General features: G+C 37.7%; 1 protein-coding gene across 2 annotated transcripts; it reads right to left on the reverse strand.

Moving 5' to 3' along the window:
• Nucleotides 1–20,535: 20,535 nt before the first annotated feature.
• On the reverse strand, nucleotides 20,536–49,984 carry LOC114650041 (uncharacterized). 2 transcript variants are annotated; one of them, XM_051926516.1, is made up of 7 exons: nucleotides 49,867–49,983; nucleotides 46,649–46,760; nucleotides 41,417–41,761; nucleotides 36,139–36,483; nucleotides 35,492–35,818; nucleotides 28,532–28,858; nucleotides 20,536–21,195 (listed from the first exon to the last, which is right to left on the reverse strand). In XM_051926516.1, exons 2-7 carry the CDS (start codon nucleotides 46,743–46,745, stop codon nucleotides 21,191–21,193), a joined length of 1,446 nt encoding a protein of 481 aa, XP_051782476.1. In that variant the 5' UTR covers nucleotides 46,746–46,760; nucleotides 49,867–49,983; the 3' UTR covers nucleotides 20,536–21,190. The 2 variants fall into 2 exon arrangements, with proteins under 2 accessions (XP_051782476.1, XP_051782478.1); XM_051926518.1 differs by lacking the exon at nucleotides 35,492–35,818 and having other exon boundaries at nucleotides 49,867–49,984.
• Between the last annotated feature and the right edge of the window lie 10,964 nt (nucleotides 49,985–60,948).

Below are 60,948 nucleotides of genomic sequence, written 5' to 3' on the forward strand. Positions count from 1 at the left end.
CCAGAAGAAAGTAATTATGGCAGAAAATATTGAAAAAGTAATAACAGTAGTGAAAATAAAAGAAAGGAGATATTTTGCAAGAATCCTTCAATTTAGTGTCTTACAAGGATTTAGAAATTGTTGACTTAAGAACCAGTAGTTATGAGGTCAAACATATTCAAACTCTCAACATATAGCCGGATTGATACAAGAGCAAATTCAAAGCAGTTATGGAACAGAACAAGATAAAAGTATTGCATGTTAAAAGAAATCATAAAGACAGATCACATTGTTAACTGAAAGAATGAATTATGTACATTGTCACACATGTGCAGCAGAAGATCACCTCAAGGGCTCATCTGAGCTATGTAATACCACCACAGGGCAAGACACAATCACTAACTGTGTCATCTCCTTCTTTTTCCACAGAACAGAGAAGACGCCCATTAAGGGTAACTGACTACACCTGTTCTGGCCGGGGCTCCATAAGATTTGAGCATGCCAGAATGGGAGTCAGTCTATGATAGCCCAAGTGACCAGCCAGATGGAGCTACATGTAACCTGAGGACTCAAAGATATAAGTGCTGTATTTTTGTTTACAGTTGATTGTTTTGTTAGTTAACATGCCATCAAGTGTTTGTTTTTATTGGACTGAAGAATTAAATAAAGATGACCAGGACAGAGCCCCAAAATTTATTTCTGTGTGCTCCTTCCTTCACTCAATAAAAACATACTGTATAACAGTTAGCCATACAGTATCAATGGCAGAGTACACCCATCTGTTTGTCAAAATGACATACCCACAAAACACATAAAAGAAGACACATTGAACCTTAATGACTAACAATGTTAATGTAAGAGCCATTTACTAGTTACATAAGGAACATAAATATTTTACTAAATGTTAGTGCACAATCTATGGGAGGTTCCTATAACCCCCACAAATTGAATTGAATTGGTATATTCTAACTATTTCTAGTTTCTCTGCATTAACATTATTCTCAGTAAGTGATCAGCTTTGCCATGTGAAAGGTGTAGAGGGCACATGGTTTTAAATTGTGCATTTCGTGCCTTGTGGGCATGTTTTGTGTGCCAAGTAACATGTAAGACAAAGCACTTAATTGAATGTGCTGCGCTGTATGTTTAAAGCGTACAGAAGAAAAAATAAAGAATCTTTAAGTATAGAAACAACTAAAGTTTTACAAGAAACGCTAAGTTTAGAGAAGATACATTTTTTTCTATTTTTTTGCTTTTTATTCTACATGTGTAACAACTTTTTTCTTTATTCTTGTGTGGATTGTTTGCTTTGAATTTTCACTAAATATTTTAAAACGAACTTTTGCAATGAGAGATTTCTTTCGGCATGCGTTTTACCTATGCTTGAACTCGCCTTACACTCCTGCGGCTACAGTCAATATAAAAAAGAAATAAAAAATGAACATAAAGTAGATAAAAACTGCACTTGAACAAAAGCTAAGGAAGGAACCCTGGCTGAAATAAGACACGTGCATGGATGTTACTGACATGTAATCACAAATCATTTGTATTGACCATTCCTCTGTATGTTTATGTTAGCTGATGTTTAACACCACACAATATAAAAAGGCTCTCATTAGAGGTGTATGTCGAATCAGTTTATTAGTGCATCTAAGGGTGCAACAGATAAATGGAATCAGTCACTTTACACCAGAATGATGTTAGTCTCTAAAAGGGACTACTGGCATCTTAAGAATCCGCTTCCACCATGCCGCTTAGGTCTTCAGCAGCATGCGCTCCTAACCACTTTGTCCAGAGTCTACTCATACACACTTCCCAGCTCCACCTCCCTTTGCTCACTCAGGGTCAGAGTATAAGCAGAGTTTAAGGGAGGGCCACAGAGGATGCAATATTTTACCAAATAGCATATATAAATATCAAATAAAAAGGTTGTTTTTGAAACTTTAATAAAGTTTAGTTATTATTTTTTAATTTAAATATCTGCCCAGGGATTTGTTCCTGCCTTGCGCCCTGTGTTGGCTGAGATTGGCTCCGGCAGACCCCTGTGACCCTGTGTTAGGATATAGCGGGTTGGAGAACGACTGACTGACTGACTAATTCAAATATGTCAATGAATATGATAATTAAATCCATCCTACCTAAACAAGTCTCACTTACATGTCACCTCTCCTGAAAACCAAGAAACATTATGTTCTACATAAATTACGAATACTGTATTGTTTCAAATTCAGCTTGAGAAAGACATGTACATTTTGTATATAGTGTTTTCATCTTTTACATGTCATAGAGCTGCTCCTGTCGGCAAACAGATCCTCAAGCAGCTATTTAAATGACAGCAAAATCCCTCACATGTTTCTTTGTGTCCACGTCTTATGCCTGAATTTGCTGCTTATACAAGGAGCACTGCGGCGATATGAGCACTCCTCAGTCACATTTCACACCATTATAATAAAATATTTTGATAAACAAAATTGCCTTTTTTTTAAAGTAAATAAACAAGTTAAAAGTGCATCAGAGCAGGAATGCAGGGAAGCTCACCGAATACAAGGCAGGAACAATCCCTGGACAGGACTCAAGTTCATCGCAAGGTGAACACAAACACATCGCATACCCAAATATCTTATGGCCAATTTAGCCCAATTCCCAAACACCTGATGTCATGCATACATTTTCTAACATGTACAAAAATGTGTTTATTTTGTGACTAAGTACAATAAGCATACAAATTAATATATCTGTCATATCAATATCATTAATAGAACTTGTGTACTTTTTCTGAACTTCAAAGTTTTAAACATGTTATTGTAAATGAGATTTAGGTTACTGTATATTGTAGCTTTCAGTTGTGAAAAATGCGTCATATGTGACTTGGCATATGGTGTAAAAATGTAGCAGTATGGTTAAAACAATTTTTATTAAACAAAATGCCTTCTTACAGGCTTCTTTCATAAAACCTCTACAAAAACTGAAACCCCAAACTCCAAACTCAAACAAGTGTTGCCCTGGGGAAAGCGGAGCAATTTCTTTTCACCCTGGACCCAGGATTACTTTTGGTCCATAACACTGCCACCACCTAGAATTCTGGATCAAGCTGAACTTCCCTAGGACAAAGGAGTGTCTTCCAGGAAGCACCCAAGTACCCAAACAGGATTGTCCATCAGGACTACAGCTCCCATGCTGCCTTTGTTGGTGCACAAGTGGGAGCTCCACCAGCGGGATGCTGTCACCTAGTGTACAGGGAGGATAAACATGTCTCTGAGAGGCGTAATCTCCCACTGTCTACCCACAATGATGACCTCCTGGACAGTTTAGTAACAACCACCCATCCTGGCCAGAATATAGCCTGACCCTGCCCTTTTATTACAATATATACAATACATTAAATATGAATACAGTACAGTATATGTATAAAAAAAAAACACCCTGTGGCATTTTAGAGTTCTGAGTTGCACAAATTAAATTAATAAAGAGTACTTTTTAAGAGAACATTTTATTCTTGACGCAGCAGAAACTGCTTTAGAGTCTTTCAGCAACAAATACAACGTAAAAGAAAACTATGATATGGATAAAAAATACAAAATTGACTAACTGACTCACTCCTTCACTCATCAACAAAAACACTAATGTCTGTTTAGTTAAAAAGTAGAAATTTGGCAGGATGGTACATCTTGGCCAGTAGGTTTCCACTAAGAAAGGACATTTTGATATATCAATATTTACTGGTAACAACAACAGAAAAACTAAATGCCCTAAAATCTCAAAAATGCTTTGAAAGATTTTAATGAAATTTGCTGACATTAAAGGAAAAAATAGTAAATTACCTGACACATTTTATTTTTTGTCAATACATTTTTATTTGTCAACTTTTATTAATATTATGTTAACATACATGCACTGTGCTGTCAGAGGGCTTTATGAAAACAAAGAGTTGACGGGCCATGCGAATAGCACCACTAACCAATATGGTGGGCGGACAACTAAAGAAAGGGCAATGTTCTGCACAGGACAAAAGAGATGTGATCACATTAGGAAATGGAAAAAGACAGTTCAGCGAGGCTTAAAGAATGTGCAAAGCTCAATGGTTAGCAAGCACTGTTTTGTTTGCTGTTGACTACCAGCAGTCTTAGATGTTTACCAGCTCTTATCTTGGTTATCTGTTCAACTCTGTCCACCTCTAGTCACGGTGCTGACAACTACAAGGCGATCTCCCCCTCTCTTTGATCATGGTGCTACAAGCTCCAAGTGAGACCCCACCCCACCCAACTCTTCAATCACAGCACTTGAATAGGACAGTACCCCAGCATCAGACTTAAATCATGATACTAGAATTTATAACAGGATGGCCACAGAAATTGTGTAGCGAAATTCAAAGCTACTGCTCCATTGCCTCACTCTTTATGTTAATACATTAGTGTTACACATTGGGTACTGGTACTTATGTATATCAACATTTAGCACTGCTTTGCATATACAGTCATTCTGTAGACTTTAAAAGAGGACCATATACAACTGACAAAAAAGAAATACTGTGCTTGAGTGAACAACATAAACAAATGAAAATCATAAACATCTAATGACGATTATAATATATACTCAAATTTCCCATTATTCATATCAATTTCTAGTTTCAGTTCAAAAGAATGCACTTTACTGCAAAGCTATGTTTTGCAATGACCATCAACAAAAGACAAATCATAAGGAAAAGCAGGAATGATCTAATGAAGGAATGTTTTACTAATGGACAAATGTGTATATCATATTCAAAAGTAAGCAGCTCCAGTGACCTAATAATATTATTATTACTTATTATTTGACTGATGCTTTTACAATATTTGAGATACAATTGGAGCACGTGATGTCACTTGCTCATGGTCACAAAGTGTCATTAGCAGAATTTGAAACCACAACCTCAGAGTTCAAAGTCCTAGTTCTAAAAAACTGATGGCACAATAACTGGGGCCCGTTGTCTTGCGAAATTTCCCAGGTGAAGCTGGGTAACACAGCTAGTCTTCAGTAAAATCTGACTCCATAACAGTCATCACACACAAATATTTAAAAGCATCTTTACAAAGGTGATTCTACATTCGAGACTGAGTAGAAAAACAAAAGCCCTGTAGGTGGAGTAAAGCCTAATTTCATTAGTAAGAACATTAAGACTTTATTGCCATGAGATATGAGAGTTATGTGTTAAAGCAGCTGTTCCCTCAGTTGTGTGAGTACTGTTTTCATGCAAGTGTGGTTTCTCTGAAACTAATCCATGTTGCAAAAGTGTAGCATTTCCCAGTCCATATATATACAGTATATACATTTTACTGGTTTAAGAAGTTCAAGAGGTGGTTGTTAAAATTAGGGTGTCATGGAAGGTTTAAACAAGGTTAGGGAGAAGAATTGCAGTGAATTTGGACATAGAACAGATATAGTAATGAAACTTGTCAAAGTTCATCACCAGGTGCTATGTCTCGAGGTCTGGAAGTGCACAGTGAAAGTCCTAAGGTCACCACACTTACTTGATCCCAGTCTTGCTTGATGTAATAATGTATACACAAATAATACATTTCTCTTTGTCACAGAGCAAACCAATTTCATTTAGCATTTACTGTACTATATTTCTCCAGTTTTCACTATTTTTGTAAAGTGTAACTTTTATAAATTGCCACATTTGTGTGTATGATAGTAGTCTAAATACTTCCGAGAGAACACTGATAACTGTGATCCATCATATGTTTATTTTTAGATTATAAGATTATCCTACTGGATGTTTGCCACACTATTGGAGAGGTCTGTGCTGTTGCTGGACTCTATTGTACATTTTTATAGTATTTATACAGTACTGTATGTAACTTCAATAAACAAGACAAAACAAGCTTTTGTAAAATTTAGGATCATTTTACGTTTGTATTACTTGTGGTGGGAGTTGACTGCTAACTAAGACGAAAAACACAATCAATTATAAAGCACTAAGCTATTTGAAGCTTCAGAGGCCCTGTATAACAAGTGTTAAAAACAATGAGGCCTTATCTCAAACTCTGAGGCTCAAAATTCAAAAAGGATATTTCCCCAAACCATAAGTAGGCTTCATCCTACACAGGCACAAACAAATAAGAAATGTAGTATGAAAACAATCCTTAATAATCAGAAGCTACAAATAAATAAAGAGAGTGTGAAACCATGACAACTCTGGCTTTTTAAAATATTTTAACATGAAACAATAAACTTGACAGACCCCCAGAAAAACATTCAAAACATGAGTTTTGCTAAAAGGCAACCTGAAGCACACATATCCAGTTCATAGTCTAAATGCAAAAAACCACAAAGCAAACAGAGCAAAGAATCATAAAACATAAGAACCACAAAAGTACTCACTGTAAAGATGCTTCTCCTACAACACACAGTGGTCCTAACCATCTGCTTGAAATACTGTAAATACCTTTCTCCTTTCTGCTTCTTGACAGGCTTTCATCACTTCCTGTAATATTTTGCTGGCAGCCTGCTAAATAAAACACCCTACTCCTTCCTATTGTTTCTTTCTAAATCTTTTAAATGCTTTTCTTTTAAAAAACTATTGTTTGTCCCTGTATCATCAATATATAGGCTGATTGTGGCCCAACTTCTAGAAACGCTATATAAAGTAGACATTACATATAACAACACACTAACACAAAAATTAAAATACATATACAGTCATATGAAAAAGTTTGGGAACCCCTCTTAATTCTTTGGATTTTTGTTCATCATTGGCTGAGCTTTCAAAATAGCAACTTCCTTTTAATATATGACATGCCTTATGGAAACAGTAGTATTTCAGCAGTGACATTAAGTTTATTGGATTAACAGAAAATATGCAATATGCATCATAACAAAATTAGACAGGTGCATTAATTTGGGCACCCTGTGATGATGCGGGTTCGCTCAACGCTCCCATCCGACTACTTGGAGCTCTGAACCCAACACCGTCAGTAATGTCACCGAGATGAGCTGACATATGAGGACAATTCTCAAATAAAGCCAGGGGATAGTGCAATCAGTGCAAAGGTGCTTTTATTAAAAACAAAACAATCAAAACAGTATCCAAACAAAAAGTGCAGTGTATCATGGGTTCAATAAATCCATAAAAACAAGTGTTCAGTGGGGATAAAAACCATAAATAAATAAATCCGATAAACTCCGAGGTTAAAAATGCAGTCTCTCTCATCCCGATCTTGGCACACCTCCTTCTCTCATTCTCCCCGGCTCACACACAACTCCCACAGCCGGCGGATACCCAACAGCAATGAGCTCCTTTCGGCCAACCTCCATCTTGGCTTCCATAAGGACATCACTGCCAGACTGTCCGAGGTCGGCTCTCCTCCCTTCATCCTTCGTGCTCACACAGTCGCTCCTCAGATCCCTCGGGAGGACACCTGCCTTGCTCACCACACTCCACCTGTATGTTCAGTGTGGCAAACTAGTCCCTAGAGCGCCACAACCAAACGCTCCTTCGCGGGGCCCCAACTCGTTCTGTCTCCTCCTTCTAGGTGGTCAGATCATAGCTGCTAAGATGGCTCTTTCATATCCTTTAACCTCCTTTTTCTTCATCTATATATCTCTTCATTTATCCCTCTTTCCTAGTGTCGACCCATATATATACATGCCTCCAAGGGCACAGAGCCTTAATTACACGCCGCAGGAAGCCAATGAAACAATTGAGAAAGAGTGCACCCACACGTGCAGATGCAACTCGCTCTAACTACCTCATTAACTCCCCGCGGTTGTGCAATAGCGTCCACATTGAACAACACAGTTATATGGGTTTAAAACCTGGCCTTTTTTTTTTTGAACCCATGGACCCGCTATACCACACACCGCATCAGAGATATTACATCAATACTTAGTTGAGCCTCCTTTTGCAAATATAACAGCCTCTAGACGCCTCCTATTGCCTTTGATGAATGTCTGGTTTCTGGATAGAGGTATTTTTGACCATTCTTCCATACAAAATCTCTCCAGTTCAGTTCAATTTGATGGCTGCCGAGCATGGACAGCCTGCTTCAAATCATCCCATAGATTTTCGATGATATTCAAGTCAGGGGACTGTGGCGGCCATTCCAGAACATTGTACTTCTCCCTCTGCATGAATGCCTTTGTAGATTTAGAACTGTGTTTTGGGTCATTGTCTTGTTGGAATATACAACCCCTATGTAACGTCAACTTTGTGACTGATGCTTGATAATTATCCTGAAGAATTTGTTGATACTGGGTTGAATTCATCCAACCCTCGACTTTAACAAGGGCCCCAGTCCCTGAACTAGCCACACAGCCCCACAGCATGATGGAACCTCCACCATATTTGACAGTAGGTAGCAGGTGTTTTACTTGGAATGTGGAGTTCTTCTTCCACCATGCAAAGCGCTTTTTGTTATGACCAAATAACTCAATTTTTGTCTCATCAGTCCAAAGCACTTTGCTCCAAAATGAATCTGGATTGTCTAAATGAACATTTGCATACAACAAGCGACTCTGTTTGTGGCGTCAATGCAGAAAGGGCTTCTTTCTCATCACCCTGCCATACAAATGTTCTTTGTACAAATTGTGCTGAATTGTAGAACGATGTACAGATACACCATCTGCAGTAAGATGTTCTTGCAGGTCTTTGGAGGTGATCTGTGGGTTGTCTGTAATCATTCTCACAATCCTGCGCATATGCCGCTCCTGTGTTTTTCTTGGCTTGCCAGACCTGGGTTTAACAGTAACTGTGCCTGTGGCCTTCCGTTTCCTGATTACATTCCTTACAGTTGAAACTGACAGTTTAAATCTCTGAGATAGCTTTTTGTAGCCTTCCCCTAAACCATGAGACTGAACAATCTTTGTTTTCAGATCTTTTGAGAGTTGCTTTGAGGATCCCATGCTGTCACTCTTCAGAGGAGAATCAAAGGGAAGCACAACTTGTAATCAACCACCTTAAATACCCTTTTCTCATGATTGGACACACCTGTCTATGAAGTTCAAGGCTTAACAAGCTAATCCAACCAATTTAGTGTTGCAAGTAATCAGCACTGAGCAGTTACATGCATTCAAATCAGCAAAATTTACAAGGGGACCCAAATTTTTGCACAGCCAGTTTTTCACATTTGATTTTATTTCATAAAACTAAATACTGCTTCACTAAAAATCTTTGTTTGGAAAACACCCCAGTACTCAGATGTTCCTAAGAAATGAAAAACATACCACTGTTATCCTTTTTGTTGAAAGTAAATTATTATGCAGGCTGAGAGGGGTTCCCAAACATTTTCATATGACTGTAAAACAAAACAATATTCAAAACACAGCATACAGACAGACAAAAAGCAAAATATACATGATAATAATTTAAGAACAAACTAGACAAAAAGAAATGTTGTTGCCTGGATACTGTGAAAGTTTGGGTATAGTCACCAAGTGCATGCACTTTATGCATAAAAATTCAATTTATCTCTGAAATTTATCTCTGAAAAGTAGTCACACACCAACCACTGCACACTTACATTTAACTAGGCATATAACTGAAGGCCATTTCACATTACATAACTTTTCCAGCAACTTTTAGTCGTTCTCATAATCATCAGTCATAGAGCTTGATTCACCCAGGGACTCAGTCCAACTACTCCATGATCCCCACCGATAAAATCAAACCGGTCTGATTTTGTCTTTAGTGGTAGGAGCAAGTTGTCTGTGCATGAAAGCTGACAACCAATGAATGCTCATTCAAAAGTTCAATACACATAATGCAGCAACAAGAAATGTAGAACACGGGGGCTTTAGACCTCCTAAACAGAAGACAAGCTCATCTGTCTGATGTCTCATGTATTACAAAAGAATGAGAAAAATAAGGCAGTGATTGCAGCTGAACTCTCTGTACCTGTTAACCCTTCGTTCAGCACCGGTTCTGTCAGGCAGCACATTAATGGCTGTCACAAAGTAGGACTGTGCTCAACAGTCATCATGTAGTCACGTAATTTGACATGCCCATCAATTTTCAGTCATATAAATTGACATGGTTCAACGACAAGATCAGCAATTGCAATAGGTAAGCCTGACATACCCTATGATTAGAAGTTGTGTAATGTAACTTTGGCTTTAGCTGGTTATGGGTGACTTTGCTGAGAAAAGTATGGAGTAAAAAAGTAGCTTTCCACAAAGAACTATAATTATGAAAAATAAAAGTTGTTTTATGGAACTTTATAATTCCATAACAAATAAACTACATGACACATTTAGATAAACCAGGTTCCAATGACAGAATTTAATTTAATTTTCAGTTTAAGATAGACATGTGAAGATAATTACAGGAACACACATACAAGGACACAATGAAAAGAAATAAAATAAATCAAGACTCATTATTTGGTTTGGATAAAACCAATTTTCCCTAGGTGTTAGAAGCGTTCCTCCAGTCTGCTCTCACACCCACTCTGTCTGAAAGATATTGCCTTACATTTCCTTTCTGCTAAGGCATGTTGGCTTGAGATCTCTTTGTGGTCCTTTTCTTTGCTTTATCTCTGATCCATGGTGACGTGACCTCCACAGTCTTTAAATCTTCAAACCCTTATCGATCAAAATCTCCATCAATGGGACTTCATTGGAATTTAAGCTACACTAAGCGGTGCTCAAAAATGAACTAATAAGCAATCAGCACAACACTCAGTTGCCAGAATTCTATTTTTAAATCTTTAGTGGAAGAGGGAGCTAACAAAATGCTGCCAGCATCATCAACAGAGCAGATCACTTTAGTTGAAGCCAGCATTGTTGCAAGCTCAACAGAAAAATGTTCTCCTTGTTCTCTCTGCTCATGTCTTCTCATTTCAGATGAGAACAAGCGTATCAATAAAAATGTGCCAAGAAACCCGCCATCCTCAAAGTCAGTTAAAAATAATGACATGCAGTATTTAAACATAAATAAGTAAAAAAACACTGCAGTCTCCAATGTTTCAATATACACAGGTACAAATAAATAAGGAATACGGTATGAAAACAATCCTTAATAACCAGAAGCTACAAATTAATAATTAACAGACATTAAGATGGAAAGACTGGGGCACACAATTAAGCCCAACGACAGATGCATTAATTTAATTTGATACTGACAAACTCATATTTTCCAGGGGAGTTGTGTCAAAGCCAGAGTTTTTTTCCCTGGGTTTTTTAATTTGTTGTTTCATTTTTGAGTTCTTATTTTACATGTTTTGACGTTATACCTTTCAGTCATATCATTCGGACATTGCAAGCCAGGGATATGCAACAAAGCACTAAACATAACTGCTTTAATATACCTATTATTGTTATTTCCCAAACATTATGGTGCCCTTAAATAGGGAGACCATGTAGAAAAAGTGTTGTCATTTCCACATGTTGTGAAATGTATGCAAATACCCTTAAATGAAAGTCTTGTGCACTTGAATCACCTCTGAATTATTTGATTTGTAATTTTTAACTGTGGAGCAGAGAGGAAAATCAAGGGAAAATGTGTCTTTGTCCCAAACATTATGGAGTGCACTGTGTAGTGTAACAACAACATTTAATTATATAGCACATTTTCATACAAATAATGCAGCTCAAAGTGCTTTACATGATGAAGAAAGAGAAAAAAGACATATAAATAAGAATTCAAATAAGGGAACACTAATTAACATAGAATAAAAGTAAGGTCCAATGGCAAGGGAGGACAGAAAATACAAAAAAACTCCAGACAGCTGGAGAAAAAAAATAAAATCTGCAGGGGTTCCAGGCCACGAGACCACCCAGCCCCCTCTAGGCATTCTACCTGATCAGGTGGTGGTGGCACAGGTCGCCACCCCAGAAATCAGAAAAAGAACAGAAGAGAAAATAGAGATTAGTACGGATATTATATGTATGTGCAATATACTGTATCGTATATATACTGTATACAGTGCACTACACATACAGTACATACTGTATACAGTGTACTAGGGGTCTTTGCCCGCTGCTTGCTTCGCTCGCCAACCCCCGTGTTTGGTTTTCCGGATGCACACTTTTAAGATTTTTTTTCTTTGAATTGTTGCTATTTCATTAGTTTCACTTTTATTTCAGAACTTCTGTAAAAACAATATTTGGAATCTTTGAGTCCCAATATGCTGAATCTTTTAAATGAGGTCAGTGAGACATGTGTTTAATGGAGTGTACATACTGGTTTGTTCAACAGACTTTATCATCTACAGATTGCTAAGGAGTAATGTTTGATGTTTTTGAGAGAGTGATCAGAGTTCCATGTGTTTTAGAAGGTTGCTGCTGATTGCCGGAGAGATCATGGCCTTGTGCTTTTCTCCCCATGCTGGGAACGCATTCCTGTCAGAGCTGAACACGATCAGATATAGTGCCAATGTCTGTTGATTTTTAAAGTTTGTCCTGTTTCATTACTATGTGTGCTCAGCCATGAATTATAGCTAGTAATTCTATAAGCACCAAAATAAAAACCTAATTTACTAAAAATCAAACTAGTAGGTGTGTCAAACATAAAGTCAAATGTATTCATAACTTGTTACACACAGCATGAAATGACTTTTTCTCAAAGACTCCTTTTATAGTGTGTTTCATATATAGATTGTATTTGTATATAAGTTGGCCGAATTGCATTCGCATGTGGCATTAAAATGCGACTTCAGTGTCCTCATCATGTCCATATACAAATTGGATGGACTCCCCCCACACACACAGCTATTCAGGGTTTAGTGGTGGCTGGCATTTACGTATCCGTGGAGCACAGCACATCACATTGCAGCTACTAACCTGTAGTTACTATGGCAATGGGCTGCTTGTAATGCCCCAACAGAAAAATGTGAAATACCACAATTTCATAAAGACCTTTAGTATTTAATATGACCGCAACAGTCTCATGAAGGAGATGGTAGGTCAGCTTCACATGTTGCTGCCCTCACTGTTCAAAGCTGCACAGATGTCAATACTAACCACACTTCTGCAGCTTGCCTGACTTGTGACATCACTCATGCCCTACATGATTCTTTTCTTTTGTGCTGTTGAATTTAAATCAAGAGATGTTATGCTCAGTCTGTAAAATACACTATAGAGACTTTTTTTTTCTTTTTTCATTTTCCTGTTAGCTCATCTTATGATTTAGATCTTTCATTCTAGTATTTTACTAGATACCAGACAAAGCTACTTTGTCTAGACAAACTTGTTGCAATCTCCTTTGTGCTTCATGCTGGAAATCTGAGTTTATAATTAGATATCCTGTAACTGAAGAACCTGAAGCTACACAGAGGTGAGCAACCACATGAACCTCAGGAGTTAAACTTCTTTAGTTTCAAGCAGAGGAGGCTATGTGGGAAGTTAATTAGTTAATTCAAGTCTTCAGAATTCTAAAATGCATTGATGAAGCATATTTAAGGCAAAAGCCAGAAAGCATTTCTTCTTACAAAGAGCTGTGGGAATCTGAAACAAAATACAGAGTCATGAAGTTGAAGTTCCCTTCACAACCTTCAAATTGTGTCTGGATGACATATTGAGGATAGCTTAGCTATTAGCTAAACAAAAAGCTCGATCGGCCAAATGGCTTCTCTTGTTTTGTCAGATTTCTTATGTTCTTATAATAGCTAACAGACAAATCATAAGATTTGAAAAAATTTGAGTTTAAATTGAAAGTAAAAAAAAAAAAATCTTTGAGGACCACTTGCATTAGTTGAGCATTCTTAACAATTCACTACATTTTAAATATCTTGAGATCTTTGAGTGATAACCTCCTAGTAAGTCTTTTAAATTCTTTGCTTTTATGCTGTAGAAAAACTGGTATCTGATCTCATTTGACTAAGACATAGTATTTTGTTTTAGTGAGTTGTAACTTGTACAATTGAATAAAACCACTATGACCAGCGTGAAAGGTAGACCTTACACTACTTAGTTCAAGATGGCTGTTTCATGTCTCATTCACCCATGGTGCCTTTCATTCCATTTTATTTGCATTTTTATGTCATGATGTGTGGATGTCGGACTCTGGTGAAGACTGTGATCACCCAGCTGGATAGGTATGTGGGGAAAATATGCATGAGCAGTGTTTACTCTAGTATTTTCTTTATGTTGTCATTTTTATTTTTAATTGTTTTTTGAGATGTTGTCAATTATTTAAGGGACATCTCAGGTAGCCACGTGAAGAATTATAGGCAGTGAAAAAACGAGTCAGTGATAAAAAAAGTAGGCAAGGAGCCATTTGATAACATTAAGTTTGCCCAGGGAAGTTTAGCTCAAAGAAGGTTACATGATGTGATGTGTATTTTTTCACAAAGATCTTCAATGCATAGATATATGAATACTTGAGTAAAGTTTGCTGAAGCTTCACATTTTTTTTTACACTCAGATTTGGTCCTAGTGGACAAATTTATTTTAATCCAGTTCAATTTGAGAGAACAGTAAAGGTATGTGGAAGTGAGAGAATGGCTGGATATAAGAACTGAGACTGTAGATAGATGTCTTTCACAGAGTAGATGAGGAAAGTGATGAATCCAGGAGAATAACCAATAGAAAAGGTCGGCTGTTGCCGCATCAGTGTTCAATCCTACTACTGCTTCTCAAATGTGATATGTTAGACTGTAGATGTTGTGTGAGGCATCTGTAATATAGATGCATTATCACCACACTACTAATACTTCACAGGTACTCCCTTGGTAGGCTAGAAGTATGTCCCAGGCCTTGTGGTTTTGAAGAATAGTGGTCCATAGAACCACAGATTCAGAAGATACTACTTCTCAATGGAATTTGCAAAAGTTTCTAAAGCTGAGGCCCACATGAATGCTGTATATGTCATGATTTGTCCATTATTTATTTTTTCTAGAAAGTTCCTGGGTATCTAAATTTATTTGTATACCTTTATGGGTTTTTTTGAGATCCAGCAATCTAATGGTCACATGTATTTTTGATCTGATTCAATGCATTGTTATCTTATCATTTATCTGTGTTATCCCACTGTACCATGTTGTTTCCTCTATGTGTTCCACCAGTTGCTATGCAGTTATTAGGAGTGACATTAGGGATCACAGATGGTGTGAAATCATAAGTCTAGGGTTATGAAAGTCACCCCCATGGACTTCTGGTTTGTTCCAGTTTGTTGATTCAACCTAAAGCATTTGCGATATTAGTTGTTAAATTTCTCTGTTTCTGAATTGTTTTTCTATTCTTAAGAAAATTTTTATTTTATGTCTTAGGTCTGGCTACATGACCTTTCAGTGGCTGATTCTGCTTGTTTCTTGGCCATCATCATCGTTTCATGTTTTGGACAGTCTATTAGATTCCATAACTCCCAGTCACTGCCATGGCTTGTTTATTCTGACCTTCTTATCTCTCTTTCTCTCTCTCTCCCGATTGCAATTCCTTGATTTAACTGGCATCATATGTTGTTCTGTACAGTATGGACAGAACATGGGGAAGAAAAATCTCTATTCATGATTCCACATCTGAAATGACTGCCAGCAGAAAGTGAGAGTGGATAATCATCTGTGGTATTATATGCAATATAATACAACTTTCTCCATCCTCTGGGCCCCAATAGACAGAAATTCTGTCTTCCCTTCCAGACTTGGGTGCAGTTTGTAATGAGAAAAAATTTTCAGTGTTTTTAAGAGGAGCTGTTGGAACAGAGAGGAGGGTTGTGGGGGGAAGGGGAACATTAAAGTTGGCTAGAGACATTGGTAGTGGTAATAGCCCAACAGTGACCAAGGTTTAAAAAGTTTTAGTGACATACATGCTTTGGTGATGTTCATGATGCTCAAATAACGGTATATGATGATTTTCTAAGTGCCTCTTTCACGCCATCCAATTCTTTGTGATGATGTGGTGGTCTTCTGGGCCACTGCTGGCCATTGCAAGATGCTCCCTTGAAGGTGCTAAGGATGTGGAGGGTTAGGAAAATGGCCAACATACAGATACATCCGAATGAGGTGCCAGACAACAGTGAGAGGTGCAGAGAACTTCTCCTGGCATTTCACACCAGTATGATTGGCAAATTTTATTTGCATAGGCCTACTCCAACTGTGTTCAAGAGAAGATTTTCTTTGGTGCCTCTTTAGATAGATAGATAGATAGATAGATAGATAGATAGATAGATAGATAGATAGATAGATAGATAGATAGATAGATAGATAGATAGATAGATAGATAGATAGATAGATAGATAGATAGATAGATAGATAGATAGATAGATAGATAGATAGATAGAAGGAAGGCAAAGTCCCCATGCAGGCAGGAATCCTTTGTTTAGGAAGCCCTTTCATCTTTCATTCAGTTCTAGATAAGTTAAGTGATTTCTTGTGTTCTTTGTTTTACTTTTACAGTTACAAAAATAATTTGACTTTCCTGGTATATGTTCCAACAGCACGACAAGGTATTTGGTGTTGTAGAGGTTTGTACAGGTAGCTGATGTTCAAATAACTTGTACTAAGGATCTGTTTTGCTGTCAGGAGTCATTACTAAATATTTAAAAAGGAAGATATACAAAATGCACTAGTTGAAATTACCTTTCTAAAGGTAAATTAATCTGCAATTTTATGTTGCATAGAACATTTCTCTTTTTTTATTTATAAAACACTAGCAAAATACCCGCGCTTCGCAGCGGAGAAGTAGTGTGTTAAAGAGGTTATGTAAACATATATATACATATACATATATACATATATATACATATCTACATATACACATATCTACATATACATATATATACATATCTACATATACACATATCTACATATACATATATATACATATCTACATATACACATATCCACATATACATATACACATCCACATATACATATCGCTATGTAGACGACACATTCGTCATATTAAGAAAGAACCAGCTGAATGAATTCTACAATCATATTAACACAGTATTCCCTGCAATCCAGTTCACAATGGAAAAAGAAGTTAATCGACACATCAACTTCCTGGACATTTACATCAAAAGAAATAGTGACGCCACCCTGACCACAAGTGTTTACCGCAAACAATGCTACGCAGACAAGATCCTACACTACGCCAGCAACCACCCGGTATCTCATAAACGGAGCTGCGTGAAAACCCTATTTAAACGAGTCCACACGCATTGTAATACCAAGGAAACAAAAATTAATGAGAGACGCTATCTGTTTCAACTTTTCACCTCGAACGGATACTCAAAATCATTCATTAATCGGAGTCTACACAGCAAACGCCAAAGGAATCAGCATACAATCGACGTAAATCAGAACCCCCACCCCACCTGGCATTCACTCCCGTATCACCATAATGTGTCAGAAGGCACGGCACGCAACCTGACCAAGTGGGGCATCAAAAATAGCACATAAACCCACAAACAATCTGCGCATGGTCCTGTTTAATGCTAAAAACAAGAAATCGACAGCCGAAACACGAAACGCAGTTTATAGTATTCCATGCAATTCTTGCTCAGCTGTATACATAGGACAAATGTCAAAAAAAATCTCAACACGTGTACAGGAACATCGCAACGCTGTCAGAAGAAAGGACGCACTATCCTTGATATATGCACATACTAAATCGACAGGACACACATTCAACTGGGACAACGTAAAAGTAAAATTTAAGGCCAGTACAAAAAGCGCCAGAGAGTTGGCCGAGTCTTGGCTATCAGATGAAAATGCCATCAACAGACACTTGGACATAAACCCAGCATATGCCAACTTAAGAAGGACATATAAACAATGATTAAACTATACAACCCCCCCCCCTTGATCATACTGACTTAGTCACCGCCACCCCCCCCCCCACACTGAATGTGTTGCTATATATTGCCTTTGATTCTTGTAAGTCTAAGCATTATCTTCTGATGAAGACCCCTGATAGGGGTTGAAAGCTCAGGAATAAAACTATTTTATGATACGTGATTCGTTTTTTCTCCCTTCGTGGATCTCCAACTGCAAATATATATATATATATATATATATATATATATAAATATAGACATACATATATACATACATACATACATACATTCACACATATATATATATATATATATATATATATTCACGACATTCGTAGTGTGAATCACAATCTGATTGTATGGGTGGTTACCTACCAGGTAACGCTTATGGTTGGTCAGCAAGTCAGCTAACATCAGCCACGGTGCCTTCAGCTGTGAGAAGCAGATCATAGAATGGTTGAAAATAGTTTACTGTCAAATAATGCAAAGAGTACGCGACACGTGTTTCGCACTAATTCTTGGCTCATCAGGCGTACACACTCACTGCATATAGCCAAATTCCTGGGCTTCGCAGCGGTGAAGTATTGCTTTTAAATTTTAATTAAGAAAAAAAGAAAACCTTTTTAAATTGAGGGAAAATATACCAATAACAATTTGTTAAGGATCTGTTTTTTTTGTGAAGCTGCCTTTACACAGCCTGTCCGCTGTTTTATAAACGAACGCCATATAAGGCCGTCCTTTCTCCTTGCTTAGCGGTTCTGTATTGTTTGATTGTTCGTTTATTACGATTGTTATAGTTATTGTGTAGGTATTTGAGAGTCACTTTTCTGTTCAGGTACCCATTTCCTTTATGTAATCCGAGGATTCTCTGCTATTTTTTGTTCATTTATTACGATTATAGTTATTTATTGATTCCCTTCTTTAGCTGACTGCTTGCTCATATAAGGCGCTCTGCTGTTTTTTTGTGAAGCAGTCTTTAGTGTAATGAATGTTTTCTTCAGTGCTCTTTGGGGCTCTTCCTTGTTTTCTACGTACTGCATTCACAGTCAGTTCACGTGATTACGTGGGAGGCGTGATGACGCGATACGCAACCCCGCCTCCCACGGCCAGCGAGCTGCAGTCCATTCCAGTATATGGACAAAAAAGAGGTTCCAGTTATGACCATTACGCTTTGAATTTCGAAATGAAACCTGCCTAACTTTTGTAAGTAAGCTGTAAGGAATGAGCCTGCCAAATTTCAGCCTTTCACCTACACGGGAAGTTGGAGAATTAGTGATGAGTGAATCAGTCAGTCAGTCAGTCAGTCAGTGAGTCAGTGAGGGCTTTGCCTTTTATTAATTAGTATAGATTAAAAAATTGGCACTACCAAAAAAAATGTTTGGTGCAAGATTTCAATTAAAATTCAACTTTCAAAACAATTTGACTTGAATAATAAGTGTACCAAATTTCAAAGAAATGGTGCGCTGGAAACAAAGTTGTTTCACGCAGACAGATGTGATGATGACAGTGGATGCATTTGAATACAAATCACGTACAAATGCAAATTTAGATAAGAATATTAGCAAATATTAAACATGATGTGTTATCAAATAACAGAGCACAAGTATGCAATTTTCTACAGCTGACTGTTACAGAACACATTTTGTTTAAACACCAACTAGGGAAGAAGCTCATCTGGATTTAATATTCTGTAATAATCAGAAAATATTTTTTAAACTTCCCAGTATATAGTGTGTGTGTGTGTGTGTGTGCATGTGTGTGTGTTTATGTGTGCAAGCTCAGCTGAGAACAATGGAAGACTGTGAGTGAGCAGCATCAGGTGCCTGAGCAGAGCCAGCCAGCAGGAGACAGAGCAGTCAATAGCACTGCAGAAGAGTGAAAAATCAGTGCTGTAGGGGAAGATCATCCCTACTGAATTATCAGAGCAGTGGGTTCGATGGTGGCGGAGTCCTTTTCAGGACGGGACGCCATGGAGCAAGAAGGAAAATGGGAGAACTGGCTCTGAGTGGTCTGGTAGACGGTGATGGATGCAGCTAAGATGTGTGTCGGTAAAGAGGACCGTGGCTGCTGGAGTTTCTGCCAGCTGCAAGACCTGGGCTATGGGTGAGACAGAGAGGGAGTTGTACAGGGCTCGTTGCTGAATAGAGGAGGAGCATTAAGGACCTGATAACTGTTGGATTTACACTGATTTTATCTCTGGATTTTAACTCTTGGACATCACTGTCTTTATTGAATTATTTGTTTATTGTGAAGATGTTTACACTGCACTTTTTGAACACTTGTTTGGATTTTAAATAAAAACATTGAACACTTTTGGACCAGCTCTTTACTGAATGTCCGTGTCCTCATTTGCCTGGCTCATCTCAGTTCATGACTGTCAATGGTTCTGGATTATACGAGTCTCCCAGAAGGAACCAGGGAGCATGAAGCCAACCTGGACCATCACAAATGGTGGCAGTGGTGGGATGAGCCAGTGGCAGTGAGGAACGAAGAGCAGAAGGAGAAACAACAAGTGAAACTGGTGCTAAACGCAGATACCCAAGTCTGAAGATGACTTTTAGAATTTTTAACTTTTAATGGACTATTTATTTGTTACTGATATTTTTTTTTTGTTTTAAGTTCTTATTCTTTTAATGTACTGACTCATAGTTTTGAGATTTTTTTTTCTTAGTGCGTTTGTGGTTTTAGTGCAGTGTTAGGACAAGTGCCATGGACCTTCTCCACCAGTTGCACTGGGTTGGGAGTATGGTGGAGCCTTCCCATGCAACTAGTGACTTGAGAGTGAGAGAAGTGTGATAAGAAGAGGTCTAAATATTCTAAAGTCCTGTATCATTTTTACCTTTAGTGACCATAATACCAAGAGATTTTAATTTGTTTTTCACCAAAAACATTTTGTTTAATGTACTGAATCTATACTGTCTTCAGATGAAACATGAAAGCAGGCTTTAAAAAACATTTTAAACATTATTCAAATAGTGCCATAAACAAAAGCAAATAAAGTACAGTACTACAGTAAGCACCAATACAACAATTAAAGAAATTTAATTTTATACATTTGAAAAGTGATTTCAGAGCTCATGTGCTTCTGCCATTACTGTCGAGTTAGTGGGCTATAGTGAAGCGTGCTTGTGTAACTTAGAAACAGGGGTTATAAGAGGCATTCTTGTGTCTTCATAAATTGCACTTTGTGGTAGATGCATTTGCTGATCTTTTATAACCAAACATCACCCCACAGTAGCATTCTTTAAATTCTAGACTTACAATGCCACTGAGCTTTTAGACTTTCTACTTAACTAATTATCAAAACATTCAGGTAATTTTTAAGCAAACACCAAATCATTAAGAGACAAGGTAGATTTTCAATAGGTAGTCAAGTAACATGACAAGCTGTGTTGACATAGCAGGTTGTTTTAGCATAGAAAGAATTAAAGCGTCTTTGTAAAGAGCCACTTTTTAAACTTTACAAGAAAGGGTTCTTCTCCTTCCAGAAAGGTTCTGCTCCTCCCACATGTGGTGACTTCAATCTGTAAAGAATAGTAACAAACCTCCATTAGTATGTGTCATGTTCTACTCATGGACACAACAAGATGGACCTGCTTTATTCAAATATTAAATATGTCTTTAAAAATAAACCTGTGGAACCACTGTGTAGATCTCCCCACCGCTTTATTCATCTTACTCTTACCTATAAGAAAGTTATTCAAAGTAAATCTAGAAGCAGACCTTGTTTTCCTATGATAGACCGGGAAATGATGTGCGAGTTGTGTGTTGACAACACTGAGGGACTTAGTCACAGCTTCATAAATAATATTAACTTCTATGTTGATGCTACTGTACCTTCATATAAAGCGTGTGGCTCCTCTGACAACAACTTGAGTGTTGAAAAGTTTTCTGAAAAATAACAGGAGCGATTTCGAATCCAGTGACTCGGGGAGGTGTACAAAAAGCTTAAAAGGTTGAGTGAAGGCAAGGAAATTTACCGAGTTAAAACAGAAAACAACTGATAACTGATGACCAGATGATGAGACATTTGATGAGGGAGAAAGAAAAAGACCCGGCAGAATTAGGTCTAGAGTAGATAAGGCCTATGCTGACCATCTTTATAGTATCCACTATCACAGAAGCTTCAGAATGTTCCTCTGCAGTGGAGTCTGCTTATTCTTCCAATGTTTTTGTAGATTGACTTACAACTGACTGCGTGTTACTGGGGAAAATGACCTTTTTTTGAAAATGTGTCCTTGATAATTCTCAAATAACAAAATTTGTTTATGCTTATCTGTGCTGTGGAATAAATTACATCTATTCACTTTCCAATTTGGGATGCATTAGCAATATTTAGTGCATCTTTAAACTTTTAAGTATAATCTAATGTGCTGGAACAGAAAAAACTAATGCCCTGAACCATTTTTAATAGATTTTCTCTTGCATTACCACTTTCTTCCAATGGCCACACAGTCTACTGCATCAAGAGCTCCCTGTATGTATTTTAGTCCTTCCACTTCAACTGGTAGGACCAGTGATGACTCCACCTCAGTCCATAGCTGCTGACTAAGAAATTTTTATTTAGAAGGTTAGAAAGATTACTTTTTATTGTTCAGATGAGAGAAAGTTGTTGTTTAAATGTTTTTTATAGAAATATGCAAGGCCGGGTTGTCTTGTCCATGTTGCAGGTAAAGCCGATGTCACATTACGTGACTTTCAGTCATAGGGTATGTCAGATTTGCTGACTATAGTTGCTGATCTTGTGACTGGGGCACATCAGTTTAAACAATTGAAAATCACTGCCCATGCCTGCTTTACCATATTGCGTGTGGACCTTCTAGCACAGTTGCTGTACGAAGAGTTAACAGGTTAACAGGTAGAGAAAGTTCATCCTCCGCCCTTCTTTTTTCCCTTCTTTTGTAGTATGTAAAACATGAGACATCAGCAGTACGAGCCTCTCTTTTATTTGTTAGGTTCAAAACACCTGCGTTCTTTATTCCTTGTCACTACATAAAGTACATCATCCACCTAAAGGACTATGACTTCCCTGAAAAACTAATGAAAATTCATTTGTATTTTTGAACAAAAGAAGGCTATGTGGGGATATAATCAAACTCATGAAGCCATTAATAAGGTTGATCCAGTGTATTTCTTAAAGTAATGAATTAATGTAAGTACCTGAAAACACCATATTAAGGGGAAGCATATTGAAGACCTTAATTAAGAATTAATAGCAAATCAGCAAGTGATATAGCAAATTTGGTGACACTGAGCTCTTTTCAAAAATGTCTTAAAGAGATACTGGGGTCAATCTTGTGTTACATTTCTTAAAATGTTTTCTGTTTTCACAAAAAGAAAGAAAATATCAATCTACAAATTACATAACCTTAACATCTTCATTACTAGCGATGAACAAAACAGCAGAGTTTTGTTTTACAAAAATGCTCCTAATTTTTCTTCACATACAATTATGCAATTGTGAAGTGTGAAACACACAAAAATTTCTGTAATGGAAATTTTGTAGTGGAAAGCAAGGAATATTATTCTTCAGTGCAAACCACTGTTTCCTTCCTTGGTCACCCTCAAATGCCTCCCTGATTTGTCATGGCTCCTTCTGTGTAATTCCATGCCCTCTCATCTGCCATGTGTACTGTCTGCCTACACATTAGTGCCACCGGTCCATCTCACACTATTCATTTGGGGTCAGAGGTAGCATCATCTGCACTTAATTTTTCCCAAATCTATAAGCTGATTCAAGTCAGGAGAATCTTTCCAGATGCTCACTGGAGGTGATATGATCAGTGGATTTTAGAAGCAGAGAAGCAAATTTTTTAAGAAGCGAAATTCTAAGTTTAGCTGCAGACTCAGTGTTGTGCATCACTATTCATTACTTGAGTTTCTTATTAATCATTAAGTGGATGTGTAACATATCCACATACTGTATATTTTTCACTTCACTTGTTAGTGAAGACATTTAAAAGAAATCTAGATGTAATGATCCAATGAGAAATTATTCTCATAATTACTGATGATAATAATAATGATAATCACAATTTTTATTTTTTGTAAAAAGAAAATGCTGTATAAAATCTATAATAAAGAACACTGGAGCAGCCAGCAGACAGAAACGCCTGTGGTTGGATGAGGCCTGCTTTCTGACTAATAGAAAACTTTGTATAAGCATTCCATCTGTTCCTCAGCTTTCTAGGTAACACTGTTCAATGACAGGCTGCTTTAACATTCAACCCCACGTTTTTGATAACAAGGTTCAAAATGCTGCTGCCTTTCACATAAATTATATGTGTGTCTGTCATGCTAACTTCATAAACTTTTTATTATTATATGTGCTTTCTACAGCATTACAACCTTAAAGTGATACAAACACCAGGGGCCTCATGTATAAATGGTGCATACGCACAGAAATGTTGCGTAAGAACGTTTCCACGTTCAAATCGCAATGTATAAAACCTACACTTGGTGTAAACCCACGCACTTTTCCATGGTACCTCATACCCTGCCGTACGCAAGTTCTCCGCTCGGTTTTGCAGACTGGCGGCACCCAGCGTCAAAGCAGTGCTACTGTTCCTGTGTGGTTACCCTTTCTTAGATCCACATCCACGACGGCGGCTTTATCAAATACATTGAAATTAACCGCATATCGTTCATAAATTTAATGCATCTGATTGTAATTAACCTGTAACAATATAATGGTCCACAGAATGGTCAAACTATTCTAAATACCATAACTGCTTTAGCATTGTTACTCTCACTACACCTTCTTCTTCTTCTGTCAGCTGCTCCCATTAGGAGTTGCCACAGCGATTCATCTTTTTCCATATTACTCTCACTGCACCACTCGGAGTATTTATATCACTGTATCTGAGTGTGAATCACAGGTCTACAGCGATTGTAAAGAGAATTATCGGTATACAGCATTAAGCACTTGCTGCCTCAGCCATTCGCTATTTGAACTGCTCTCATCCGACCAACGCTTCACAGCCTTTCCTGTTCGGACCTCGCAGTTCACAAATAGTTTCATTCCAAGAACTCTAAACACACTCAATCAGTCCATCAAGTGATCCTTGTAGAACTGTTTGTACTTGCAAGTTACCGTGAGGTAATTGTACTTATGATACAGTTATAATGTTGCACAACCTGAGCCACTTTATAAAGCGCGTATTCACATATGATGACGATATCATTTTTAAGATGAAATGCAGCAAAATATGTTGATTATATGTTGTTTATATCAGATAAAACTTTAACTACACGGTGCCACAGCGCTAGTGAGCTTGAGCTTCGTTCACGGTTTGTTCCTGCCTCGTGCTGTTTTCATGCTGTGGCGCGACACTGGAAGAATAGATGGATAGAATAATTAAACATTACGAAGATATTTCGATGTTCCTTAAAAGTTTTGAAGAATCGGCGTTCTAAGCTTACAGATGGCTTAATGTCTATTAGAGAGCTGATTGTGTGGTGATTGGGTATTTGGAGAAAGAAAAGTAAGGACAGGAATTGGGGGTTAGTACGTTTGAAAAAGACAGTACTTTTGTAATAAAGCATTTCACTGAATGTCGCGCATGGCGCAGCAAGCATCTTGCTGTAAGACATGAACAATCACTGTGCCACCATGTTCCCATGTTTAATAACATGCTTTAACTCATATCATCATGAAAATTATATCACGTATACTTCTCAGTATTTTAATTACTCAGAGAGCTGTAATATAACGAACGTAATGGTTTCTGTGTCCTGTCGGAGGAAGAGCACGTAGTGATTCAGGCACATAGAGCACATAGAAGATCAAATACAAAACAAAGCATTTAACATGCTACTTTAGTTACGATGGGATTTGAGAAACTAGTAAATGAAACGATTTTAAGATGAAGTTTTTGATGTTCTACTTTAATGACAAAATAAACTACGTGATTAAAGTGGAAATTTCAAGATTAAAGTTGACATTTCGTGCTTTTTTCACACTGTGTGCCTTTTTTTTCACTGTACCCTAATAAGCTTTCATATGACACTCAGACGGTCCGCTACGAGTCGTCTTTTCACGCCGACTTTGATATGTGACAAATTTATTTCGCCACTGTGCGACTTTGTGAACTTGAGCTTTCGAGTTTCTCCGACACACTATGTCACTCGATCAACTTCCTTTTGTTGCTTATATAACTGTTTAAACCAACAAATAGTACGTTTTTTCTTTGCCTCCATTTGGTATTCGCTGAAATTCTTCTATTTTTCCTCGTACTGTACTTTTGCCGTTGCCTTTTCACAGAATGCTGGGCTTAAGGGCTATTTATATTGATTTGCATATTCAAAGAGGTGTAATTCTGGGAGGAGTTGGTGCGTGCATGTGCGTTTATTTCCATGCTGAGCGGGTTTTATGTAGCGGAAGAACGCGGAAGTTGGCGAATGCACAGATTCCTGCATCTGGATTTTTCTGTGCGTAAGCACATTTCGGCTTTTGTGCTTACGTCATGTTATAGTGCGAATTCTACGCACGCCGTTATGCATGAGGCCCCAGGTCCAGAGATGTAAGTGAGTGATACCCCAAGCAGAGCTACCAGAATAGTCACAGGCACAAGTTCAAAGCAAGCAAGGCACTGCATCAAAGCAGGAGCAGTTCAATCTTGAACACATTAATCAAGCCGATTATTTCAATGTCACACACATATCAGCAACTTATTCAAACAAGGCAACACACCGAAAATAGTGAAAACCTCCAAACTTTTAAATTTGTCATGCTTCCTGGCTGGTCAGACTATAAAAAAAGATCACTCTAAAATGGTCTGTAATGAATAAATTATAGGACAGCAAAATGAAAATGATGTCTCATGTACTTCCAACTATTACTCCGGAAGATATGGTGAGCCCAACAGGGTAATCACCTGTGATGACCCTCAGTTTCCATGTCAACAATTCTGACACTTTGCAACAGGGTAGGAATTTGAACATTGTGTGTTCTCACCATTGGCTCCCTGCCCAGGGTTTGTTTCTGCCTAGTGTCCTATGTTGGCTGAGTTAGGCTCCAGCACCCCCCTGCAACTCTGTTCAGGACTAAGTATGTTAAAAAATGACTGAAAAATGTCTTCACCAGAGCAGCCAAAGGCAAATGTAAAGGCTGAAGATACCATGAAATTTGTTTGAAAAAAAAAAAAAACATAAATCATATATGTCTAACATGACTCGCTTTTTGCCGAATAAATTACTTGCATGTGAAGCACTAGCCACAACTATGCAGGTATGTGACTTTATTCAGTCTGAGATTAGCATGAGTGAATGTGGAGAGGGGTAAGGCAAAGTGAAACAAACTCATCCCAGTTGTCTGCAAGTATATTTTTTGTAGTCAACGGTGGGAAAGTTTACAGAGTTGTACTAGGGTTCAGCAATTTGCTTGTTCTGTAAAGTAAATCAAATAAGATAAACAAGTTAAACCCTTAGACAAATTATCTTCCATGGTGTCTCTGTGTTCTACCTTCTTGGTATTCATTACAATATTCTCTTATCCAAATGCTGATTATGCAATTCACTTTGGACTTTCAAGTTGCAGGACTGGCATCATCAATGCGCTTCTCATATGCAAGGCACAGCTGGCTTTTAAATTGAGTATAGTAGCTCTTTTTGTTCTTAACAAATCTAGTTTTCTGAAACCGGTGGTTCCTTTTTAACATAAGAACATAAGATATCTGACAAACAGGTAAAGGCTTTTCACTCCATCAAGCTCGTTTGTTTAGCTAATAGCTACGCTGTCCCAATATCTCATCCAGCTTTCTGCTTTTACTACATGTGTTGGTAGTATGTTCTAGATTCTCTACATGAAGTCCTTTATGCCCTAAATGCATTTCCCCTTAATTTCGACTGGTGTCCTCAAGTACGTGATTCACATTTAAGATGAAAAAATTCTGCTGATCTACTTTATCAGTGCCTTTGAGGATTTTGAAGACCTGGATTAGGCCCCCACATACACTAAACACATTAAATTCCATGAGTCTGTCAGAGTATGGTGTGACTTTAAGTCCTGGGATGCATTTGGATGCCCTCCTCTGCACATATTCAAGTGCTGCTATGTCTTTCTTGTAGCACGGTGACCAGAATTGCACACAGTACTCCAGATGTGGTCTGACTACTGCATTATATAGTCCAAGTATAACATCAAACGATTTATGTATAATTTATTATATAAAAGTTTTTATGATATAAACTACCATGTTATTTGCCTTTCTAATCACTTCTGTGCATTGCTTAGGTGATGAAAATGTTGTGTCAACATAAACTACTAAATCCTCCTCCGAGGTTGCTTCCTGACATACAGTGACTGGCATTTATAACTGACATTCCTTTTGTGCGCATGCAGCACTTTGCACATTCCTACACTTCACTTTTCAGGTGTTCTCCCAGTCCTGAAGCTTGTGCAAGTCTTTCAGAATTTGTTTTTCTGACTCCTCAGTGTTTTCTTAGTGTCATGCTAGTAATTTGCACAAGCTTGACAGAATCCAATTTTATAAATTTTCCTATTTATTTTAAATAAAACTCTCTCCCTTCCTAGAAATGTTGTTAAACATAAAAACATAACCCCCATAGCAAGCTTAATTTTTCAAATAATTTATTTTACCTTGCAAGCCTTTACTCTGAATACCGATTTCAGTCTATATTCAGTAAGTTTGATATATGCTTGATTTAGAATTTTGGGGTGTGTTGGATGGGTATTTCAATGATAAACACTCATTGATGCTGTACGACAGTCAATTGCTTTGACTGCCATGTTGACATAACTCTGAAAATCATCATCATTCCTCATTTACTCATGGACTGTGATACCTGTATACTGAGATACAGGCAAACAATACATATTAAAACAGAACATTACAATACCTTTAAATTTCACTGCTATTGTAGCGCTTCCTTCTGCATTTCCTTCAGTTACAATGCATGTATAATTAACATCTGATATGTGGGCATCAGTTAATGAAAGTAAGCAAAGAGATGGGTAACTCTTGACACAATGACATTTCTTGGATTGTTGTGCATCACTATTGGATCCATCAAAGAAACACAGATCCTTTCCATTCTCTTTCCAAGTAAGGGTCATTTTTTCCACCTTGTTCCATCTCAGGTTAGGTACACTGCATGTCAGGTCATATGGTAGTTCTTTGACAGTGACACTTCTTGCTGCATTAACAGTCAAAATCTGAGGTGGTGCTGTGAAAACAACAAAAGAAAAACATCTTTATTTGCCAGAGCAATACTTTGCCACATATCAAGCACTAAGCTAAACATATTTTGTATACAAAGAATAGGAACTCCAGCACAAACTGTTTAGCATGTGAGAGCTTGAGTGCATTGGTTAAAAAGAATATCAGGAAAGCTAAAAGGCAACTGGAGAAAAATATGACCCAAAGAGATCCTTTTAATATTCTAGTAGTAAAAGAACAGTCAAGGAGGAGATGAAAAGTATTAGGAAGAATCGCAACACATGGCCATAGTGCTGTAACTGACGCTCCGTCACAGTGCATGTAATGTGCCTCATTCGGGACTGCGTGAGCAACTGCTCGTTCAACACAAAGTCAAACCAGCTTTATCCAAGGATTCTCCAATGAGAGACAGTACCAAAGGAGTCCAGTCTTTATCTCAGGTCACTGGATAGTGTCCGTCTCTCGCAACCATATAGTAAAACAGGAAGTACCAGGACTCTAAAGACTTGGACCTTTGTTCTTTTGCAAAGATATTGGGAGCGCTAAACACCCTCTTCCAGGGACCTCATATATATATATATATATATCCATCCATCCATCCATTTTCCAACCTGCTGAATCCGAATACAGGGTCACGGGGGTCTGCTGGAGCCAATCCCAGCCAACACAGGGCACAAGGCAGGAACCAGTCCCGGGCAGGGTGCCAACCCACCGCAGGACACACACAAACACACCCACACACACACCAAGCACACACTAGGGCCAATTTAGAATCGCCAATCCACCTAACCTGCATGTCTTTGGACTGTGGGAGGAAACCGGAGCGCCCAGAGGAAACCCACGCAGACACGGGGAGAACATGCAAACTCCACGCAGGGAGGACCCGGGAAGCGAACCCAGGTCCCCAGGTCTCCCAACTGCGAGGCAGCAGCGCTACCCACTGCGCCACCGTGCCGCCCTATATATATATATATATATATATATACCTGCCAAATAATACGAAGAGTACACGACACGTGTTTCCCCCTCAAGGGGATCAAACCTCAGATGTCGGCACCTGAGGCGTTGCACCATGATGGCTGATTTACTTACTTGACAGGATGAAGATCAGAGTATTACATGCATAGATCTGATCACAATCTGATATTTGCGTGGTTATCTATTAGGTAACGCATGTGATTGCTTAGTCAGTCGGCAGACGTACGCCACACCCTCTCAGTTGTGAGTAGCAGATGAGACATGTTATATAGTACCTGACAAATAATACAAAGAGTACACAACATGCGTTTCACCCTAATTGGGGCCCATTGCGTGTACGCACTTTCACTCCCCCTTGTAGGGATTGAACCTCGGAGATTAGCGCCCGAGGCAAAGCCTTAGACATTGCGCTATGGCAGCTGGTTCATTTACTTAAGGGGAAGCAAAGTTCAGATTGTGATTTTATTATATATATATATATATATATATATATATATATATATATATATATATATATATATATATATATATATATATATACTGTGTATATATATCCATCCATCCATCCATTATCCAACCCGCTAAATCCGAACACAGGGTCACGGGGGTCTGCTGGAGCCAATCCCAGCCAACACAGGGCACAAGGCAGGAACCAATCCCGGGCAGGGTGCCAACCCACCGCAGGCTGTGTATATATATATATATATATATATACATATATATATATAAATATATATATATATATATATACTATATATATATATATACTATATTGTGGGAAAAACCCGAGAAATCAAGTCAAAAGACAAAAAAAAAAGGTTTGGGGACTGTCCCCGTGTATTGCCCTAAGACAATATATAAGAAAAAACAGATCAAAAGTCTTCAAGATTGAAAATACAATTGACAGTTTTACTTTGTGAAAATGATTGGTTAAATACAGACAGGATTATGGGAAAAGGAAATGGTTGGCATGAAGTGACGTTATGAACAGGAACCGGAAGTAATGTCATTGAAGTGAGTCGGAAGTGATGTGTTCTTTAGGAGCGGCCATTTTGATACCCGGAAGTGGAGGCCATTATTTTTCTTCGGGTTTTCTGTAGAAAGAAGAGATCCAGGTAAGTACCACGTGACACCCATATCTTGCGATAGTTCACTCACCTTTAGGCTCTTTGACTGCCTCCTACTCGCACGTGTGTGACAATATATATATATATATATATAATTTTCATAACTATAGTACATTTTGCTTTGTTATGAATCCACTGTACAAGAGGTGAAGACCTGGTTTCTTTCTAGTATAGTAGGTTAATGTGCAGGAACATTCCCACTACTGACTTCATTAACAGTTTCTTATTTAATTGATGAAGGAACTGTTTTTTATTATGGAGAAATCAAGGGTTGGTTGTTATATAGGTGGTTAAGGGTGTTTTGGTAATATCTGGGGAAATTGTTTGGGGATTTCTGGTGTACTGGGAACACATTACTTTTTTCTATTAAAAATAATAGAAAATTGTTTTTATATACTCAATTTGTTTTCCAATCTGTTTTTCAGGAAAAGATTAGAATAAGATAACAAGGAATGGCTAAGATAAATATAAATTAAATATATATTTTTAAGGAACATGTGGGTTCCTAGAAGGAAGGACAGGCATCCTGGCCAGGATAACAAATGCTTTTGTGTCCGGCCAGAAGGCCATAATCGAAGGATGGGAAGAATGGGCTTACCAGAAACAGGTCATTTCCCCACACAACAGGTGGTAATGTTCATCAGTGCTAAACCCAATTAGGACACCCACAGGATTACATGAAAAATGGAGTCAGGAACCACAGTCCTTTTGGGGTCCTTGGAGACTACCAGAGGGCGCTGCCTTGGGAAGACTGCTCTGGTTTCCTCATGTCCCAGAAGTGCTCTGGAAGACTGGGACAAAAGACAGGTAGAAATTACCGGGTCATGCTTAAAAAAAGAGCCCGCTGCATCATTTTAATCGAGTCAGAGTCAGAAGGCAGTGGGCTACACTCTTGGTGGAGGAAGTAGAATTGTGCTTAGTGCATGGAATTTTAGTGAGTCCTATGCATAGTACTAAGGAGTGACAGGCATTGTAGGCAACACTAATTAGTGCTTGCATGGATAGGAACAGTGTGTATGAGTGTGTATTAGTTTAAGATGCAAAAGCTAGGCCAATCCATAACAAATACGGAAGAATTATAAAAGTACAATACAATACAATACAGTTTATTTTAGTATAGCCCAAAATCACACAGGAAGTGCCGCAATGGGCTTTAACAGGCCCTGCCTCTTGACAGCCCCCCAGCCTTGACTCTCTAAGAAGACAAGGAAAAACTCCCAAAAAAACCTTGTAGGGAAAAATAGAAGAAACCTTGGGAAAGGCAGTTCAAAAAGAGACACCTTTCCAGGTAGGCTGGGCGTGCAGTGGGTGTTAAAAGAAGGTGGTCAATACAATGTAGTACACAGAACAGAACAATTTCTCAATATAGTAAGAAATAAAAAATATAAATTTTAGAAGTACAGAGCAGAATTTAACAGTAGATGATATATCCCATAATAAGATTTGGTAGTAAATTTGTAAATACAGCATGCAGAAGACAGCTGCTGTTATAACAGGGTTACTGGCTTGTATTATTGGCAATAAGGAGGGACAGTATGAGGTCAAAAATAGGAAAGCGGTGGAAAGTGAAAATGGAGTGGCATGTGAATGTTTTTAATGTTTGAGGATTGGAACAACTGGCTTGAAAAATGTGAGGTGCTAGCATGTAGAATAGCCACTACTAAAGCAGAAAGCAGAAGAGAAAGCAAGGGAAAAAAAGAGTTTAAGCCGCACATAATAAAAGTTAATGCATGGAACTTTAAAAAAATGGGTTGGTGAGTTACCTGAGACTGATAAGAGCTCAGATAAGGATGGAAAATGTGAGTATGAGCAAAATGAGAGGGCTGAAATGAAAGAAAAACAGCAAGGATGCGTTCTTTCATTGCTCTTCACTGCACAGCATTCTCTATGCATTGCTGAGGTCCGTCCAGTATTTCAAAAATATGCTATGATTGCTTATTCAGAACTGTTTGGAGAAGTAACTGCTGCTAATATAGGAACAGCCATGTTTGAATTTGATTTAGAAGGAAGAAATCAAATAAGAGGCAGAGCATCTGGTAAACTTGGATGGTTATCGTTAACTGCAGTGTGGAAGTTAAATAATGGAGTAACTAAGGTGCTTGATCATGAAAGTTATGGAAATGGTAAAGCAAGAGAGAACAAGTTGAAAAAAAAAACATACTGTTTTAGCAGTCAGTTGAAATGAAACAGGACAAGAGGGGAAAAAAGGTATGTTTACTGTAGGGACGCTGCAGCAGAGTGTTTTACAAGCTCCAATAGCAAATCAGGAATGCACAGTGGATTGGGTGACCTAAGAGCTCTGCTAGTCCAGTCAGTAATTAGACAGCAGACACACAGCCTGTAAAAGACACTGCAATAACATGGAGAGATTGAGCTGGCTGTGAATAAAGAACAAAAGGTCAGCTTTACGAATAATACTGTAAACACTTGAATTTTGGGGAGGTTTTAGCCGTCATTTTCAGGTCACAGTTAATATGCAAACAATTACACACTGGCAATGAAAGAAAGATAGCGAAGGAAGACAGGAAAGAGATGATGTAGTTACTTTAATGTGTCCTTTTCTTTTTCCTGGTCTTTTGCGATAAGGACCACTTCTGTTTTTGCGCATTTTACAGACATTAGGTTGGTGAGGGTGACAGACAGGGTAGGGAACATGCAGGAAAAAACCCACAGGAATGAAAAATCCAAAAAGTTTTTTTTTTGGTTTCACCTAGCCAACAACAATATCAGAAATAAATAAAACTGAGACATTTTCTTTTGGTTTCATTCTACTCAGATTTTTCTTCTGTGAAAAATATACCCCGGTATTCTCATAAATGTCTCTTCTTGAGTTTCAGCAGAGATCTCCGCAAAGTCACAAATGGACTCAAATTTTCCTAGTAGTGTCTTGATACTTTTTTCTTTACAGTTTATAAGTATGTGCTTTGTGTGCTCAGTAATAAATGGTGAAATTTATGAACAGTTGTTTGTGGTAATAAAACACTTTAATATGATTACAAAACTGTAGTCCTTGCTTGTGGACAATACAAGTAGTTGCTGTAATTTATATTGCTGTGCTCCAATTGGACTGAACCTATTGTGGGAAACAAGGTAGGCAGTGTGTTGTAGTAGATAAGACTTGGGCTTCAAATCCTGAGATTGTGGGTTCAAGTCTCTGCTACTAATACCGTGTGACCTCAAGCAAGTCACTTCAGCTGTCTGTGCTCCAATTAGAAAAAGAAATATAACCAATTGTATCTCAAATGTTGAAAGTCACCTTGAATAAAGACATCAGTCCAATAGTAAGTAAGAAATGTGATGTCTTGAAGGAGTTCAAACAAGACTACAAAGAGATCTCACAAAACATAGTATAATTTTTAAACCAAATTCTCATTTTTGTCTAAAGCTACTTCTCCTAAGGAATTTTAGAAGAAACATCTGTAACAAAGTTGATTTGTAAATGAAACATAAATGAGAATCTTTTTTAAGCATTGTGAGCCATTAAAGTTGTTGTTTAAATGTTTTTTATAGAAATATGCAAGGCTGGGTTATCTTCACCATGTAGCAGGTAAAGCTGATGTCACATTATGTGACTTTCAGTCATAGGGTAAGTCAGATTTGCTGACCATAGTTGCTAATCTTGTCGCTGGGGCACATCAGTTTAAACAATTGCCCATGTCTGCTTTACCAACTGCGTGTGGACCTTCTGGCACAGTTGTGTTTGACCCTTTTTCTGACAGCCAACAGCATGCTGTGCCTGATGGAGATCAATGCTGTGTGAAGAGTTAACAGGTTAACAGGTATAGAAAGTTCATTCTCTGTGCTTCTTTTTTCCTTTCTGTTGTAGTATGAAAAACATGAGACATCAGCAGTACGAGCCTCTCTTTTGTTTGTGAGGTTCAAAACACTTGCGTTCTTTATTCCTTGTCACTACGTAAAGTACATCATCCACCTAAAAGACTATGACTTCCCTGACAAACTAATGAAAATCCATTTGTATTTTTGAACAAAAGAAGGTTATGTGGGGATATAATCAAACTCATGAAGCCATTAATAAGGTTGTCCAGTGTATTTCTTAAAGTAATGAATTACTGTAAGAATCTGAAAACACCAGGGTAAATTAAGGGGAAGCGTATTGAAGACCTAAGTTAAGAATCAATAGCTAATTAGCAAGTGATATAGCAAAATTGGAGACCTTTCAAAAATGTCTTAAGGAGATACTGGGGTCAATCTTGTGTTACATTTCTTAAAATGTTTTCTGTTTTCACAAAAAGTAAAGAAAATATCAGACTACAAATCACACGAGCTTAACAGCTTCATTACTAGTGATGAACAAAACAGCAGAGTTTTGTTTTACAAAAATGCCCATAATATTTTTTTTCACATACAATCTTGCACTGACTGCCGTGTTGACATAACCGTGAAAATCATAATCATTCCTTATTTACTCATTGACTGTGATACCTGGATACTGAGGAACAGGCAGTGGTGTAATCATAATAGAACAAGTCTCTCATTAGTAATATATATTAAATTAAAGCAAAACATTAAAATACCTTTAAATTTCACTTCTATTGCAGCATTTCCTTCTGCATTTCCTTCAGTTACAATGCATGTATAATTAACGTCTGATATGTGGGCATCTCTTAAAGTAAGTAAGCACAGAGATGGGTAACACTCGACACAGTGACATTTCTTGGATTGTTGTGCATCACTATTGGATCCATCAAAGAAACACAGATCCTTTCCATTCTCTTTCCAAGTAAGGGTCATTTTTTCCACCTTGTTCCATCTCAGGTTAGGTACACTGCATGTCAGGTCATATGGAAGTTCTTTGACAGTGACACTTCTTGCTGCGTTAACAGTCAAAATCTGAGGTGGTGCTATGAAAACAACAAAAGAAAAAACATCTTTACTTGCCAGAGCAATACTTTGCCCCATGTCAAGCACTAAGCTAAACATATTTTTTTGTACAAAGAATTGTAACTTCAGCACAAACTGTACAGCATGTGAGAGCATTAGAGCATTGGTTAAAAAGAAAATCAGGAAAGCTAAAATATAGTTGGAGAAATATATGACCCAAAGAGATTTGTTTAATATTTAAGTAGTAAAAGAACAGTCAAGAAGGAGATGAAGAGTATCAGGAACAGAAAGCTTGCCAATCAAAGCTTGCTTTGATTAAGAACAATAAAAACTAACTTACCTTTTACTGTTAGTGTAGTTTCTCCTCTGTCTTCAGATGAGCCTTCTCTTACTTCACATTTAAATGTATATACACCAGGTGTTAAAATATTCCTTGCTATTGTCAAGGCTACGTCCCCTTGCTGTACTTGCTTAAGATCAACATTGTATCCTGGTATTTTTACGATATGGGTTGCAGTCGATCCATCATATTCGTAAACCTTCACAGCATTCTGAATCCATGTTATCCGCATCAGCTTAATGTTCTTCCTGTTAAGACTGGCATTACAAGGCAGATTGATGTCTCCATCAGAATAGCCTTCTAATGATGGAACTGTTACAACCTTCAATTGTCCAAAGATGGATCCTAAAAACAGAATGGAAACACCTAGTTATATATGAAATAATAAACAAAATGGTAAGTTAATATGTTCCAGATACAGCAGGTGTTGGGTTGAGGAGAAAAAGATGGTTCAGGCATGTGGAGCAAAATGTGGAGAATATTGATGTAAACAGGTACATTATAATTTAAGTGTAGGGAAGTGTAAGGTCCACAAGAAGGCCAAAGAGCACATGGCTGAAGGTCGTAGCACGTGACAAAAGAAAAGTATGGGTCTCACCCTAAAGAATGCCTTGGACCACAAAGAATGGATGAAAGAGATTTGGTGTCAACCAGCTGTTTTGTGTTGGTAGAGTAATATTTTACTCTACTTTCCCATATTGTATTATTAATATGTAGCCTCACAGACTTACAACTGTTTATAAGGTATTATAGTATCTAACTTCTCCCCACCTTCTCTTCTACATTTATAACCTCAGGCAATTAGGTGCAGTTAAAGACAATCAGGAGTTAAGTTACAATTTAAACAATGCATTATTGATAATGTTCATAAATAATAACAATATGCAAAGTACATTTGAATATTGGCAGCCATACAACCTGATAAATGGCGATGTGTAGTTTCAGGCTGCACACAGACTTGTTAGTTACTTAAAATGTCTCTAGTTAAGGCATCATTTCTGGTCAGCTTTCTTCAGAACAGGCTGCATGCTTGTCTCAATATGGCTGCCGAGCTGTGCTCTTCATTGTGTTGTCCTTTTCAGTTCATGGTGTCAGATGGTCTTTCATCAGTTTGGTAAGAGAGATAGGGTGAGGTAAAGCAAGCAAATTTATAGGTTTTCTGTCCAACCCCTACAGCCAATAGGGTGCTGTGGTACTTAAAGGCTTTTGATACAAGCCAATTCCAAACAGCCATACTTCAGACCAATGGGGGAATGGAACACCTTCACACCTGCCCCCAAAAACCATATGTTAAGGTAAAGCTTGGCAGTTAGGTAGCCTCACTTTCCTGTGGGTGTTGAGAGAGAGACTTTAGCAGAGAAACATTAGCCAAACTTGTTTGAGGCACTTCCCCCCCAACCATGTCGTAAAATTACCAAAAAAGTGTTTAAGGGGTTCTTAAACCATCAAACCATTGCTGTTATTATCAATAATGTAACACTAATATTACATTGCTTTCTCTAAGTTACAAATAATGACATACAAAATATTTATCAACTTGTTTGCAAAATTTCACATCACAACACCAGCCAACCCAGGTAAACCCAGAAAATGGCCGTTAGACCAGTGATCATGATGACACATGCAGTTATTCTGCTAAATCTCTCTTTTTTCCTACACCAAAGAACCTATTATTAATGTTACATAACAGTATTTGACAAAAAGATGCATTAAAGGTGATACCTAATCTAAAGTGTCACCAGGATTTCTTATAATTAACCAGCTTCTTACTTAGCACAAAGTGTAACATTCTGTTGTGATTCTGGCATTTTTGTATTTGTTTGTTTAAGCCTTTTTTATTAATCGTTATTTCCCAGTATATGTGCTTCAATTAAAAATATTCAAAATCTGAATATTCTAAATTGTAAATGAAATTTTTCATTTTCTCCCTCTGAAAGAGGTCCATAGAGAGCTACTTCCCCAGTAAATGATAATCAATCGAAATAAAATTCATATTCATAAACACTGACCTTGAAATAGTCTAAAATAATACTCTACATGCTTATGTTTTGTCATTTTCAAAAGGGCCAGTTGATGTGACATTCATAATCCTATTGGTTTACTCTTTCTCATAATGGTGTAATTTTCTATCCAAAATATGGCCCAAAAATGGCCTATGAGGGGTTTTTAGGTCTAGAGAGCAAAAAATTGGGAGAGACCCCCCCCTATGTTTTGCATAAGTAGACATTAAGTCAAGTCAAATACAGTATCATAGAACAGAGAACATCATATGTGAAACTTTTCAAGCACTGGTGAGTCAGGAGGAGCCAAAGACAGTGTTTAAGCTGTATGTCAGATCATTTCACATCTGGAAGTACAACAGGAGTCTTTAACCAAAATGAAACATGCCAAACATCAGTTGCTCTGGGAGTGTTAGGCCAGGTTTATACTTCTCGCGACGCATGCTGCAGCGGACGCTCCTGCTACACAAGCGTTTTACTGTTTATACTTGCGTGTGTACTTTACGTAAATCTGGAGAAATCCAGCAGGTGGCAGCGCGAGATACTATCACGGTGAGAACAGGGTCGGCTTTTCTGTGTTGTGAATTGCCTGGAACAACCATTAAATTCCGATGACACCTAATTGCAATATCTCTGAAAAGGATGTTTAATGATTAAATCCATCAGTCCAGGGATGTGTCCATTTCAGCAAGCATTGGGCATGAAGCAGAAACAATCCCTGGACGAGGCATCAGCTCATCGCAAGGTGAATGCAAGCACACACATACACTGGAGTAATTTTAGCGCTACCAAATCCCCAAATCTGCATATCTTTGGAAGGAAACTGGAGCACAGTGTGGAAACCCAGCAGGAAAACATGGAAACTCCAAGCAGGGAATATCAGCGACGTGACTCCCTGCGAGAGAGCAGTGCTACCGCTCCGCCACCGTGTCACCCCCATGTGTGTAATTATTAACAGTATTCATTATTTAAACAAAATTAACGATTTATCTGTAAAATGTAACATACATACATTAATGCATTTCATCATGAAAGTGATATCAAGTATAAATCTAAAGATTCTAAATTTGCAGAGAGTTGGAATATCATATATTTAATGTGTTCTGAGTGGTGATCTATTGCTGCTTGCCGCCGCTGTTAGGTCCAAGAAGCTCATAGCGATTAAAAACTGTGATGACGGTTACAACGGTCTGCTTTAAAGATGATGTAAACTACGAGGTTAAAGTGAACATTTTGAGATTAAAGCCGAAATTTCCACTTTAATCACAAAATACACGTTTTCACCATGTCCTTAAATTTTTTTTCTCTGTGGCTCAAATACAACGCTGTACATTATGTTGCTGTTGTGAAGTTGAAAAAAAAAAAAAAAAAAAGATGGCACAAAAGATGGTATGTGAGACCTTTAAAATGTACTGTGTCATTACAATCGGGAATATGCGACGCTTGAATATAAAAGCTCCACAAATGCATCTGTATGTCGGTATTTTGCTTCACCACATCGAACCATTCATCAAACATCGAAGCTCGCTCATCGATCCTGGAGGAGCCGCATAGAGGCTTTCTGTCACATGTAAATAGTAAACAGAGACTCTGACGTCACATTCCAACTTTTATCACACTGAGCACTGGTTGCTGGCACTGCAACTCGCGCACGCATTGCGTTAATTTCTGAGGACCTGCTCAGAGGACGCATCAAATGAACGCTAGGAACATGTGACAGCCATGAAGCGTGCGCGTACATGTTCTGTGCGTGAAGTATAAACAAGCCCTATAGCTCATATCTTGTTATAACTGACTTGATATTTGAACACTAATATGTACCTGCCAATGTCTTTAAAAGCAACACTGCATTGATATCCTTCTTTGTGTTATTGTTTGCTGTACATAAAAAATAACAATAAAATTTAGTAACAATGAAAATAATGACAGCAATAATACAAAAAATTATATTATTGAGCCAAAAAGTCATTATCTAAGATCATAAAAAACAACAACAAAACTGCAAACATTAAATTAACAAATCAGGACATGTACTTCTGGAATCATCACAGGAAGAAATTCAAGTGAATGGGAAGTTAATTTTCTGCAAATTACAAAATCATGTGCCAAAGCAATCCATTTTTAATATATTGATCAAAGAATCAAAGGCTAAATCAAAGGCAAAGGCTAAAGGTAAGATTTTTGTAAGACAATAATAAGACCAGCAATGATGTATGGAGCTGAGACATGGGCAGCAGAGGCAGTACAGGAGAAGAAGCTGGATGTGGTAGAAATGAGAAATGTTGAGGTGGATGTGTGGAGTGACAAAGACAGACAGAATAAAAACTGAGACAATCGAAGGTACAACAAAAGTGACTACAATCATTATATATATATGTGTCTGTGAACAGAATCCTATCTGGAAGCTGAAGCTCCCTATACTCTACAAGTATAAACCTGATCATGGCAACACACTGCGTAATAGTAAATGTGACATATGCTTGCACCAACATCTGCATGAATGCTTTGAAAAGGGCAAGGGACAGATAACAAGTATTTAGTTATATCTCTCTTTGCTTTTGTTGACAGTTAGTATGGTGGCCTTGTAATAATGCACTCGGAGGATGGTGAGTTAATCTGTATCTTGTTACTCCTGGGTAGACAGACAACCCCACTCCGGCCTTGATCTCTAGGAAAAAGTTTAAGAGGTTTGGAAGCCACTAGGGTCATGTATTGGCAAGGACAGAGCTCATATTATCACACTCCATTCCATCCTTAACTCCCACAATTCGAAGGTTATCCTGACAAACCTTAACCTTCTGATCAATGAGAAATGTAAGAGTATGTTTATCTCTGACTTATGAAGACCACCATAGGACTTCACATATCAGACTTCTCTGGTTATCAATACCTGCATGTCTTTATTGCAAACAAAGCTCCAAGATAGCTTCATATTTAGGTGCGGAGATTAACAATCACAGAGAGGGCTCTGCTAAAAGCAGTCTGATGACATTCAAGTTTTAATCAGACATCTCAATGGAGCAAAACACAATTCTAATGGTTAAATGAAAATGCAAGAGGATTCTTACATTCATTATTTAAAGACAAATGGTGGTAATATTTATTGAAGAAATAAAAAAAAACTACTATTTTGAATTAGAAAAAATAGGTTACAGTATCTTGTTTAACACAAAATTAGTTTCTGTATGAGAAATAACTTTCTTGTGTCTAATTAGCATCTAGAAGAAAGTAAAGTATAAATCTTAAACCTGGATTAAGACTGATTAAAATTAACTTACCTCTTATTGTTAGTGTAGTTTCTCCTCTGCCTTCAAATGAGCCTTCTGTTACTTCACATTTAAATGTATATACTCCAGGTGTTAAAGTATTCCTTGATATTGTTAAGGCTATATCCCCTTGCTGTACTTGCTTAAGATCAACATTGTATCCTGGTAATTCTACAATATGTTTTGCATTGTATCCATCATATTCATAAACCTTCTGAGTATTCTGAATCCATGTTATCCACATCAGCTTAATGTCATTCCTGTTAAGACTGGCACTACAAGGCAGATTGATGTCTCCATGAGAATAGCCTTCTAAGGATGGAACTGTTACAATCTTCAATTGTCCAAAGACTGATCCTAAAAACAGAATGGAAACACCTAATTATATATGAAATAATAAATAAAATGGTAAGTTAGTATGTTTCAGATACAGCAGGTGTTGTGTTGAGGAGAAAAAGATGGTTCAGGCATCTGCTTATGTTTTGTCATTTTCAACCCTTGGGGCCAGTTGATGTGGCATTCACAATCTTCAAGTCCTTCTGATCATTTTTACGCAAGACCCCTATTGGTTTACTCTTTCTCAAAAGGGTGAAATTTTTAACCCAAAATATGGCCCAAATATAGCCTAACTATGAGGGGTTTTCAGGTCTATAGAGTAAAAAACAGGAGGTGGGGCTAAAAAGCTCAATTTCTTGCATAACTAAACATTAAGTCAAGTCAAATACAGTATCACAGAGTATAGAATATCATATGTGTAAGTTTTCACACACTGGTGAGTCAGAAGGAGCCAAAGACAGTGTTTAAGTTGTATGTCAGATCATTTCACATCTGGAAGTACAATAGGGGTCATTAACAAAAATGAAACACGCCAAACGTCAGTTACTCTGGGAGAGTTAAGCTCATATCTTGTTATAATTGACTTGATGTTTGAACACTAATATGTACCTGCCAATGTCTTTTAAAGAAACAGTGCACTGATATCCTGCTTTTTGCTACTGTCAGCTGTCCGTAAAAAATATCAATAAAATTTAGTAACAATGAAAATAATGACTTTGTATCTATAATTTCATATAAAACTTTAATGAAGAGGCCTAGTATTGGCGTCACCACAAACTGTCTGACCCCCCTACTCCACTGTGGGAAGAGGCCTACTTAGGCACAAAATAATGAATTAACTTCCAAAGTCCATCCATCCATTATCCAACCCACTATATCCTAACTACAGGATCACAGGGGTCTGCCGGAGCCAATCCCAGCCCCCACAGGGCGCAAGGCAGGAAACAAACTCCGGAAAGGGTGCCAGCCCACCACAGGACACACACTCACACACCAAGCACACACTAGGGACAATTTAGGATCGCCAATGCACCTAACCCGCATGTCTTTGGACTGTGGAAGGAAACCGGATAACCCGGAGGAAACCTACATAGACACGGGGAGAACATAAAAACTCCACACAGGGAGGACCCGGGAAGCGAACCCAGGTGTACTTACTGCGAGGCAGCAGTGCTACCCACTGTGCCACTGTACCGCCCTAAATGAGAATATTTACTCAGAAAATCTTAAAAAGAGCTAAAAGGGCAAAAAAGGAGCTGTCTAAAAGGTAATCCTAGGCAAACAACTCCCAATACACAATCAAAATATCAGAGCACAAGAACTGAGCCAGGAAATCCGATGCACACAAATAAATGTACTCCAAGATCATCAATTGACCACTGAAGGATCAGATCTCAGCATTGACAGATAAAGGCTGTGGCCAGTCCTTCAGGTTGCCCCTCCCACAAAGAACAGGGGACATCTATACATCGATATTAAATGATATTCTGCTTTAAATGGATAGTATATCATTAATGAACAAAACCTACAAAAATAACAAAGAAACACGAAAAGAAGGATTCAAAGTTTACAAAAACAACAGAAAATAAATACAATAGAGGGAATAACCCTTGGGTGTAATATAAGAGCATGGTCACAATGACATCTTGTGCTAAGGCAATTATAAGAGGACAAACACTGAACAATTGCTTGGCATTGTTTGTTTTGCTTTCATATTTTTTATATTATATTAAGACATGCATTGTTGCATTGATAAAGCATGCATTTAGAAAAACGTTCACTAGTCAGACTTAAAATGTTTCTTGTACTTTTTCATGTGCCAGAGAGAACTTTCATTTGCTATGCCTAATCTAGTCACCTTCAGACCTCAACAGGCCAGAACTAGTATAAACTATGAACTAGGAGCCTTTAAATACGTTTACTCATAGCCTATTAGTCTGCAAGGACAAAAAACAAGCTTATCCTAGCCCAGGGCTCAAGTGAAATGCTGAGTTGGTAGAAGGTTTAAGAGCATACTATAAGTCATACCTAACCAGGATTGGTCCAAGGGCACAAGGCCTGAAACATGAGAGGTTGAGTTGGCCCTTACACTATAATGTCCCATTGGTCCAACGTGTGCAGCAGGAAGTAGAAGACCAGCAAAAATTCAGAGCTATCTATATATATATATAAAATCCCTGTGTGCGTCCAGGTGTCTGTGTGTGTGTGTCTTCTGGTGAAGTGTGCATGCGCGGGGCACAGTGCGATGCGCGATATTACTGTCAGAGAAAGTTAGAGGCGTTTTACGGAAATACAAACCAGTATTACTGCGAGAGGAAATTAAAGGTACACAATACAGTGATGCATATTACAGCCACATACAAGCCAGGATTACTGTAAGAGGAGATTAAAGGCATATTACCGGCGCGCACGCCTGTATTACCGCCAGAGAAAATTAAAAGGTATATTACGGACGTACAAGCCAGCGGACGTACAAGACGGTATCCTTCAATAAGGGCACGCACAAAAAGGCAAGCCTCAAAAGGGCGACCTCAATTGGGCGCAGCGAATAAAGGTGCGTGTAAATAAAGATCTGCACCTTTGTTGCTCTTCACATATTCCAGAGCCATTTTAACTAAATTATCTACGAACGCCTTTATTCGCCGTGCTCAATTGAGGTCGCCCTTTTGAAGCTCGCCTTTTTGTTTGCGCCCTTATTGAATAGAGCCGTACAAGACAGTATTACTGTCACAGAAAATTAAAGACACACAATACACGGCGGCAGCCCACGAAGAACGGTCAGCTCAGCAAGTAAACATCAACAAAAGAAAGCCTGAAAGAAAGAAAAATACGACCAACAAAAAGAATGAGGTCAAAGTCCCTTGCCATTTAATATAGACTGTTCCTACTAATGTTTATGCACTACTGTTCTAGCGCCTGTTATTGTAACGGGCTAAATGACTAGTATACTGTGTACAGATTATCAATGTCTTTTCCTCCATCTATTCCAGAGACCAACCAGCTCATACTGTAACGCTATGAAAGAGCCACCTGGACATCTAGGCACATTGGATACCTAGACTCCTAGCAAGGAGAACTGTGTTATGAATCTGTTAACATATTTATTTATTTACTAAGCGGCTCTGCCCCTTGCTTGTTTCATTCACCAATCCCCGGCGGTGGGTACTGGGTGCCCGCTATCTCATGGCTCTGATGCTCCAAGGGTGTCGAGGTGCTCCTTCATTAGAGAAAGTGGTTATATTTAAAGGTATGGTATACAGAAGAGTACACAGGGCACGAGAACAAGATGGTTTGGTGCTTAGTTATTATAGATAGAAAATCAATTATTTGAGTATTTCACTACAGCTCTTTTTTGGTTCATTTTCTTTTTTTCGACATTCGTCGCTCGTTATCAGCTTTTTCCACTCTTTTTCTATCATGATCTAAAATTCGATGTTCTTGAATAGATCATTTGCTCTTCTGCTTTGCCATTATAACTGACTGCATTGAAGGGAGAGTTAGCTCTGAGAGTATCACAGGGTGGTACGGAGACCGGATGTGTGCAGTAGGAGCAACAACTGGGCGAGCAGTGTGAAGGGGAGTGGTCAAGGCTGAATAACGCGGATATGGTGGAAGCATGTTTTAATATTAATATTAGAATGTATTATTTATTTAGTTAGTTAGATAGTAATAAAATAATTATGATGTTCCTTTTAAAGAATGCATGAAGTGCAAATCTTCTCTCCTGATTGTTTTGTTTTTGTCTTGCCATCTGAAGACTACAGATAACAGTGTTATGTATCAGTTTGAATTTGTGTTTTGCATGTTTTATTGTTGTTTTTCTTGATTGTAAGTTATCATTTTTCTTGTTTTTATGCTATTTTTGTTAGTTTTATTTATTATTTGTTATTTGTGTTCTGTCCTCTTAAATGTGTCTCCATTTGCTATGTTTTGTCAGTGCAGCCCCAGGAGGCAGGACCACCCTGATATCACAACTACTTGGCCCTCCTCCTGGCTATTTATTCCAGTCCAAAGTGAGACCCAGCAGTTGCTTAGACCCATTAAAGTTGTTTACAGTTCTGTAGGTATTGTGTTTCTTATTCAGATTTTCTGTTTTTCTACCATTTCTGCTTTGCTCCTAAATTATTCTCTTTGGATAAGTATTTGTTTGCTTTGGATTGCTGTTTAGGTATATCCATTTTTCTATTTTTAAATCATTTTTGTTTTTTTTTTTCCAATTTCTGTAAATAAATTCTCAAACTATAAAGATTACAGTTGGCATTGTCAGTTTGTGAAACCAGAGTTGTCACAGTTGCCTCTCCATTGAAAGGCATTTTTTCATATTTTGGGACTCTTATGTTCTTTTTGAACAATTTCATACCAGCTTCCCATTTTTGAGACCTACTAGGACCATTGGTCAAATAGGTACAGTAGGAAGCAGAAGGCGCTCTCTTACTCCATATGTTCAAGGCATGAAATAGCAGTACAAAAGATTGAAAAAGTGTAAAATTAATGCTGGTAAAGGACAACTTTAAAATTATATACGGTATGGGAAGTGCAATCTAACTTTTTGTCGTGGAGTACAATAACAGCCATAGATAAGATTTTTTTTTTCAACTTTTCCCCTCACATTTTCCATTCAGGGTTTCAAGGCACAGGTATCAATCCTGTTAAATGACCAATGTTAGCAGTTAGCATGTTCAAAATGACTTTGCAAAGTAGACTAGCATACACATCCTTGTGTCTATGATTGCATGTTAATATTAAATCTGGAGTCTTACTTTTAATTAAATGAATTGCGCTTCCTGTAAAAAAAAAAAAAGTACAACTAACAGCTTTCTGCTCTAACTAATAGTGTCTCTTTTATTCTAAAATACACATTTCACCTAAATCCAACAGGCATATTCATTTATGTGCATTTAGTCTTACCTGAGAAGAAATTACCTATACACAGCAAGAATAGGATCTTCATTTTGATGTTCACTATTTGTGTAATCAGTCCAAAAGTGCTTCCCACACCATCCATGGAAGAGCCACACACCTGTTAAAATAGCAAACTCTGCATTACAATGCATGTTACTGCTGTTGTGTATTGATTTCTTCAATTCATATAGGAATGGAGATACAGTATATCTCATGGCAACAAACTAAATTAAACTGACAGACAGACTTTCATTTGATCTCTCATTTCAAAGACCCAACATGTGTTAACAATCAAAGTATCCACAATTGGTTTCCACCCTTTGTCTTCTGCTTCTAGGGTTTAGAAATTATGATTGTGTTTATTTAAACTTCCCCCCATTTCCAAACCTACTTATTCCAATACAAAGATGCAGGAGTCTACAGCCAATCCCAGCAGAGTCAAATGAAAGCCAAGAACCATGCATTAACCTTACTAATGACAACATTTGTTGATATCTTATATATAAACGTCTACACGTGGAAGTGTGTGTGTCTGTCAGTCCGGCCCAGAAATGCAGGGCAGCCTGGAAGAGCGAAACTACAGCGTGAAGCGCAAAGAAAGTGCCGCTGAAACACAAGCAAGGTGAGCACATCGACAAAATGAAACCTCCGAGAAGATAAAAACTAGCTTAGCCACTTATAGACAACAGAGGGGAACATGTTGGCAAAACAAAACTGACGAGGAGCCACTAATACACAACCAATGCAATTGATTGAAGTGCCAGAATCCATGGTTTCTTGGAGCCCTGGGTTTTTACAGCATGGGCTTATGCAATTCATAATATTAAACCCACCAAATAAAGAAGCGAATTAGGTTAAGGCCTAGAGGCTTTACAAAGGCAAGACACCGCATAATAAAGCATAAACTAGAGGCTTCCATATGCTGTATTTTTCTCCCAAGCTCCCCTACCACATGAGAGTTTAAAGGCGCTGACTCTGATAGAATTAAAGACAGGCAGTACCATCAATGCCTTGCCAGTTCTAGACAAATGACAAGAGATAAGTTGCAATGGTAAAAACAAACTGAAAAATACATGATAGCTGCACTTGAATCCATATACTGCTAGCAACTATCAAGGCTGTGTTCAGATTGCAGGTAAAACTAACTCAATTTTGATTTTCAGCTAGTATCCTATTTTTTGTTTGACTGTTCAAATTAATTTTGCTAGCAATTCAAATCTAATATAACTGTGTGCCAATATCTATCCTAAATCTGAAAAATTATTAAAAATGAATTCATCAGACACATGCAGCCTAATAAACATACAAACTGCAATTTTTTTTTATAGTGCAAGATGTCTGCCAGGTTGTCAGCTCATAATGGCAAGTGCTCAAAGCTGCTTTTTGTGGATCATCACTGCTGGATCGGCACATAGTAAATGTGGACACGAGAGAGGAATCACTCAGCAAGACTTGCTTGGAAAAAAATACGTACGCATAGCAATTGGGATGTATTGGCAGGCTTTCTTTCATTTTTGCATTTTGTATTTCTCTAAAATGATTGAATCTTTGTGAAAAAAGTGAAACAAAAATGACTAACAATGGTATAAATTTCTTCTTTTTCTTATCTTCACCTTTTCTTAAACTTCTATGCGGGGTTACTGTGTTTGACCAAACTTCTCCCACAGCTCAGTCCTGTGCCTCTTCCCCGCTCAGACATTTTTCCTTCTTCATTTTGGTTTATGGTTGCTTATGAGAAACCTAATATCCAGAATTTACTGTATGTAATACAAAAATGTCCATGACTTGACTTATGCATAGGCTGACATGGACTGTAGTCTCATGGGTTACAGGGGCACCAAAATTAACAAAAGAGAAAACCAGCAACAACATAGAACATGAACACTACACAAAGCTACGCAAAGTGACTGTGCTGTGCTCAAACCTGGGTAGCTGAATCTATGATAAAGCAGCACCTAAAGCTGTACAACCCGATATCTATTAATCCATGAATTTTCTGTATCTGTTTTATGCATTTTTGGATAGTGTAGGCTGGAAGTTATTCTAGATACATAAAATACAAGGTGGGAATCAAAACCTAAACCCTGATCAATGTATTTCATGATTGAGTTTCATTTTTTATTCCTTTCTTTAAAATATCCAAACACAGATGATAAAAACGTGATAATATAATAAATAAAACTGAATTATCATTTAAATACTTGCTGTCCAAACATCCATTATAGACACCCCTTAATTCAGTCGAGGTTTCCTGCAACACTGGGGTCAAGCACACACTCCTTCTGGATAGCGGAGCCGATGATAATTCATCACGATGTCAGCCAGTGGGATTAATCAAGAAACCATCAAAATTATATTAAACCAGCTGCAATACTGTAAAGATACGCATTAAGGAACATTAAGGCACCGATCCCAAAACCAAATATGTATATATACCTCCACTAATGCCATCACTTGGAGATATGTACAAAAAGAAAAAAAAATATTTACAAAGCAACTGTTCCTTCTATAGCTCAGCAGTGATTAACCCTACCTGGCCTTTAGGTCCACTGGCTGCCCCTATTGGTTGGCAACTGCTTAAATATAACCACCAAGAATATCCAGCCAATCCCCCACCACCTATCTAGGTGGACGTTGGCATGTTCACACGCGCACGCAAACAAGCTTTACGGACTGCCAATGGCTATGGCTATGGCTAATGGCTACAATATTAAATATCGCTAATATTTTCTGAGGAACTTGAAGCAAGCAAGCAAAAGACATATCAAACACTTAAGTCATAACAACAAAAACTGTCACACTTACCATCTGCTCATCACACATTTTTAGTCAGTCACCATGAAAAGTGACAAACGGACCAACAAACATGAAAGTTAAAGAGAGAATATGTAATTTGCAATAAAAAAATGTTACAAATCTAGGAATCAGAATTTGATGACACTTCTGACTGAACATTTTTCTTCCACCAGAACATGCGTATAAGCAACGGTTTTAAAATTCAGCAATTTCCAGTTCTTGAAAACACTTGCACCAAATACCAAAAAAAAAAATACAGTAACATAAAAACACCAGTTAGCTGCAAAACAAGAAAAGATCACAGCACTGCAAATCTGATAGATATTTAATAATTGCCAGAGAACATGAAAATCTTTCAAGTACTTATATCATCTAGTAAGTACAATAAACAGGATAACATTAAAATGTGACAGAAAAAAGTTACATACTTTCTATGAGCGAAAGCACAACTAACAGTTCTGTGTGAGCTGAACGATTCAATGTTCTGAATGGTTCTGAAATGCTTCTGTAAAGCAGGAATGCAGTTTATATTTAAGAGAAAATAATACAGTTCCTTAAACTGTTATTTGAAGCAAGGACTTTCACTTCCATACACGATCAGTCAGTTTTAAGCATTATGAGGCAATTCTGAGAAACATCTGTCTGAAGTTCTCTTAAATGTGAAAGGCAAAGCTTTTTGCATGCACCAGGAATTCAGTTTGTGTTCTTGAGGATACCATACAGTAGAAGTTCCTTAAAAATGCAGTAATTAAAGTCTTGTGCATTATGAAGAAAATTCTAAGAAATAGCTCCCCAGAGTTAACCCATAATTATATAATGCCTTTTTAAATGTATTAATTGAAATGTTTGAACGAGCAGACCTATTTATTTATTTGTCTATTCTAGTAAATTACAAGCAAGTCAATTCCAAACATGGATATCTTGACCACTGTAACTAAGTGATGGGTGCAGACTTTCAGGACTGCTACTCTACTGCAAAAGATACTTATTTCACATGAAAAATATACACTCAAAACAGTAATGTCACTTGGGCGGCAACTGACAACACAGAAGTCAGTGTTTTTTCTCGCATAAAATACTCTTATGTGAACAGCCTTATGTTTTATTGTTACATTTACTCTTTAACACTTTTGTGAAGATATCTGGAATAAGTGCATACATGATTCAGATTTAAAATGTGTCATTTATTTCTTAAAATGTTTAGCTGACTGAAAATAACACTTGTGTGTTTCTTTTTTAAATAAAGTAACCACGCTGCCATTCCATCATTAATGTCATTAAAAATATGGGAGATCATTTGGAAAACTATAACTGGTGTCTAAAGTGTGCTCTTTCTCTTTATGTAGCACTGATCCATTTTACAATGCTGAAATGCTTAAAAACTGGCTACTTTTGGCATAAGTATTAACATTATTTCTGCATTTTGTTTACTAATTTATTCAGCGTTAATAATATACATTGTAGCAGTAGAGGCTTTTGTCCACCTCTTGAACCCTCAGGTACCACTCTAAACACCAGGTAAAAAGTATAATTATTATTTATTAAATAATAATTCAGTGCCCTAAGCACCCTCCACTCCACACTACTCATACAATCACCACTGTTCTCAATACAATAATCACAATACCAATCTTCCTCTCCCAGACACTTAGCCACCCTACCTCCCAGCTCAGCTCAGTGTCTGGCCTTTCCCAGAGTCCTTTTATACACCCTGACCCGGAGGTGTTCCTGCCCAATAGTCCACAAGTCCTTATTCCTTCCGGGTCAGGGTAAACAGTCCTATCTTCACCCCGGAAGCACGTCGTTTCTTCCTGTCCTTGGATTATGACGCACTTCCGGGTTATAGGGCATGTATGAGTCCACGGGCCTCCCTACAGCGACTCCCAGTGGTCCCCAAGGTATCCAGCAGGGCTGTGCATAAAAACTACATAGTCCATGAGGCCCTGCTGGAATTCGGGGCCCGTCCATGCTGTCGGGAGAGCTCCTCCTGGCGGTCTGGGGGTGAGGGCCGGAATAGGAAGCCGGCCATCCATCACAACATTTATAATATACATGATTTCCACAACATAGACTTGTTTTAGTGTTTTAGAATCAGTCTTTTTTCAGCACAGAGTCATTGGTTTTACAAAGCTATTTCTCATCTTACTGGTTCTTGTTACCTTTAATAATTCATTTTGCATTTTGGAGACTAGCATTTATAAAACTGAACTGGCACTCCTACTTTATTCAAACTTCAGTCTTTTTTCAAAAATTTAAATTTGTTTAATTAATTATTTATTTAATTTAATGACAAAGTATAAAAGATAACTATGACAGATTAAAAGAAAATGATGACCTTAAATGTTATGAACGCTTATATTTTTCAGTAAACTCTGAGACTGACATGTTTTTCCTCCTTTTAACTATTAATATACGTGGGGATTATTAATGTTTGTGGGCAGTGTGTTTGAGTTCTTTCAATAATGTGATGTGTTCCAAGCACACTTGTATCTTTTTTTTTCTTCATTAGCATTTGCTGGGGACTTGTTATATATGAGTAGATGAAGGTGGATGTTTGTAAGTGTGCCTTTATGTACTGTATGTTTGTGGTAAGGAGTGCAGGATGATGACCATGTGCTCTGACTATAAGTACGTATTTCACGTGGCCTACCTCAAACACTCATGGCCTACATACAAGATGTTAAAGCTTTAATGAGGTGTATTTTATTGAGTTCATAAGAATTACATATGAATGCTTTGAAATCATTTTTTCTGACTCACAGGTACATGAAAACCCACACATCTGATATACCATTTGACACATCTTGTTGTCTAGTTATAGAAGACATCAAGCTTTTGGGGATTTTTCCCTTATTTTTGGCTGTCTAGGCTAGAAAACTCTCATTCACATCCTATTTTTGGACCATATTTTGTGCAGGAAAATACATCCTTGTGATTCTTTTTCCTTGATATTAATAAAGTTTATGTAATATAATCTACTCTAAAGAGTAAATCAATAGGTATCTTCAGATGACCTTGAAGTTGTGCATGCAATGTCATCTGATCCCAGAGGATGACTCTCTAATGGAAAATAGGTGTCAAAGTTAGCCCTGTTCCCAAAATCCAGATTGGTAATTTAGGTATGTGAAGTGTTGTTTCACGCTATTTTGATGTTTCTGATCATGAATATGATAATATTCTTGATATTTGATTATTTACCGGTGAGCAAATCCCAGAAAGTTAAAAATGAAAAATGTGAAGCATAACCATGTTGGGTATTGTTTCAAACTATTTCAATGTGAGTGATTATGAATATGATGTTACTTTTGATTTCTGATCCTTTACTGGGCTGTGTAAATGAGAGGTAGGTCAGCGGAATGGTGAGAATGCAAGGAGTAGAGTAGGCAAAGGTGGATGAGTTTAAATACTTGGGATCAACAGTACAGAGTAATGGGGATTGTGGAAGAGAGGTGAAAAAGAGAGTGCAGGCAGGGTGGAATGGATGAAGAAGAGTGTCAGGAGTAATTTGTGACAGACGGGTATCAGCAAGAGTGAAAGGGAAGGTCTACAGGACGGTAGTGAGACCAGCTGTGTTATATGGGTTGGAGACAGTGGCACTGACCAGAAAGCAGGAGACAGAGCTGGAGGTGGCAGAGTTAAAGTTACTAAGATTTGCATTGGGTGTGACAAGGATGGATAGGATTAGAAATGAGGACATTAGAGGGTCAGCTCTGTTTGGAAGGTTGGGAGACAAAGTCAAATTGCATTGTTTTGGACATGTGCAGAGGAGAGATGCTGGGTATATTGGGAAAAGGATGCTAAGGATAGAGCTGCCTTGGAAGAGGAAAAGAGGAAGGCCTAAGAGAAGGTTTATGGATGTGGTGAGAGACAACATGCAGGTGATGGTGTAACAGAACAAGATGCAGAGGACAGAAAGATATGGAAGAAGATGATCTGCTGTGGCAACCCCTAACGGGAGCAGATGAAAGAAGAAGAAGACTGGGCCCTCTGTGGACCGCTATTAGTGGGTGAAAAATGGCACACTTCTATTACAATCAAGAATATTTCAACATTTATATTAAAGCACACATTTTAATACTGCAAATATTTCACACAACTATTCTTGTATGTGGAAACCCTTGTACTCTATTAAAGTTATAAAATAAAAATAGTGGGGGTGGGATAATTATTTATTTGTAACTTCTTAATTATGATCAAAGATTTTTAAAAATTAACTTTGCTGTTCCTTGTTTTGAATCTAAGATGGTCACCACAGGATAGCCACTGCATGGCCATCCTCAGACGTACTGCTAAAGATGAGCATCCTGAAAGTATTACAAAGCTAAAATCCATTGTAATGAGAGTAGCCCTTCAAATTCATCATATTCTGTGTTCTCATCTGTTAACTGTTAAATGCTTTTTAAACTGGTCACCTATTGTGCCATCCTTAGCAACAGACAAGGGGCATTGGGCGGAGGATACTAAAGTCACTTCATGAGAATTCACTAGAAATTTAAAATGCTTAGATTTATACTGGAGTAGATGATATCACATGTTCTCCCCGTGTCTGTGATAGTTAGGTGCATTGGCGATTCTAAATTGTCCCTAGTGTGTGCTTGGTGTGTGTGCAAAAAAATTTGGGGGAATTTTCCAAAGCTAAATCAGAACTCAAACATCAGAGTCAAAACAACATCTAAGTTGTTTGTCCGTAAATTCATGAGTATGTTTTTTTTTGTTTTCCAGAATCTTTCTCTTAATAGTCTTAAAATTCAGATACGTATTTGTCACTGTGTGCCACTGTTTGCAATGTAATGATGTCATGTTTGATGCATGTTGTCATGATCACCAACTAGGCCACCTGTTTTAATAACTAAACAGCAAAATAAACACATGGTACATGGTGGTGCAAAATAAAACTCAACACAGAATATGGGTGTATTGCCTATTTAGCAAAAGGGAGAGTCATGGTCTGTAGAAGTCACAGGTTGGAGCTCTGTCCGGTGGTCTGCTCTTCCCGAAATAAGACAATCCACTCCGGGAGCGTCACGGTTTTATAGTCGCTAGACCGGGAAGGGCGGAATCAGTTGCCCTCATTGAGTAGTTTCTCAGAGCTGTAGATGGAAAAAGAGACAATACCATCAGTGACAGCACTTTCTAGTGTCCTCAAGTGGTCCTCTGACCACCTGAATCATGTCAAATGCAGCAAGCACTATTTAAATAAACAATTTCCAGGAGCCAATGATAACCAACACACAATTGGAAGCAGCTTCTGGCAAAGAATGCAAACAAAATGTTGCAGTAATTTCACTTAAACAACACAAAAATTTTCAAAGTAATAATAAAACAATTCACAATATGAGATCTTGCACTCTTAAAAAGCCACTGCCTATTAAACCTACAACGTAAGCATTCAGGCCATTTTAGCTTGCTGAATACACATTACTCAAGTGTTAAAAAACTCCTGTCAAATGGCATGATGTATGGAAGTATTGGAGGGTAACTAGTAGACAACATTAGAAATGCTCTCTCGAGTGTTATCAGTGCTAAACCTTCGTAACTTATTTTTAAAAAATAACTTTTCATAAGAAAGTTTTGTGGAACAGAAACTGAAAAACTAAGAAGTTAGTTTAATATGTGCCATATGACAGACCCATCTACTGAAACTGTGCTTTGCTGTTTGTTTCCCTTTCTGGCAGTATTGTTCTAAGTATTGACAGCTGAATGCAACTCCGTGATAGTGATATATTTACAAATATGATGCTAAATGAGCATCAGTGTACACAAATTATAAACAAGGGCACATACTGCTGTATATTACAGATGTAATATTAATCCACAGTATATTTTTGACTACAGCTATGAAAAATCTAAAAATTTAATTGAGCAAATAGTTGAATTTAAACCAAAAATTCTAGCTCCTGTGCAGAATTTGAAAAAGCAGTATTCTAGTGGCCATGCTTATTTGTTTCTCAACTTCTTCAGTGTAAAAACCCACTATTCTGCCTCATTAATCAATCAAATCTTTAATTTTAGTAGACTGAAAAACATCGTCAAACAGCCTGTGGTCAGCTATACAAAGTTCTCATACTATGTGATGCATTGCGATGGCATTAAATGTGTAATAATATAAGGTGATGGGCATCTATTTGCTAAGTAAGGAAAGTTTCAAAGAACTGGAAGTGAACTTGATTGCCAGAAAATGTCTTGAATGCATGTTTGATCTACAAACACAACCTACAGTATATCTGTCTGTCTAGGACAGTTTGTATACTGACATTAGCTAAAAACTATGGGCTTAATCTTCACATTAATAAATTTAATCAATGTGTCTTCATTTCCTGCTTAGCATTCCAAGAGATTCAATCCCTGAGTCAGCATCTTCCCCCTTTATCGCCATGTTGTTTCATCTTTAAAGACCTAACTTCAACTGAAGTTGTTATTACAAGATTTATATTCCTTTTTCCCTGACTTCCTTTTTTATTGCTGAAGATGCAGATGTTTGTGAATTCATGTAAAACAGAGCAAAGGAAGAAGGAAATACCTAACAAACCATTATGTAAGAAGCTTATCCAAGGTGGAGTCTACTTGATGAAATTGAAAAAACAACAGTACAAACTTACATTCAAGGAATTGAAATTCATTCTGTTAGGAATCTATAAGCTTTAAATATTAAGCTCTAATCATTATGTGAAACAAAAAGGGCTAATTTTATTTTTATTCTTTTGTTTGAAATTGGTAATGTGGAGTGAGTATGAGCAGAGTGTTATTAGATGTGTTATTGAGTTAAGAGAGCTAATATGAAGACCCCATCCTTTCACAAAACACACAAGGCCAAAAGTAAAGACAAATTGAGCCTTTATTAACAAAACAGCAAAATATATTATTTTAACATTTTGGAAACTGTTTTGGAATTTTTTTCCCTATAATGCTGATATTGTTTTGAGATGTTTCAGGTGTGGAAGACAGAAGTTTTAAGTTAAGTTGGTTATACCCACCTGTCATAATTGCCATTGTATTGCATGTTAATTAGCACAAGCAAGTAAATATCTCAGTATGCTTTGTTAACATGGCAATAATCTACCATAGTTAATAAAAGGATAAGTGTTGGATTGTCAGTTTCTTTGTCTTTCCATCAGATGGAACATCACAAACATTTGTAGTAATAAAATGGATTGAGTTTGTCATTCCAACAGACAAACATTAGCACTGCTTTTATGAATCCCATACCAAATGGCATATGAAGCAGACATAAGCACTGCATTTGTCATTCCACCAGATGGTGCATCACAAACATTTGGAGTTGTGCATTTTATTTATACAAATGCTTCTGATGTGCCATCTGTTGGAATGGCTAATGCAGTGTATTACTACATGCATTTCAAAATATATTTAAATAGATGTCACACTGCCCATGTAAACTCTAAGGTCTACATATAGGACTTAGACGGATAGCACAGTTGGTGATGCTATACACCTATAAGCCTATGTTTATACGGGAACCATAGATAGATTGTCAGCAACAGAGGAATAAATATTCTAACAAAATAGAGAAAGTACTAGATATATATCTAGAATAAGACAACTAATACAAATCCCAGAAAGGGCATTAAGAACACAAATGATATTTACAGTACCACTGGTACCATGATGTTCACAGCAGATTTTCAGAAATTCAAGCTGCAGGCTGCATTAACAGGGAACAGAAGTTCTACTACTAGTGGAAAGTCTCTTAGAGCAGCAAATAGCTTAGCTAAGTTCAGAAGTGTGGTCCGCAGTGGCATTTCTTTTATGGGCATATGATATATAAGAGGTTTTAATAAAGGAAGGTGCAGAATCCACATTTGTTTTGAAAGCTATGATGGGAAGAAGTGGGGATAATATATTAACTAGAAGAGATGATTGGAAGAACTGAAGAACGCAAGCAGATTTAGTTTGTATTTTTTAGCATTAAATGAAGGCTAAGTTATCCCCTCACCTACTGTGCAGCTCTTTGAAATCAATGATTAAAGTAGCAAAAGAAGGATTGAGTTTGGTAGAGGTGGCCATTAATGCAAGTCAGGCAGAGTGTGATGATCATGTAAACACATACAAGTGAATTTAAGCAGAAATAAGCAGATAGTAAAAGCAGCCACAAAGCAGAAAACAGAAATAGACGATTAACCAACCTCTACGACTGAAACCACAAAGAGTTGAGCAAGCAGCTCTTAGTAGATGAACTTGAAATAGAGAAGGGAAACAAATAAAAAGTGGAAATGGGTTTTTTCTTTTACCCACAGAAGTTACTAGAGTAATGCCAGAGAAGAAGCACCAAATTGTTAATGATTGGTACGAAGACCTACATAACAGCACATACTGTATAGGGCTGCCACTGGTCTTGAGGTAGGACTTACTGAAGGATAGTGAAATGAGGAGACTCTGTAAGTTAGCAATAAAACTGCTGAACTTGTAACATTTTGCCTTATACATTCTGAATCTTTGAGATGCGGGTTCAGGTTTACTAAAATGGGGCTCGCATTGATAATTTAAAAGGAAAAAAAGATTTTTTGAAAACCCATGAAACACTTATTGTAGTATATAAAAGCAATGAAAAAAGACATTATATAGGATAGTAAATCTAATATTGTTAGATGCTGTTGGGTCAGACATCACTCCATTTTGTAAATACCAAAGATAGCACTAGCTGTTTACAGACCAAAGGGCAATTATAGGAACAAGAACTAATTGAAAATATTATATAGAGGGAGATGAAGAAAAGACCCCAAGTGACCAAAAGATAATAATATGAGGTATTTCTGGAACAAACACTTTGCACAAAAAACCTTTAAAGTACGAAGTGTCAAGACTGCTGAAGTAAATGCAGTTTTGGAGGCACTCATTTTCTTTGCCAAGATGAGGGAATTAAGAGGATAAAACCACTGATAGCTGGTATGGTTACAAGATAACAAAAGGACAACAAGTATCTGACAGGAGTATGGGTATAAAGCAACCAAAGAACCTCTGGAAAGAAACGTTGGAGCATTAACTTAAAATGTTGAACACCAAAAATCTCATACACTCTTAAAAATACTGATTCTTTAATGACACTACAGGGTTCTTTACCGGGCTGTGTGGTTACTCAGCGAACCATTGCTTGAGAAAGAACTATTTCATTCTGGGATGGGTCCTTTGCATTTGAAGTTGGTTCTTTGGGCTGAAAAAAACTTCCTAATATGTAGAAAAAAATATCTTTAATGTATGGTATGAATGTATGCAGCAAGAGTCCTTTTAAAATCATTGGTTGTCTGTATTTTACAAATGTGTTATCATCTACGAGGGTCATTCAAAACGTTTCTGCACTTTTTTTTTTAAATATTTATTAAAAATTTCAAAAACAAATTATGAGCACTTTTCTAGATAGTCACCATGGTTTGCAATGCAATTCTCCCAGCGTTGTACCAACTTTTTAATGTCCAATTACTACTCCTCCCGCCTTCACTGTTTCCAATGAAAATATAAAAGTGCAGAAACTTTTTAAGCATCCCTCGTAATAATAGTTATTCACAGTATCAAGCCTTTTACAGAGCTAAGCAAATGGATCTTTCTGGAACCTTCCTGTGGCTAGATCTGTTGGGAACCAAGAATTGTTCCTCTGTGGCATCACTCTGAAGGACCACCCCTGGCACCTTAATTTTTAAGAGTGCTAGAAATGGAATTTTTGGGAGGGGAAACATGAGGCTGATTCTCTAAGATGAGGCCTATGCTAATATTGTGAAAGGAGAAGTGATGGCAAGTGAGGAATGTTGTGAACAGAAGTCTCAAACGTGGCAAAAGGGTGTGTGAAGCCTCCAAAGGACCCATAAAGCAGGCCAGGACCATCACGGACCTGCCCTGGAGAGGCTCGTGTTCAATAAACATGTCTCCAGCTACTACCTGCTGAACCTTGGCCCCAAAAACGTAGAAACTGGCTTTATAATAAAGAAGGTCCCATAATATATGAAAATGGGAGAGAAAAACTGTTTAAACTCTGGACTGTATAGAGGTCTATTTTATAAGAATCTTTTTTAATGAAAATGTATTAACATAGATAGATAGATAGATAGATAGATAGATAGATAGATAGATAGATAGATAGATAGATAGATAGATAGATAGATAGATAGATAGATAGATAGATAGATAGATAGATAGATAGATAGATAGATAGATAGATAGATAGATAGATAGATAGATAGATAGATACTTTATTAATCCCAATGGGAAATAAAGAGAAAACACTCAACAGAACAAAAAACAAAACACAGAATTTGCCTCCAAGCCAGTCCACAGCAGACAAAGTCCCGATACATCAGGTAAGTCAAAACTTTTTTTAAAGGGGGCCAAATCTGATGATGTAAAACTACCCGTGAGTTGACTGCTTACATATTACATAGGTTAAAATATGAGAAAAAAAATCTGCACACAATGCATTTCATTTTCAGTGTAATTCTCAAGCTGTTTTCAACTAAACATAAATGTCTAACTATAAACGTAATCGTTGGCTATCAGTCATCAATAAAAGAGCAGCCTTACTTACGTCTTCAGTACAACAGTCAGAAAAGAGTAAATATCCTTTGTTAAAAGGTCAATTAAGTTAAAATGTACTATATGTCCAAGTGTATAAGCATTTTATCTATGAACTCAAAATACTGATATATGAAGTTAAAAATAAAGTCAAATATACAGTCGTGGCCAAACGTTTTGTGAATGACACAAGTATTGGTTTTCACAAAGTTTGCTGCGTCAGTGTTTTTAGATCTTTTTCTCAGATATTTCTATGGTATACTGAAGTTTAATTACAAGCATTTCATAAGTTTTAAAGGCTTTTATTGACAATTACATCAAGTTTAGGAAAAGAGTCAATATTTGCAGTGTTGCACCTTCTTTTTCAAGACCTCTGCAATTCTCCCTGGCATGCTGTCAATCAACTTCTGGGCCAAATCCTGACTGATGGCAGCCCATTCTCGCATAATCAATGCTTGGAGTTTGTCAGAATTTGTGGGTTTTTCTTTGTCCACCCACCTCTTGAGGACTGACCACAAGGTCAGTCAGGGGATTAAGGTCTGGGGAGTTTCCTGCCCATTGTAATGGACAGCCGGGTACCATGCCTGGCAGGGACGCCCCTACTGCATCTGTTCCGGGGGAGCTACCATGGACAGCTCAATACCTTCCCCGGGACGCTTGGTGGCAGCTTCCCTGGCAGACGATGATTCCCCAGCCTGGCGCATGGCTCCATGGGAGATGGAGTCTTCCACAGCCTGGTTGGGGGCTCGGATGGCCACCAGGGGGAGCTGCATGGAGCCTGCAGCCCAGCTGGTCAAATCTTCAGCCCCACCGAGAAATGCAATTAGGGCCAGGTGATCAAGCACCTGGAATTCTTCCGGGTGGGGTATAAAAAAGGCCAGCCACCACCATTCGAGAGCCAGAATCGGGAGGAAGAGGACGAGGTTGCCTGGGAGGAGTGGTGGTGCCAAAGTGGAAGGAAAGTGTTGTTTGGTGTGCTATATTTAAGTGCT

This window comes from Erpetoichthys calabaricus, chromosome 4, assembly GCF_900747795.2.
Source record: "Erpetoichthys calabaricus chromosome 4, fErpCal1.3, whole genome shotgun sequence".
In the NCBI taxonomy this organism is placed as follows: Eukaryota; Metazoa; Chordata; class Cladistia; order Polypteriformes; family Polypteridae; genus Erpetoichthys; species Erpetoichthys calabaricus.

What these genes read in the sequence shown, in the direction of transcription:
- LOC114650041 (XM_051926516.1), bottom strand. Translation starts at nt 46,745, where the DNA reads ATGGATGGTGTGGGAAGCACTTTTGGACTGATTACACAAATAGTGAAC. An exon ending in TATAGGTAATTTCTTCTCAG is followed by an intron (nt 41,762 to 46,648) that starts GTAAGACTAAAT and finishes TTCTGTTTTTAG; the next exon opens with GATCAGTCTTTGGACAATTG. An exon ending in AATAGAAGTGAAATTTAAAG is followed by an intron (nt 28,859 to 35,491) that starts GTATTTTAATGT and finishes TTGTTTTCACAG; the next exon opens with CACCACCTCAGATTTTGACT.